At 43.1% G+C, this 72,089-nt stretch overlaps 1 long non-coding RNA gene across 1 annotated transcript; it reads right to left on the bottom strand.

The window, feature by feature from the left end:
- Positions 1-55,716: 55,716 nt before the first annotated feature.
- LOC104866346 lies at positions 55,717-63,898 on the bottom strand. Its single transcript, XR_781424.1, has 3 exons — positions 63,841-63,898; positions 56,772-56,952; positions 55,717-55,890 (listed from the first exon to the last, which is right to left on the bottom strand). It is a non-coding gene; the product is annotated as an uncharacterized LOC104866346 (long non-coding RNA).
- Positions 63,899-72,089: the final 8,191 nt, after the last annotated feature.

The raw sequence follows: 72,089 nt of genomic DNA, 5'->3' as shown, positions 1-72,089 counted from the left end.
TTAAGTTTAATTAGGATTAAAAAGATCCACTTTAGGATATTTGATAGCTGATATATACTGATTGACAAACCATCCCGAAACTCAGTGGCTTCAAACGGTAGGCCAGAGACTATGGGTAAAGGAGTGTCTGTGCATATCTGGGGCAGGCTTGTTTGATCTTGGTTGGTCCTGATTTTGCATCTGCAGCTGACTTCAGATCAGCCAGGGCCTGACTGGTGTAGCCTGCCTCTGTCACGTTCTGGCCATTGGCTGCTATTGGCTGAGGTGTTAGGGAAGGCCAGGCCAGGTGAATCTCATTATTTGGTCAGCTGCCTGTGTTTGCTCTGCCCTGTCCCTGCCTGCACAAGTTAGAACACTGAAGTTCCTTTGAGGCCTGGAACACAGTCACACTCTGATATGTTCTACTGGCCAAAGTAAGTTATAAAACTAGATTTAAAGGAATGAGCAAATAGACCCCATATCTTGAAGAGAGGAGAAGAAAAGGTATACTGCAAAGGCCAAAGACATGGGAGGAATGGAGATCGTGACCATTTTGTTATTTCTGTACCATATCCCTAACGGGCAAGTCATCAGCTCTATGGTACACATCAAATTTATGGTAAAAACTAGATGAAGAAAGTTGAAGGTGTGGAGTCAGCGACACCATAGTTTTGAGATAAATATCCATGGCTTAGAGATAGCTGTTGGTGAAAGGAAGATAATTATGAAAGGGGCATCATAACTATTGAATATTGCAAGGTAGAGTATAGTTTTGTGAGGATTCTTTTCAAAGAGCAGACTGTTGGGTAAAGAACACAATTCCCAATAGGACTACCTTGGATATCATGGAACTGATATCAACTTTATCATCACTCTATCAGCACCTATTTACTAAGTAATTAGTGTAGGCCGAGCACCATAGTTGTGCCTGGAAGAATACAAAGAATGATAGTTTGCCTTTAAGATGCTTTCAGTCTATTAAGATATGGTATTTCCAGAAAGAAGGCAAGAAATATAAGTAATAAAATACAATAGCATTAAAATGTGGCTCATAGAGATTGCAATAAAACATGTAGTTCTCTAAGAGATTTTCAGAAATATGAATATATCTTCAATAATACAATGAAAACCAATGGGAAGGAAATTTACTTTTTACAAGTGGGCCACCAAACTATTTAAATTCCAAAAGGAAAGAGACATTTATATTAAAATTTAGTCAAATGCGGCACCCTACCAAGTGAATTTCCTAGAGATTGGAAAGAATTATTGTGACTTTGACAATAGCGTCCCCAAATCTGGCTATATGAATTAAATCTAAGGGATGTGGACAGGATGCCAAACCTCTACTTGAGTCTCTCCACTTGCAAACTACTAATAACAAAACTAACTCAATTTACGTGTTGACATGAGAATTGGCTAATAGAAACTATTGCAAAGCACTGTGGAAATCTTAAGTGCTATGGAACTAGGTTAATAATGGACATTGGCTTTTTTCCAGTTGCTCCAGAAAGGGAGAAGGAGTTTGATGACAATTGAGTGACCATTTTAACCTGTTAATCAGGCAGCTGGCAAGATGCCTGGTGATAAATACAAGAAAGAAATTTGTAGACATCAATAGGGGAAGCAAAGAGATGAGTTGCTGTGTTTCTCTACCAGGGTATCAGTGGTATTTTGGGCAGGATGGGTCTTTGCTGTGTGGGATTGACTGGTGTGTTCCAAATATTTGGCATCACTGGCTCTTGTGGAGCTAATTGCTGGAGTCCCACTTCCCGCTACTTGTGAAACAGCAGCAGCCCCAGTAACAAAGGTCAACTCACTTCCAAGTCCTATCCCTCTTCTAGTTGAAGAATCACTGAGACAGAGAACTCAGAGCCTTTTGCAAACAATGCTGTCTAGGGTTAGACAGAGCAGAGTTTGAAAATGCAACAATGTGGGAAATGAAAGTTCTAATTAGAATGACAACAGTGTTTTCTTTTATTTGTAGAATGACAACAATATTTTAGTGCTTGAGCTGATTCAGCCAAGTTAATGCATTATGCACGGGGCTTTCAGGTTTTTCTCCTAAACATTTGCTTTCATCTCTGATGGCTCTGCTCAGAAACTTCAACGACTCCCTGTTGCTTCCACTGGAGAGCACATTCCTTGACATTTTCCTTCCTCCAAAACCTGTTTCCAATTCCTCATTTTCCATTTTCTTGTATGGATTTTTCTGGTTCTAGTAATGGAGCCCAACCAAAAAACCCCTTGAATGATCCAGAATGACCAACATGAGAAATTAACTAATGTTGAACTATTTGTAATTGAAAATTGTAATGAAGAATTTCACACAGGATCACCTCCCAGACACAGTCCTTTGTTGCTCTGGACAAACGGAGAGCTTCCCAGTGAGCCTGATTGTATGGTGCCTGGGGCCTTGTTACTTTATTCATTAATATACCAGCTAACATTTATTGAGCACTTACCATGTGCCAAGCAGTATTCTAGTGCATTGTGTGCATTAACTCAGTACATCTTCAGAATAACTACATGAAGTAATTTTATTGTCTTTGTTTCACAGGTGAGAACACCAAGCACAGAGAAGCAACATGGGCAAAATCACTAAACTCAATGGCTGGGGTAATTGCAGGCAGTCTGACTCCAGAGCCCAGGTGAGAGCTAACGTGTCTTGACTATCATTCTTTCCTGTCTGTTATGGACTGTTACTGTCCAGAGCCGGTTCTGCTCATTCTCTGGGTGTCTATAACTGCGGGTGGTCACTAGGAATGACAAGGAGCTGCTGCCCCTTTGAAAGAGGCAAAGGGGGCTGGGCGTGGTGGTGCACGCCTGTAATCCCAGTACTCGGGAGGCTGAGGCAGGAGGATCGCTGTGCTTTCAAGACCAGCCTGGGCTACATAGGGAGTTCCAGGTCAGTCTCAACTACATAGTGAGACCCTGCCTCAAAAAAAAAAAAAAAAAAAGAAAGAAGCAAAGGGGCGACACCTTGCCCTCCCTGCCTGGCCAATGGACACCAGATGCTGAGGCAGTTGAGATGTCCATGGGACATGTGCAGGTCTGTGATCTGCGGAGGAAGAGCTGTGATCACTGGGCTGACCTCAGCTTACCTCCCACGGCATCCTCCAGGCCCAGAAAGAATTGAGAACAGGACTGCGAAAGGCTGGCGGATGACACTGCTGATCATCAGGGAGTGGACCACTCTGAGGGGAATCCTGGGATTGGGCTGGAACCTGTTGGGGCGGCTGATTTGTAAAGAAATCAAGAGGTGAAATGCCAGGATCTGTCCGTGCTATGACTCCGTGTGCATTAACTTTAATTCTCACACCAACTCTTTAAGGTGGGCATTCACTCTGTGTAACTGATAGGAAAAGCAGTCTTAGAAGCGTTAAGTAAAACCCTCAAGTTACAGCATTAGTGAGTCTCTGAGCTGGGATTTGAGTCTAGCTGTACTGGATTCCAAAGCCTATCTTGCTAACCTATACCCACTGCTTCTCTTATGTAATGTTTGTCGTTTTCTGCTTTTTTTCACTTACAATAGGCCTTTCTTTTGAATCACTGGGGCAGAGCTGGGGGGGGCGCTTATCCAGGATATCGTACATTGGAGATATTTTTCTAGGATCTGGAGAGTAGATTATGACACTCCCTGTAAAAAGTAACCACGAGGTGTCCGCCATGAGTGTGCATCTCAAATTCTGTTTCATTTCCTTTTGTAACTTTTTTGCACGCCTGGGAAAAGTACCGAGTCTAGAGGACCCCTGTCTGTCTGGGAGGAGGATTTGGGTGTAGCAGTAGGATGCGCAGCCAGATGTGGGGCTGGAGGGTACTCCTATGGGCCAGAGGCATGCCTAGAGCGTGTTGGGCTGGGGAATGATGACATCCAGAGGTATTCCAGGTGTTTTTTCTGGAGTCTCATGCACAGTGGATGGGGTAGGAATAGAGACTGAAAGATCAGGTGTGCTGTATGAATAGAAACATTAGGCACAGGGCTGAAATTAGACCATAGAGTGGGAATGCGAAGGAGGGGCAGATGGGAAGACATGAAGATGCTACCAAGGCAGTAGCAGGACTTGCGGATTATGGGTGGTTATAGAGGGTACTTGGACAAATCAGAAGTGGGGACTCATCTGGGGAGTAAGAGTTTAATTTTCGAACAGTTTTAGCATCTTGGATTTTGGAGGTTATTCTGAAAAGGGCTGAGTTGGAAATGTTTCTCCTGTAGAGCCCATCCCATTCCTTGCCTTCCAGGGACACCATCGTGTGGGAAGTGTGAACCTTTTACCCATCTTTTCAGATTCCCAAAGACAGGGATGAGCCTCCTGTTTTCAGTGATCTCCGAGCCCCAGGATGAAGCCAGCCTCAGGAGAATAAGTCAGGTAATTATCTCCATCCTGCCTATGAGAATAATGGTGTTGAGGCAGGCCAAAATTCATCAGAGGCAGCTTCACAAACCACCTGGGAGATTCATGACAAAGGAAATGATTGTCAGAATCTGCCTCTGCAGCGTTACACCAGGGCTCTGAAATGACAGCCGAGGGCCACAGTGTGCCTCCAGAGGAAAGGCTTGTGGAGATGAAAAGGGGAAAGCTACCTAATCCTAGCCTGGTACCCCACCAAGTCGGTGTGATGGTCTGGGTCAGTAATTAGAAACCCAATGCAATAAATATTGAGAGAAGCTTCTGTAAACATTCTAGAGGACAATGAAATTAAAAATAATAAGCAGATGGGCTTTTATTCAAAGCAAATCATACCAGATGGACTCAGTATCTCTCTCTTTTTGTGATAAAAGTACAAAGTTTGCAGTACAAAGTTGGTAGATGAAGGGAAAATGGCATGCTTGATGTCACGTTTGAAGATTGTTATTAAAAGTACAAAGTTTGCAGTACAAAGTTGGTAGATGAAGGGAAAATGGCATGCTTGATGTCACATGTTTGAAGATTGTTGAAACATTTGAGTCTTCCAAGAAGTCTGATTTGCAGAATTGGCTCAGAATGCCTGGAATAGAAGGATATACCTGACAAAAATGTTGGATAAAGGCTGCTAATTGGGCAATCAAGAGAGCCGGAACACTGAGCTGTCCCATAACCTCAGGAAAGATCTTCCTGGAGATCATAAGAGCTTTGGAGCCAGAAGGGACCTCACAGATCATCAGTTGCAGCCCTCTCATTTAAGGGTAGGGACACTCAATGGAAAGATGACAATGCCAGGGCTAGAACAGGGTCACTTGACAATTAGTTCTGCAGCATGGATGCTTGGTCTCCTCTCCACTCGGCATCTCTACTGTCAAGGAAAGGAAAGAACTCGGTCAAGTCCAGCTGTGAACAGGTGCTAACCATAGAGACTCAAACAAAGCCCGAGAGTGGATCCTGTCTCTGAGAAGGGCGGGGCCTCAGACAGAGTGGAGATAGGGGCTGAGCACAATGGGGAAACCACAGACCAGATTTCTGAGGCCTCTCTGCTGTTTCTGAGTCACTTTCAAGGATAATGATCCATTCTCTCTGTGAGATGCGTATCTCCCCTTTGCAGGTAAGAAAATGGCACAACCTAGGGAGATTTGGTGACTTGTTTAGGGATCAAGGAGCAGGCATGTGACAGAGCTGGGGATGAAGCTGAGGCCCTCTGCCCCTGGTCAGTCTCTACCTCGCCTGCATTCTGGCTTTGGTAAAATTCTGATGTAGGCCTGATTTACCCTGCCCTTCCATTTCCTAGAGGGCTCCCTTGTCTGGATGCATACACAATTCCCCAGATACCCAGCATCCTAGCCTTGCCTCCCACTTCCTTCTCCATTGCCTCACATTTTCCCCTGAGAACATATGCTGTCCTTTCCTGTTTGTGCCAAGCTCTGTGCTCTGCCATTTCCCCCCTAAGAAGGATACATTTTGGACAGATGCATTTTCATGACCACCTTTACAAGTGATCATTTCACCTCCAGGAAGTCACTGTACCTCCTGAGGCCACTTTCTCATTTAGAAAACAAAACACAGCCCCTATGACTAGTTTGGGATGTACATGGAGGAACACATGTTGGGCATCTGTCTACCAGTCCCTGAGTCCAAGTAGATGTTCAATATGTATTTATTTATCCAGGGGAGTTTAGACTGGGTCCTTTCCTCAAGGTTCCTCTCAGCAGTTCTTGCTTCCTTACGCAGTGACTATTTCCTCAAACCCATGCCTGGATATCCCTCAGTCTACCCACAGGACTGTCAGAATCTAGCTTTCGAGTGGGGGGACGATTGGAGTTGAAGAAGGATTTTTTAAATAGGGTTTTGTTCCTCATATACGTATTTTTTTCCCTCCATCATTGTGTACATGAGTTTTTGCATGCGGCAGCTCTTTCGGAAAGAGAAGTCACTGAATATGAGGGGTGGGGTGGGGTGGGAAGAAGCCTGTCTAAATTCCCTTCCCTTGCTCTTGGCTGAGCCTGTCTGTTCTGGGTGATGATCCATGGGGCAACCTGTTAAAACTCATTTGAACTTACTTTTGCCTCTTTTGCTTTCAGTAATAACCTTCCTCAGAACAATCCCACCAGTGGGAAATACCCTATGTACCTGCCGATGACTGTAGTATTAGTTTTTCTCTCACTTTCCACAGAAGGGGTGCAGTGGGTGAAGAGCCGCCTATTTTCCTTCTCCAGAAAATGTGAGCCATGAGAAAAAGCAGCATCTAAAAAGAGCCAGATCTGTATTTTTATCCCAATTCTGCCACCTGCAGGCCTCGGGCAAGTGTCTTAACCTCTCTGTGCTACAGGCAGTCCTGGGTCTGTTCAACTTAATGTGCTGTTCTCTCTGAGGCCAAGAAATACAGCTTGACACAACAGGAACAAATTTAGTAAATATTTGAGAGTCATAACTCTAAATGTTGCTGAGACATCGTCACATACACACATCTATCACTAAAAAATATCACTTAGTGGAGTGCCAAATATATGCCTTACATTCCTTCACCTAATCAGCACGGCACCACCATGGCAACAGTTATCATCACTGTTTTGCAGATAAGAAAACTGAGGTGCAGAGACATGAGGCCATTTACCACTTTGCCAGTTGTTAGCAAAGCCAGGATTTGAATTCAGGGCTGTCTGTTTCTGTTCTTTTATTAGTCCATGCTGAGGATGTCTGCTCCTAATTTAATAACAATACTTTATCACTGGAAAGGGCTTTGACTTTTTTTTTTTGGTACCCGGGATTGAACTCGGGTCCTTGCGCTTGCAATGCAGGCCACTGAACCACTGAGCTAAATCCCCAGCCCAGGGCTTTGACTTCTTAAATGCAACAATTAAAACGTTTGTTTGCTCTAAGAATAAGAAGCCACTTATTCTGAAAAAAGGAAGCTCCGAAGGGACTAACTGGTGAGGGACCCAATCTTGTCCTTGAGATGTTTGTTCCCAGGACTGATCCTCCTGTGTCCCCCACATACTTGACCTGGTTTGCCTTGGCTGCTGTACCCCATTTTAGGGCTCACCCTTCTCTTGGGTGTGGAGGTTCCGTTTTGCTTACTTACCCAGAGACTCTATCGAGGTTGGCACAGTGCGGAGCCCCTATATTTACCATGTACTGTGGAGGCCTAGGATATCCCAGGAACAACGTACCCCCTTCCTTTCCTCCTGGGAACTTGCGTTCTGGCTGGGGAGATGAAGATGTAAACGGTTTCATGAGGAGGCGTATGGGAAGCTCTAAGCTCACGGAATGGTGCAAAACGGCCTTAGGACCTGGTGAACTCAGGCCATAGGACGCGGCCTCTGCAGAGTATATTGTTCTGGGGAAGGGAACGGCCGCTGCAGGGAGCGTTTTAGATTTAGAGACTGTAAAATCCAGAGGACTGTGACTCCCTCCCCACTGCCGGTTCATCCCCTTTCCTACCCTAGTTTCATTCAGTAAGACCCCTGCACTTTCTCTCTGGTCCTAATGTTAGATACTGTGCCTCCTGCATCTCCTGCCTCCCGAAGGCCCTGCTAGTGTTTTCTGGGGTCCAGACTTCCCAGGAGCTGACGCCTATAATGAGGTAATTGCAGAACTTCAGGAACTGAAGGATTGTATGCCACACTTGCCTCGTATAATATTCAGTCTCAAAGAAAGCAATGTCACATCTGCGAGTGGCCGGGGCATGTATGTATTTTTACTTAGTAACAGCTGGTGCTTTACAATCAGGTGGGATGTGATACTCAGTGTACATGCTTTTCCCCCCAAATAAAGAATATCTCAAGTGGCTTTTTGTTACTTATCACGTTTCCCTTCCCATAGCTAATAGTAAGCACCTTCCTATGTTGTTTTCCTTAAATCCTTATTGCAATTCCCAGTTAACCTTCACCCTTTCTCTTTCTCTTCCCTCCTTCCCCCTCTCTCTCCTCCTCCCTCCTTCTCTCTTCCTCCCTTGTTCTCTCTTGTGCATTGTGGATAGGTTTGATTAATGTTTCTAGGAAACAAGTAGATTAGTTTTTCTTACCCTGTCATTAGCATTACTGCAGAGGGAGGCAGAAGCTCGAGCCCGGACAAGAAGGCCTGGGACGGTGCTTCATTTCCTCCTGTGACCCTGACTTGTACTGGAGTGGAGTTATAGGGCCGTCTACTTGCATTCGGTTGGTCTTATTACTGTGTTTGCAGCTACAGATAGAAATTCTTCTATTTTTCCAAATGCTAGAAGCTAAATTCCCTGCCTGTTGTCCCCAAAGCAAAAATATTCCTTACCCTGTCAAATGCTGCATGCACAACTCTTTTTCTGGCTTTCCTGTTTTTTTTTTTTTTTTTTTTTTTTTTTTTTTGCTTCCTCCAGGTTTTTGCAAAGTAACTCTGAAACCAACTTCTGTGATGAAGTGTATCTGCCCAAGGGATATTTTTTACCCTAAATAACAACTCTCCTAAGAACCCGACACTTTCCTTTTCCAGAGCTAAGTTATTGTTTATTTGGGACTGACAGTCTGTCAGTCCCTTCTGCCAGAAACAGAAACGGGAATGAGGGCTTTGGCATGATGGGACAGGCTCGTATTTTGCTTAGGCTCATGAGGACAATGGTTTTGCTGAGTTTTGTTTTTGTAAGCCCGTCAGGAGATGGGGTCTGTAAGAAACTTTGGCAATTGGGAAAATGTTGCTAAGACAGCCTATTGGAGTACATTTTCCACCAAATTACATTAGCATATAGAGCATGGATTATTGATTTCTCTTTTACTTGTTGTGGTTTCTGGGAAAAAGTCCATTTTACAGTAGCAAAGAGAATATATATATACTTGAGAGTAGTTTATGTTTTTTTGACTTTAGAGCCTAGTGACACAACTCAGGGAGGTACTATGATTTTGCACTTTGATTATCTCCATTCATCACCGCCAGAAGGCTGCACTCAAGCCCTTCCCTTCCAGTCCAACTGGAGAGGCCAGAAAGGACAGAGAACCAACCATCTGAGGGATAACAGCGTACTTGTGCCTTATTAAGCACCTCAGGCTTAGGCAGTAGGTGCTTTAGTACATGTACAGCATCTCCTTTGGGACATAATATTCTAACTTTGATAATGAGGACATTGAGGCTAAGTGAAGTTATTCCAAGTCACTTAGAAGTGCATGTAAGATTCATGGCTATTTCCTTTGAAAAAAAGTTGGCAGTTTCTTAAAAGGTTAAACAGAGAGTTACCATATAACCCAGCAATTCTACGCTTAATGTATATATCCCAGAGAATTAAAAACATAAGCCATAAAGAATGAGAAATTACACTCATTCCTAGGAAAATGGATACATATTGAGGATATAATCCTAAGTGAAAGGGTAGGTGAAAGGTAATAAGGGAAAAAATATGAGAAAATGAAAAAATGGAAATAAAGTGTTTGTAAGTGGGGAAGGGAGGAGGGGGTGAAGGGAGGGCAGGGACAAGGGGAAAAATGAGAAACAAGACCTGGCATGTAAAGGTACAAGATCCCAATAATGAATGTAATTGTACTGTATACCTAAAATGTACCAATAAACTCAATAAAAGAAGAAGAAGAAAAAAAATAAAACAAGTTTGTGGTTGCCAAGGGCTAGGGGTAGAAAGGGCTTAGAGCAAGTGGGGATTAATGGCTAAGGATACAGGGTTTCCTTGTTGGGAGATGAAAAATTTCCCAGAATGGATGCCAAGTTTGGTTCTAAGCTGCTTTCTAAATTCCAAATTGGGTCTAAAATTGATTGTAGTGGTTGAATGTACTGAAAATGATTGAGCTGGGCACTTTAAATGGGTGCATGGATTGATGCATGGATTATATCTAAATAACTTTATTTAGAAGAACTAGTAGCTGCTGCCTCTGCCCTTACAAAGGGAGGCATGGCCACTCAGGCAGGAGAGTAACGTGACACTCCAATGATAGACTCTTAAGTGGCAGCAGGAGCAGCAGTCCTATCTAACTTTTATCAAGTATTTCCTAGCACTGGGCTCTGAGCTAAGCACTTTGCCTGCATTATCTAATTTAATCATCACGCTAACCCCTGGAGCTCAGTGTTGCTGTCAGCCTCATTTTCTAGAAGTGGTAACTGAGGTTTAGAGAGGCATGGTAATTTTCTTAAGGTCACATAGCTGGGAAGTGTTACAGCTGCCTGCTACTGACTCAGAACCTTGAGAACAGCTGTGTTTGTTTGTCCTAACATCGTGTAGTGGTTGTTAAGAGAGTAGGATCTGTAATTATATGGATTCTGCCTAATGGGTCTTGTGCAAAACATGGATATTATAGATGTTATAGATCTCCAAAGTCCCCTCAAAGGCCTCGTGTGCTCAGAGGTGGGGTTTTTGGAAGGTGACTGGATTATGGGGGCGCTGTAGCTGAACTTTGCTGTTAGGAGGTGGGCCTGGCTGGAAGTGGCAGTCACGGGGATGTGTTACCTGGAAGGGTGTGTTTCCTTCCCTGGCTCCTCCCTTCCCTCTCTGCTTCCTGGCTGCCAGAATAGGAGCAGTCTTCCTCTGCCTTGACCCTTCCACTATGCTGTTTCTGCCTTGGAACCAGCTGACCGTGGACTGAAAATGTGAGCCAGAAAACTCTTCTCCTTTAGGTTGTGAGTGTTGGGTATTTTGTTCTAGTGCCAAGGGATGTGACTAAGATGGTGAGTCAGTTGCTCAAACTCTACTCTAGCTCCCCCATCTGTATAGTGGGTGATAGAAGTATTCAGTTTAGTTTTTTGTTCTGTTTTGTTTTTTGAGACAGCGTCTCACCGTGTAGTCGAGACACACCTGGAACTCACTATGTAACTCAGGCTGGCCGGGAACTCACTGTGATCCTTCTGCCTCAGCCTCCTGAGTGCTGGGATTATAGATGTGTGCCACCACACCTGGCTGAAGATTGAGTGAAGACTGGAGACAGAGCCTAGAGCAGGGCCTGGCATGCAGGAAGTGTTCACCACATGTAAACTGTGACTAGGTACAATCCCTATTGGAGGAGGGGAACAGATTCATCACACACTATGGTTCAGTTACGGTCTCACAGGGGAGATAGACACAGACGTAACTGAAATGGTGAGAGCAGGTAGCGGCAGGGCAGAGACACAGAGGCAGAGAGATTACTGGTTCATTAGAGCTATTCCTGTCTTCCTAAATCTTGGCCTTTATGGCTCCAATATGGGGACATTTACAAGAGCTGAATTTTCTTCTTTGCCCAAGGATCCAGGCAAACACAAGAATTATGAAATCGGGTTGGGAAGTTTCATAATTGTGTTTTTCCTGACAGGTTGGTGGAAATTAAACACTTGAAAGGGCAGAGCAGAGAGAGTAGAGAAGGTCTTTTATTTGGGCTTCTTGAATATTTAACAGGTGTTAGATCCTTAGGCTAATATAATAGAAACTTGATCAGGAGATGGAAAGTCATGAAAGAGAGGTACACGAGAAATGTTCAGCCTCTGTGCAAGTTTTTTTTTTTCTCATATTCTCATCGCACTGGAATTTAGCACTATGTTGGAGATTAGGTACCGATGCATAAGAACTATGGATTTATAGATAAATATGTCTCTGTATATGTGTCATATATAAAGGTTGTATATTATACATAACATGTACGAAAGGAGAGAGAGAGAGAGAGAGAGAGAGAGAGTACAATGAGGCTTCCAAATCTGAAGGAGCAGAGGGAAATCAAAATAAATGCAGAAGCCGGTTGATGCCCACACTAGTGCTTTCATTTCCAGCACAGTATCTGATCCATAAGATCAATCTGAACAAATAGAACAAACAGATGGTGTTTATCCTCATTGGCACATAAGGTAACCTCTCATGACCTTCAGATTCTGGGTTTAAGTTTACCCTCTGAGGATATAAATAAGAACACAAGTAATAAGTAAGAGTTCCTGTGCCAGGTATCGACACCAAGCAGTCACTGCTCCTCGTCGAGAACGGTGAGAGGACTTGGAGCCCGACCAGGGACCTGAGCACCTTCCCTGGGACTCATGTTGGAACCATGGGGGGAGCTTTTGAAACACAGCTGCCAGGTTGGAACTCACCCCAGACCGATCAAGCCAGCATTTCTGGGCTGGGGCCCGGGTGCTGCTACTTTTCTTTCCAAACACTTCCTAAGTGATTCTGCTAGGAACCAGGAGTAAGAAACTCTAGACTTCAGCACTTGTAGGTAACCCGGTCTACAAACTGTCTGGCTGTGGCATCTGCCAGCAGTTTCAGTACATAGTTGGCTGGAGGCAAACAGCCGGTGTCACCTGAATGAGTGTAGAAACCTGCCCGCTCTCCTTTTCGATTTCCGGGCTCATTTTCCAAGACCTCTCTGAGCTTGCTCTGAAGGTGTCCCCTAGAGGAGCAGTGAAGTGGCTGGAAGGGTGGCTGCAGAGGAAGAAGTGAGCTTTAATGACTGAAACACTCACTACACTTTCGACTATTAAAGTTCTATAATTTTGAAATGTCCTGTAGTCTGAGCCTTCGCAGGGAAGGCCAAGGAGGGATCCCGGAGCCCTCAGCTGCACCGCACTGAAGATGAGCCCTGCCCGCTGATAGCGAAGGCCGCCAAGTCCTCCTGAGACCCATTCCTGCTGCAGTGCTGGCCACGCCACACCCAGGGCTCCCTGATGCTCTACAGCAAGACCATTAAGATGATCTAAGAGTCTCTGGAGAGTTTGTGGAGTGTGACTGTGACCACGAGGGTAGATTCTATTTTGCTGTGAACCAAGCCGCTGAGGGAGGATTCTCTTACATTTTCAGCAAGAAGAGGCTTTCAGTCAGCCAAATAGCTCTGAGTGCACTTCCAGTTAGCAAACAGCATCCCAGAAAAACCTGCCTGAAGCTTCTATCAGCAGCGAATCTCTTTGGAGAGCTAAGCTCTCCCTCACTGAGGGATGTCACTGGGCCCCATGCTGAGTTTGGAAGATGAGGGACAAATCTAGGCTCAGGATTGCCATTGTACTTGAATCCAGAGAATTAGATTACCCACATTAGTGCTCCTAGAAAAGGCACTTGAGTAAATGCTCTTATGTTCTCTGTAGCCTGCCTCCTTTCAGGAACTCTCTGTAACTCTCTCCCAAAGTAGCCTCCTCCCTTATTTCCCTCTCACCTCTCTCTTTCTGAAATTCCATCTCAACCATATGCACTTGACAGAATCTTGCACACAGGCTTATTTACCATTGACCAGCTTGCTCTTTCTTTCTTTCTTTCTTTCTTTCTTTCTTTCTTTCTTTCTTTCTTTCTTTCTTTCTTTCTTTCTTTCTTTCTCTCTCTCTCTCTCTCTCTCTCTCTCTCTCTCTCTCTCTCTCTCTCTCTCTCTCTTTCTTTCTTTCTTTATCTTGGAGAGCAAGAAGTCAAGACTATAGCTCTTGATGGTAGTTTCACAGATTTAAGATGAAGAAACAGCATCCATATAGTATAGTTCTGGAGTCAAAGAAGTGTGATAGTCAGCCAGCGAGAAAACACTGGGCTGTAGGAGAATGGAATTTTACTCACTGGAGCTGGCTTGGACTTTAGATATGAAACATTTGATTTATGGTTTCTATTTCACTCTGATAGAAAACTCTGCTTACCCTTATTGGAAGGTCGAATGTGTTGAGTTCTTTAGCTAAGGTAGTTGTTAAAATTTATTTTACATTCAAGGAAAGGGGCTCTTGTTATTCACCATGTTCCCATTTTAATTATGATTTTCCTGGCATCATTTTTAACAAGAATAACCTAAGGCCTACAAGGAATGATTTCTCCTCATCAGTTCTAAAGCCTACCCTTCCCCCTCCAAATACTGCTTTAGCTATGGCTACACAGCTGAAATGAAATGGAGAATTGAGCAATTACCTGGTGAGTCTGAACAGTGTAGAGTCAGCAGTCAATTACGATAGTTCAATTATGAAAATCCTCTTTTCCTTTTCTTTTCTTTTTTTTTGCTTTACAATTATGACCTTAACTCTTCCTAGTCCTCCTGTCCTACCTGAAGATTTCTTTCTCATCCTGTGCCTCTGCTGATTCCCAGACCTCTCTGCTGGATGCTTTGGCTACTCTGTTGGTTTAGTCCTCCTCTCAGCTTCTTTCGGGGAGAGGCCTCACACCCCACTTCTCCCAGTTGTGAGCTCAGGATTTAGTACCTGCTCCCTGTGAGCCTGGACCTTGAAGTCCCATACTTTTGTCTAGATGTTGGTCTGTCCCAAAGAACTTGCTGCATCTGAACTCAAGTCCAGGTTCCCCTTGGCCTCCCAGGTGTGGGCCTGGGCTCCTCTGCCTGTTCCGCGGCTCTCTGTTTTCCATGTTGGTTCCCCACATCCATTTGTCTGTGGGGATGCTGCTTATTCTTGCCAGCAACCTCATCAGGGACTGATGCCCGATTCCTCGCAGTGTGGTGAGGGGGCTGTTCTCGGCATAGACCTCACAGGTATGGGCACCCAGCCCAACAGGTCTCTGAAATGGGTCCTGCTCCCTGCCAGCTGGGGCTCCAAGGGCTTCCTCTCACCATAGTACCAAGCACTCTTCTGGGTCTTCACTGGAGATAGTCTCCTCCATATTGGTTGATTCTCCCACTTTCTGGTTTATATTCATCCCTTAGCTGAGGCCTCAAACTCCTCTAGTCTGGCATGTCTTGTTGGGAGTATGAGCCACAACACCACATATTTATTCATTCACTCAATATATATTTGTTAAACACCACATGCCAGGCACCTGCTAGATATTGGGTAAATTCTTAGAGTTCAACAACATGCACTCTGTACACTTTAGGAAAAATATGCTCATTTGCCAGTGCTCATGAAACAAACTGTGCCTATGTCCAAGTATTCCCCCTGTTTATAAGGACATAAGTGATAGTGGATTTGGGGCTTGCCCTCCTCAAGTATGATCTCACCTTAGTTACATCTGCGATGTCCCTGTTTCCCAGTAAGGTCACATTCTGAGGTACTTGGTACATGGATAGTGGATAATTTTTAGGGTTCCATTGTATAATTTTTGGGGGACTCGGTTCAGCCCTTCACTGTATAGGGGGCATCATTTTATCAGGGTGGGATGATAATGGGAATTTGATATACACCATAGCGTCAGTGCGGGGCACAGCTCATGTTTCAAGGCAAACATAGCCTGAAGAGTTAATATTATCAAGCTATAACTGTATTCCAGAAACTTTTCTATTTATTGAACACTAATTGTGAGCTGAACATTCCAGTAATTTACATGCATCAATACAATCCTACGGAGAAGCTGAGGCATAGAGAGGTTAAGTAAGCAGCCCAATTTCATAAGGTAAGGGGTAGAGAAGCAGAGCAGATGTATTTTGTGGGAAGTAAATAACACCTTCTGTTTGTACCTCCCTGCAACTCTGGTTTTTGCCTATTGAGGATCTGTCCACAGACTAAGACTCTGGACCTCACAGGCTCCAGCTCACAAGGATCACCATGTGGGGAAGTTCTCTTAGCTGGGCGATGCAAAAGTGTCATTGCTCTAAGCTTCCTAATTTCCATGGTCAAAACACCTGCCCAATCACCCTAAAATAAAAACCCCTCTGGGAAATTAGGTCCAATTGATTGCCCTGGTTGTATCTTTCAAGTACAATTACTCACTCATCTGCCCACTTAATATCTGTCTCTTCCAGGGGAGTATAAGCCCCCTGAAGGCAGGAAACTATCTGGTCTTTTTCAGGGCCTCATTGTCAGTGCCTAGCACCTTGCCTGGCCCATAGAGTCATATTGAGATTTTGTGTTTTTAAGAAGCTCCAGGCCCAAAATGGCTCTAGGAATCGAACATTAAATAACTGAGTAAAAAGGAAGCATTTAATGCATCATGGCTGGTCCCCAGCACAGCTCTATAGGACACTGAAGATGTGGTTGTCTTTATCAAAGTCAAATTATAGCATTTTTTGATAATTATCGCCCTAAGTGGAACAAAGAACACTCACACAGTTCTAGCAGGATAGCTACAGTGCTTAGTTTCACTTAAAGTATTGACTTCCCATCCGGGGCTCATCAGAATTTTCTTCTTCAACAGCAGCCCACTTTGGCACCTGTGTGAACACAGGCTGCAGGCGAGAGGCACACTTGACTGTTCCCAGCTCCTGTGGAGGGTGGCTGTTTCTCTGAATGCTAAGGTTGAACAGAAGGGTGGAAGGGTGGAGTTGGTAGTTGGATCATAATTTATACCAACATTGGGTGCCCTGTTTGTAAAAAGCATGGAGTATTCCAGCCCTGTCTGCTTTGGAGGCTATTTCAGGGTTCAATTAGTGCACAAAGAAGTGCTCCAGAGCCAGCATAAACCCATGGGAAGAAGAAGCACCTGGGGGCAGTGTGGCAAGAAAGGGGAGCTGGCACCTTGCATCCTGGGCTCAAGGTCCATTTCTACTACTTATTAGCTGTGACTTTGGTACAAAGTTGTTTAAATATCTCTGTGCTTCATTTTCTTTATCTGTGCTATGGAGAGAGTGATATCAACTTTGCATAATTACAAGAGTTAAAAAGAATATTTGAAAAGCTCTTGGCCCATGAAGGTGCAGTAGTAATATTTTGCTATTTATATCGTGTCATTTAATCAGATAATGTCATTGTATTGGTTTTATATTATTACCATAGCAACTTGCTACAAATTTAATTTTTTAAAACAATGCAAATATATTATCTCATACATATCCATAGATCAGAAGTCCAGTGGGCTTGGCTGGTTTCTCTAAGTCTCAGATGGCTGAAATGAAGCTTGCAGTTTGCTGAACTCTAGGGGAACATTTCCTTCCAGGCTCACACAGGTTTTTTTTTTTTTTTTTTTTTTTTTGGTACCAGGGATCGAACTCGGGTCTTCATACTTACGAGGCAGGCGGCAGAACCACTGAGCTAAATCCCTGGCCCTCACACAGGTTGTTGGCAGAGTTGACTTCCATGTAGTTATAGGACTGAAGCCTCATTTTCTTGCTAGCTGGAGGCTGTGGGTTGTTCTGAACTTCTAGAAGCCATCCAGTCATCTGGCTTGTGGTTCCCTTTCTCCATTTTCAAAGTCAGCAATGCCAGCTGTGTCCTTTGAGTGTGATACACTTGGGATAGCTTTTTTGCCTCTGTCTTTACTCCCTTTCCCCTTTCTGGGGTCTTTGTGATTACCCTTGGTACATGTGGATAATCCAGGATAATCCAGAGTCCTATCTTAAATCTGTCACCTTAGTTTCGTCTACAAATCCCCCTTGGCCATATAACCTTATTGTGCCAATATAATGTATTCTCAAGTTTCAGGGATGAGAACATTGGTGTTTTGGGGTGGCATCCTTATTTTGACTGAAGCCATACGTTAGCATCATTTTGTTTTGTGTGTACCAACCCCAAGTCCTCAACAAGATCTAATATTCAAACTATTTAGCTCAGTGCTTGGCATAGAATTAACTCTTGACCAATATTGGTTTCTGTTTTTGTTATTGATAAGCAGATGACATTAAGTCCCTTGTTTGCTAGGTCCTAGCAAATCCTTCTGGCGGAGGGGTTCTTCCTTTACTGCCCATCTTAAATTCCTGCCAGAAAGTCTTTCTGATCCTGGACCAGGCTGGGATCAGTGCCAATCTGCTGTGTCTGTATCTCTTACCATGTTTAATTGTCCATGTCAATTTCCTGCTAACACTGCCACTGGATCCTGAGACTTTTAAATATAGAAACTGACATTTTTCTGGTATTATCTAGTAGAATGTCTAGTACATAAGAGATGCTCGATAAATGTTTACTAAATAAATGAATAACAAGAAAAGCCATTATACACTTAAAAACAATTGATCAAATAATTACTGATTGGAATGCATCTCTTAAACAACATGAATATTGAAACTCTTATTTAGGAAGAGGAAAATGTGTATTTTCCGATACCATGCTTCTAAGAGAATTATCTTTATATTGATGGTTCTTGAAAAATAAATATAGGTTGTACTTGTGAATTGTCCAGGCCTAGCTCTTGTGGAAGAAGGCAGTTCTGAAATAGCTGCACAGTCCTTGTAACTATTGTACTTGGAACTCATGGAACGATTTTGTCACTTTCTTTCACTGAATGCATCAGGGAACAAATAAACACAGTGTTGAAATAAAGCCACATCAGCTTGGCTTACTTCTCATTTACTTACTTACTGGGACTTATTATATCTAGCAGTGAAATTGGGCCCTAGTGTTATTCCTTTTGGAAAATCAAAACTTGCTTTCCTTCTGCTTTTTCCTTGTTTTTTCCTTCACATGTTAAATGCTCATTTCTACCCATTTTCTAAAGTATCCTAATGTTATTACAAATAATTAGTGGCCAATAATGATCAAATAAGTACAGTGCTCAGAGGGGAGCAGATAAACTATTGCTCTGTGTGTTTTCTATATTTTTAATGTTTTCTTTTCTTTAGTTTGTCAACCTGCCCGTGTGACTCCATCAGCCAAAAGAGGCCAGGCTCCTTTTGCCTGCTCCAGGATCCCTTAACAGCTGTTTTGAGCTTGGTTGGTCCTTTTGCAATAATTGTTCCCACGCTGGGACTTTGGTCTTTTGATATTTATTTTTTAGCTTCAATATAGTCTCCATTATTTTAAAGGAACAGTTTTATTATCTGAAACAAACAACCACAAATGAAAAATTGGAGTCAAATCACAGGCCTCAGGACCCAGATGAGGAATAAAGAAAAGTTGTTTATAGCCTTAAAGGCTTTCTTTGCAGTTTTCCTTCTGTCTATTGGACTGGACACGTTTCCTGCCATTCCAGACCAGTGATTAGACATCAGATTATGTCTTGATGTTGTAACTGTGTTGCCCTCTAATGGAAGTCTGGGAATCCCAGTTTTCCCAGGACTCAGCACTCCATTTTGGAATCAGTCCAGCTCAGGTATGAGGCTCACACACAACTGAAGGATTTTGGTGAAGCCAGTTTTCATTGGTTACCTGGTTGACTTCTCTTGGACAGTTACGTTCACTTCAGCCAATGCGTATCAAATACCCAGAGTGTGTCAGGTGTTGTGCAAAGTGCCTGAGAGATACAGAGATGCCTAAAATATTCTTCCTGGTTTCAAGAATCTTATGACTGGGTAAAGCAGACAGACTTATACACAGATACGTGTATAGGAAAGGGACTCCATGGGGAACAGCTTCATATGTGCAGTATGCGTATTTTGGGGGAGGTGATGTAATTAGACCTGGAGGTTCTGGAAGGGCTGCTGTGAAAGGGTTGAAGCCAGAGCTTCATTGTCACCTTCCTTTCCTGCTTGCATAACTTGCATCAGTGTGAGTAACTTCAGCTGTGGAGTCATCAAGAGCAACACTGTCCGACTGCTGTCAAGGGACACGCCAGACTGACCCCTTCTCCCCAGTACTGTAGGAGCCCGAATGCGCATGGATGGCAGCCCAACTTATGTGGAAGGTGGGCATGAGGAACCCTCATGTGTGATTGAAAAATACGGTGACTATTTTAATTGGAAAAAAAAAAGGATTACATTAGGAGACACACTGCAGTTACTCTTCCTTGCTTTGAACACACCCCATCATTCTTGCTACTTTCTGAAGCAGTTCTGGAAGTCTTCTTTTGTGAGTGTCTTCGCTTGTGCTGTTCTGGCTCTCTCAGTGTCTGAATCTATTCAAAACATTTGCCTTTCATGCTCATTTTAACTTTGTGAATGACCAGCTGTTTCATGGTGCCAGATCTGGTAAATAAGGTGGATGAGGACACATAGCAGTGTTTTTACAAGCCTGCCTTCCTGTTGGATGGCACTCAGCAGCGGCACTCACTGTGTTTTTGATTACACCCCGGAAAGACACTCTTGAAGTAAGACTTCCTGAACTGCTTCTGAAATGAGCAAAAATGATCAGATAAGTGTGTTTGAAGTGAGAGGGAATATTTTGAGGGAGATTAATGGCAAAGAGACTTTTACTGTAACCATTTTATAAATATTTAAACAGTCATATATTTTGATCACACCTTATAAATCAGCCAGCCGATCTCATGTCTGCCTGGAGTTCTTGCTCCACTGGGATCCCTCTTGAGGACCTCCCTCATCCAGTGAGTGTCTGAACAAAGATGAGCATAAGCCAATGTGGCAAGCTTGGTAGCAGGCTTTATGAGGTCTTACTGCATGTGGTCTGCCTAATACCGGATCTCTCTATGGAGACTTTCCCCGCCTTCCTCCAACTGATCCAAGTTGCTACTAGTGTCTTCTCATAGTGCCCTGCCTTTGCCCTCAGTTTGGAAAGATCCTTATAAACCTGGTTTTCACCTAAAGTTTGTACTTAACTTTAAGGCTTACCCCAAAGGCCAACACTTTGCAAAGCATTTTTGACCTCTTTAGACTGTGAAATACTCTGCTTATCTACATAATATTCAACCATATCTCTGTCCTACTACTTAAAATTCTCTAACTGTTTGATTCTACATCTGTCTTCCCAGAGGTCAAAGCCTATGTCCTATTAGTCATTTTGCCCTATCAGTCTAACATATCTCCTGGGACATAGCTAACGTTTAGTGAGTGTTTTTTTCAATAAATGAAGTGGATTTAGTGAAAAACTCCAAGGAGGATAATAATGAAATATTTTTCATCCTTTATATGTAAATGTCTACCAGGGTAAATTAGAGCCAGGCTCCACAGTCTGCACTAGTGGTCCTCAAGAACTGGTATAGGAGAGAGAAGGGGTCATACAAGCAGAGCCAGAGCCTCTTTAGCAGGCAAGGTGAGCAACAAAGATGAGGGCACTCGGTCATAGCTGGTCTTGTCAAGTGCCCCATGCAGAAGGAATTTGTGCTAGAACAATTTTGGGAAGTGTGATTTACCCTTTTTAAAATTCATTCATTCATCATTTATCCCTTTGTTTAGCAAGTATATTTTAAATGTCCCTTATGTGCCGGGCATTGTTCTAGGCACTGGTCATATAGTGGTGAGCAATATAGATCATGATTCCTGCCCTCAGGGAGCTTACACATCACTGCAAAACACAGACAACAAATAAAACAAGAACTTAAAATGTATATTATTTTAGATGTGAACACTAAGTGTTATGGAAAAAATAAAATGGAAAAAAGCCTGTTGGAAATATTAAGGAAGGCAATGGGGGGATTTTTGGATGGGAGGTCAAAGAAGCGTTCATCAAAAACCTTTGAGAAAAACCCTGAAAGAACCAGAGTGAAATAGGTGGATCCTTGGCTAAAGAGCAATCCACAAGGGAGTTGGGAGAGCCTCCTGTGCAAACAGGGTGGAGACCAGTGGTTCACAGCCCAGGGAGGGAGGCAGAGGAGTTAGGAAGGCAGTGGAGGAGCGATTGTGTGTGGTTACTCAGGTAGGAATATAGCCAAGGAAAAGACAAGAAGGGGACCAAATCCTAAGATTTATTTAATCCCATCTCTTGAATTCTCAACTCTGACAATCCCTGGGGAAAAGAAACAAGATTTAAGGTGACTTTGCCCAATTTACTGGACCATGGAAAATACTACCTCGCCACATAATTTTCTGCTGAACACATTTTGGAGAAGGGGCCTAGGGCCCCATGGGGTAGAACTTTCTATTCTCGATCTAAACTTTTCTTTCACATAATAAAGGGTTTCTGTGGGATTTTAAGAGAAGTAACAGGATTGCACGTTTTGATGTCAGGTGGAAAATGGTTTGAAGAGAGGATGATGTGATAAGTCTGAAGGACAAGGGAATAGGTGATTGCAACAGCTTAGTGGAAGATGATGAAGCCCTGAATGTAGTGACTGAGATTAGAGGGAAAAGATCAAACCAAGTGGACAATTAAGAAATTCAGAATCTACAAGACCTGGTAGCAAGTCAGACACAGCAGGTGATAGAAAAAGATTCAACCCAAGAGTTCTGGTTAGAGGGTCAGATTTTCTATAATTAACTGCATCTCTTGGAGAGGTCTATCAAAGCAAGCTACAAACTAACATTTTATGTAATTAGCTTTTATTTTAAATGTGTTGGCAAAGAAAAATGTGATTTGATTCAATGCACAGACAACACTGGCCTCTATTTTTGCTATTCATAGTTATAGTAAAATGGTACTTATAAGAGTAAACTCAATGAAATGTTTGACCGTACAGGGGATTTTGATGGTGAAATGTTCATGTAAGTGCCAGGCATCCAGTCTGGATGGGAATCATTGAGAGCCAGTGTATAATTTCCTGCATTTCCTTTCCCTTGCCTTTTTGGCTGGTGATGCTACAGATAACAGAGGCTCCCTTCCTTAGCTTTGGCTCCTGACTGAGGTGATGCGAGGCTGAGTCAGTTCCTTGCTGACATGCAGTGGATGTGCAAGATGGATAAGAAAGACACCTTTAATCTTCAAGCCACCAAGATTTGTTATAAAGTCAATCCTAATACAATTTTAATCTTTTATTGACACAGTTACATCACAGTTTATATTTTCTAATTATTGTATGTTCATTGTGGAGAAGTGTGGAAAGTATGAAAAACAAATCCACTGAAATCACCAACATAGAAGCAATCTCAATATTTTGATGTATCTCTCTGGATTAAAAAATTGGGATCATGTTATAACTAAAAATGTTTTTAAAATATATAAATTCACTGAATAACATTAATTGGTGAGGAAATGTTCAAATCTATTTTTCACATTTATTTATATATTGTACAATTGGGTCATGTAATTTATCACAAAATTATATTGTATTCTTGTACTTGTCCTGAATATACATGACGACCTGATGAGACCTTCATCCCCAAGTCTTGCTTGAACTGCCACTTACGTCCTTTGGGTAGATCCCTAGTAGAGGAATTAGTGGGTCAAGAAACGTGCATGGTTTTAAGACTTTTGCTCCCCACTGCCAAGAGAAAGATTGTACCAATTGCTTCTATAGGGAGAGATGGGCCATGTCACCACCCCTGCTGCTATTAGAATTCCTTGTAATATGATAGGTGAAAAACACTGTCTTGTTCCATTGTTTCTGCATTTCTTTGATTACAAATGCTGTTGAACATTTATTTCATATGTTTATGAGTTATTTGCATTTTTTCTTATGGGAATGATCTAAATGGATTCTCAAATCCCACCAACACCAACCATAAAGCAGAAAGTAACACAGGAGGCCGGCACCACCCACTGGGCTGTTGCTCAGAAGTCTCAGCTCTCAGGTTTGAAGTGTGAGAGTTGAACAGTCCCCTCTTACTCATCTCCTCTCCCTGGTTCTGATTTCTCTCCACTCATTCCCACTCTAGCCTTCACCTCTCTCAAGCCTTGGTCTCTACCCAGATAGTTTATCGCACCAGGCTCTGGCTGTGGCTAAGCCTAAAACTTAGGGAGACAGGGACAAATATGATCAAAGTTAATTTTGAGTGCAACAGCGTAGTTGTGGAGAAAGCCACAAAGTGCCTGGCAGCTGCAGCTACCTCTTTACCAACTGAGATTCTCCTGTGGCAGAGTCCATGGGTGGTCACATATCCTCTCCTCGGGGGTCACGGTGGCCAGCGCAGCCCGCCACTCTGGCGTTCAGCTTGAATATAATGTTCTAGTGATAAAGCTTAAATTACTCTTTCCGGAAGCGTTCTTATTTATTTTATAGACATTATATTACCTTCAGTTGTCTGCTCGGTGTTTCTAAAAGGGGTGAAGAGGAATCTAAATTTCCCTGAAGTCAGTGCTACTTTTAACCTAGTGTGAGATAAAAGACAGATTGAAACCGAGCCCGAGGGACCTGCCCTTCACCCTCCATCTTCGTCAGAGTTGGAAGCTCACATTGGTACGTCAGGCAGCAGCTGGCAGGCTCTTTTATCATCATTAATTGTCCGTGGAGTTGTCACAAGGAGAGAGTAGAATTCAGATTTAATTACATCTATATCATCTCGGATAAAGTTCAGATTCTGGTGGTGTAAAACAGGAGTGGGCCGGTAGGTGCCGAAGATACTCCACGAAGCAGAAAACGTGTGCATCCTGGGGAATGAGGGGAATTAACTGAATGCAGAGGGAAGGGAGACTTATTAAGGCTGGGCCTCTCTCCTGAGATAAGGTGATATAGGCAAGACGGGCAAGGGAGCCTGCTGGAGGCCTGATGGCCCATTAAAGGTAATTTGGTTTATATGGGGCAGGTGTAGTGGCCTTCATGGGAAACAAGCAGAGATTCATTTCAGGAAACTTGCTTGTTTATATATATATATATGGAATAACCTGCTAGACAGAAAGCAGAGGGACATTTGGTCTTATATAAACAATAGCACTCCCCCTTCCATTCCATTTATGAAAGAAGTCTCTTGGCATGGCTTTCTGACTTAAATCTGGAAATACTGGTATAGAAAGAGGCTTAAGTGATAATCAAATGGGCTTTGGCTAAAATGAGTACTAAATGTAGCTTAATGGAAATGGCAAGGGGCAGGTGGCCTGGGAGCTGGTGTTTGAGTCGCTCATTGTTTCATGAATATAAGTCAATACGTGTTACGAGCGTTCCACACATTTATGACAGCGATCCTTCTGCTCAGCTTAGCTGCACAAGGCCTCCTTCTGATCTTTTATGAATCCCTGGGAGCCTCCTTGTCTGTGCCTAGTCCTTATATTATTGACCAGCATGTGAATCTGCACTTCACAATAAAATGTTGGCCCAGTGCTCCATTTCTTTCCATGGGGCATGGATCTTGTGCTTAAGAATTTTGACTACTCAGCTGGCTTCCTCTTAACGCACTTCCTGAAAGAAAATCTGAAACCATTGCATGATCTATTTTTTGCAGAATTAAGTATTTTCCAAGAACCATATAGATTGACCATGTGGCTCTCTGCTTTTTCCAATGGATAATTTCAAAGCCACTCCTATATCTCAGGGAGAGAAATTTATTTTAGTCCTTAGGTTCTCTTTCAACTTTAAAAAAATTTTAAAAACCAAGATCATATGAATAGAACTTGAAAAACCTAAAAATAAATGTGTGTGTGTATGTGTCTCTGTGTATTATGAACAATAAACTAGACTTGCACACATTCCAAATCTTCAGTAAAAATTCCTTTCAATCTAAAGTTTGTGGTCTTTGTATTAAGCATCTCATTTGAACCACAAAATGAATCCTTGCTCTAATTTTTGTAGCCAGGAACAAAATCCATAGAGGTAAGTTTAGAAAAAAGAGGAAATCAAATTTGGAGCTCCCAGACTTTATAATATGGGCCAACTCAGAATAGATACATAAGAGGATTAAAATTCAGTATGAGAAAATTGGTATCCCAAAGCTTACATATGATTATATGTTTCTTGAAGCCAGAGACTCTATATTTGTACTTCTATCCAACAGTACTAGGAACAGAGTAGATGCTCAATAAATATGTACTCAACGTGTGAAGTGTTTATTGAATGTGTTAAAGAGCTTTCACAGTTGCCATATGCCCTGGTGGGTTAAACATATGAACCGAGGTGTGAGCAGAGGAGGAAGCAGTCAAAATGATGAGCTGTGTTGGAGCTCATCTCAGTGCATGGAGCCCAGCAGAGTGGCCCCTGAGTTATGGGGAACCGGAACCCTGCCCCAGGCCCCAAGGGCTGGGCCTCTGTGAGTCAGGCACTGTTTGCTGCTGTACCTCAGTCAGGCCTCTGAGGAAGGAGTCAGTTAAAAACTTCATTTTGTCTCCCATTGCCTTTCAAAGTCCACTTCGTTGGGCTTTTATAGTCCTGTCTCAGATGAGACCTGCTGATTTTTCTGTTTGCCAATGTTACCTGAACACTGGTTACTTTAAGTCGCACAGCACTGCCTTAGGACAGTAATGAAGATGTCCGGTCTCATCATTAAAACTCAAACTTTGTTTTAAAACAAATTCTCCTTTCTCCCATTCAGGCTTATTCTAGGCCAGAGATCATGATCAGAGGAATGGGGAGTGGTCAGCCTCTTTTCTCTCTCTTCAAAGAACTCTTCTAATGCTCCCTCCACGTTTCACAGCTTTTGGCTTCTGATTATGGAGCTCACACATCCTGGTTTACATATTTGCCTGTTGCCTGGAACTAGTTAAACTAGTCTTTAATAGTTTTGCTTTGCACTTTGCACTAGTCATATGTACACATACCTACACCGATTCATGCAATTGTAAGGGCTAGCAAATTTGAAATTTGTAGGTCAGGCTGGCAGGATGGAAACTCAGGCGGTATTTTGTTCTTCTCTGGGAAACCTTGGCTTTTTCTCTTAAGATCTTAACTGGTTGAATGAGACCCACCCACATCATTGAGGTTGTTTTTTTAAAAAAAAAAAGCTCAACTGATTATAAGTGTTAACCACATCCACCGAATATTTTCATGGCAATATCCAGGCTAATGTTTGACCAAACAACTGGGCACCAGAGTTTAGCCAAGTTGACACCTAAGATGAACCATCATACCTTTTCCCTCTGTGTGTAAAAATATTGTGGCTGTGCTGGTTCTGGCCTCTTCCCACTGGGTGCAGGGAGGAAGAGGAGATAAGGAGAGCCTGAAGTGTTTCCGTTAAAGCCTATTTCAAGGTAGCCAACAGGCATGTTTTGGTTCATTGGAGATGTAACTTCGTTTCCTTAACACTGGAGATCTCTTTCTCTCTCTTTTTTTTGTTCTTTTAAGTTCTGAAGATTGAATATACACTGGGCTACACCTCTAGCCCTTTTTATTTTTTATTTTGATACAGGCTGTCACTAAGTCTTAATTTGCTCAGGCAGGGCTTGAACTTGCAAAGTCTGGGGTTAAGAGATGTGTGTGCACACCCAGCTGGGATCTCTACTCTTCTGTTTCCTGCAGAGCAATGTGCTTCTGCTCTGGTAGTACAGAGATTCACTCTGAGTGCAACAAATTCTCTTTCATTCTACCATCAAACCAGCTGGTAAGACCTTATCTCCAGCCTTTAGACTTTCCAGGTAGGAGCCAGGTAGGTGCACACGAATCCTATATCAGGACTCCTTCTATGAGGAGTCCTTCTGATGTTTCCCTCAGGGGTGAGATGAGGGAAGAACACCATTTATCAATGACTTGGTGGGAGAGGGCACAGAATGTAGACAGTGCTTGCGAAAGGCCCTTTCAAACCAAACCAAACCAAACCAAACAAAACCAAACCAAGCACCAAATTCAAATTGCCTAATTCTCTGTTCATTTTGCAATTATATATCCAGTATGTGAGGGGTTGAAACGATGAACAGGTTTTGTTTCAACCACATTTGAAATTTTCCACCATTGCCAAGTGATACCTAGGTTTCGGTATTTAGCCTAAAATCCATTTGAAGGTTCTGTACAGATGCCCAGGTATGCATACTGGTATATATTTGTCTGTTATCATCAGTCTGTTTATCTATAAATGTCATAGTCCCAGTAACAGAGAAGAAGAAAACTGAGGGACTGTGTTTCATATTACACAATCCACTGTGCCTTTTTTAATTCAGTAGTGTTCTGGATGTTCATTATGAGCTCACATTAGAGCAGAGTTGTGTGTGTGTGTGTGTGTGTGTGTGTGTGTGTATGTGTGTGTGCATTTGCTTGGAGGTGGTGGGTTGGGTTGAGGAGCACATTGTGGTTTGTCTACCGGGAACTTTATTCTGGGTCCCAGTACCAGGATCCTTTGGGCTCAGCCTGGATCCCATATCAAATGGGGTGCCTGTGCGCTCTTTAAGACAAGCAAGAGGATGAATGCTACTGCAGGCATCACCCTTTGCTACAAAGGGATTTAAAATAAGGCCTGAGCAAATTAGGATGTCAAATAATCCTATTGCTCTTATAATACCTAGATATTGAATATGTTTTAAAAAGTAAGCAGGCTTGAAATTTGAAATAGAAGATGTCCCTTTAAGTCATTAAGGAGTGTTAGGAGTGCTAAGCCTTTGGAAAGAGAAGTTTGAAGAATTCATAACTGAAAGGAACTTGGGTTGCATTTATAAATATGTTGAGCTTAGAGTAATAAAATAAGGGCCAATTCTGAGGTCCATTTAGGGAGGTGAATAGAGATAATTAAAGTAACTGCATTCACACCTGATTTGGAATTCTGTCTCTGCTATGAGGTCCTCGCAGACAATCTAGAGAAAATGAGCATACAAAACCACATTGAAAAGGGAAGGAAGTCACAAAACAGATGTGAAGTGAATAAGAAGGCAGATTCTAGAGGGAGAGTGAATGTGTCCTTATCCTGGCTAAATAAATGATGACCCAGGTGGCTTTTGGATGCACGTAGAACTTTTTTCTGTCTTAATTTCCTCATCTGTAAATTGGTACTATCTCATAGAGCAGTTGTTTAAAGGCTAGGAAAGTCCATGATCGTATGTACCATTTAATTATTAAATGTAGATTTCCCCCCAGAATCACCATAAGTCTGATAAAAAGATGAACATTTCAAATAAAGAGAGGTTGTGACGGGGCTGGGGATTTAGCTCAGTGGTGATGCCACCTGCCTCACAAGTGCAAGGTCTGGAGTTGGATCCCATGCCAACAACAACAACAACAACAACAACAACAAAAACAAAAACAGAGGCTGTGAGAGAAACCACTGGATTCAAACTATTAAGAGCAAAGAGGGTCATTCAGATTTTACAATGATGTGGATTTGATTAAATGGTCACAAAGATAAAATAATTGACTCTATTTCAGATATAAAAGACAAAAATGTACCAAAAATGTCTAATTCCATAGAGGGGGTAACTCAGTTTTTTGTTAGTGTTAAATTTACTGAACTTCTTTATTGTTTTCACATTAAGGAAAACAATTCCACAAAGCCTGTTTTACCCCTACTCATCTTGTTTCCTGTTGGTTTTGAAAAAGGCTTTTTATAGACTCAGTGCTTCAGTCATGAAGTTGTGGACCATGTTAGCCACAGCTCACTACATGCCATAACCGACACCCTCCAGCCTCACTGGTTTACTTAAGCAAGGTTGACTTCCCACCCATGCCCATAGCTTGCTGGGGACCAGGCAGCGATCCTGCAGGCCTCTCCTGCAGCGTTACTACAGCGACATGGTTCTGTTTCATCCTGTGGTTCTTCTCCTTCTGAGGGTCATTTTGGTGTCCTCAGATCTTCAGCTTTCCCAGTGGATGAGCTACAATATAGGATGAGGATGATTATCTGGGGTGCTTCAAACCAAGCCTGGAAGGGACAGTCATCATTTCTTTTCACAGTCCTTTGACCAGTACCTGGCCACATGGCCCCAGACAGGTAGATAGGAAATGTCATTTTCCTGTATCCTCACAATGGGTAAAAGGGACTGGAGGGCATCCAGTCAGTTTGTCTAAGGATCTTTGATGATGTGGAATGAAAGCTTTTGCATCAGGGAAGGCTTTATAGAATGGTGGCAACAATGTATTTTGCAAAACTAGGCAAAAACTTGCTTCACAATGTGAATCTTAAATATCACATGGTTTCTCTTATATGAGAAACACAAATAAAGAGCAAAATAAAAGATAAATAACAGGAAGTAGGGAGATAGATCTTTGTCAAAGGGGAAATAAATCAAGAGATGGAGAGAGGGGGAGGGAGAGGCAGGAAGGAAGATAAAAAAAGAAATTAAGATATGTTATGTACACACACCAATTCCACACAAGGAATGTAAACGTTATGCACTGCAAACATGTACAAAAAGGAAGGGGGTCGCAAGATGGATGGAAGGGGGAGGAAAGGGAAAGGGAACACACAAAAATGGAATTAAAATGTATTACATACATGTACCAATTCCTCACAAGGAACGCAATCATTATGTACCACAAACGCATGCTAATAAAAAGAGAAACAATGTGAATCTGCAATAATCTTCCCAGAAGTTGAGAATCTCTTTGAGTAGAATGATGCCTGATCTACTGGGCAGACAGAACGGATTTTTTTTTTTTTCTCTGTGGGTCAAGACTTTGAGGAAGTGGCAATAATATTATGCTTGCTTGATATTCCTACAGCACCAGGACCCTTCCTGATAAATCATTGCTGCCATGGTAGGGTTGGGGTGGGGAGTGTTCTTAACATCCCTTTTCTCTGGCTGATCTAACTTAAACTGGTATAATTTCCCTTACAATGTTTTAATTTTCACATTTAAATCTGCATCATTAAAATAGCTCTTGCCCTAACCTTACTGATAGACTAAGGCTGTTGAGGGTGTATGATGAAAACAGAATAAGAACAGTGCTTTGACTATATCTTTGAATGGTAACGTGGCTTTACAGAAAGCTAGAAACCGTCAGGCCATGAAAAATTCATTCAGTAATAACAATTCATAGAAGCACAGTACAACGTCCTAAAGTGATAATCATCCTAGATGCCTGCCAGCTTCTCATTTGAGTCAGCCCCATGAAATGATGGGGACACAGGGTAGAGTATGGATCAACTTTGCAAGGAAGAGCGGCAGTCGGCCCTCTCAAAGTTTTTGGATGCCAGTTGAGCTGTGCTATGTGGTTCGGTATTATTTTAGTCAAGGCTGGATTGGCTGTGACTCTTAACCTTTTGTTCCATTGCTCCCCATTTTGGGCGACAGTAAGCTGGGCAGCTGATCACTTCAGATCTTAAAGTCTGTCATTTCCTCTCTGCCTTGTGGCACACTTTGGGAACGACTTTGCCTATTTTTTTCTTTTCTTTAAACTTTTTTCTGATGTGGGCCCGAGAAGAAAGAAAAACAATTTAACTTTTATGTTATCTGAAGTCAGAATTATAAAAACAAATCTTTTGGAAAAGACATTGCATTCTGCACCCAAATACTATGGCTCTGACAGATTAAGCACCCTCTCGACACATTCACGGTGCTCTGTGAGGCTTCGCTGAAGGTAACAGTTGTATTTCAAGAGGGCGTGATGTGACCCGTGGTATTGCCAAATTCTTACAAACCATGGAAAAACAGGACTCATTTGCTATCATGAGTTTTAAAAATTATCTTTTGATTCTGGGTGGCCAGAAGAGTGTTGGATGGGGCTAGTGTTATCAAAGGGCCATCTAGATGGCTGTTAAAAATGCAGATTTTGGGACGTCATGCCAGACTTAAGTTCAAATTCCTGGACAGATCTAATATTCTAAATTTCTGACTAATTCCCCAGTTTGGAAGCTCATTAAGATTGTGGCCACAATTAAATAAACGAATCGAATCCCAGAAGTTTCATCACTTGCTGTTTGTCACACAGAGCTGTTGTAAAAATCAAAAGGAGATCATGTGCCCAGAGCCCTTTGCTGCATGAAAATTCCCCTGCGAACATAAGCTTGTGTTGTTAAAGCATAGACAGACAGCCATCTTTTGATTCTGCACTTTTTTGAAAATGTCTCCTGTCCTCTTCTCAGGAGCATGGTTATGGGGTTTGGAGTGTGATGTGTTCTTTCTGGATGCCCTTCTTTAGCTGAGCTCGTGTCAACGGCAGCTCCAAAGGGCATGTGGAGTTAACTACAAGCAAGGTTTCATTGGAGCACTTAAAGATTTTTAAAGGGGACAAACCCAGTGTTCTCTTCTGTTGATCAGGGACACAAACAAAGCTATTAGTTCTAGGTGCAGGGAAAGGAAAAAAAAATCACTTTTCACATTGTGCAACCAACCCAAAATCAGGTCAAGCTCTCCTTCATTGCTGGCCAATATCCAAGTCACAGTGAAAAGCTGATGTTTTTGTTTAGAATGGATTTCTGCAGTGTTTATAAACCAAGTCTCCTTGAAATTTTCATTAGGGGGATCATACAGTTCACCTCCTGTCCTGCCCTTTATCTTTTCTGCTGGAATAGTTCAGTGATTTTGAAATTTCTCACTGGTTTAATTGATTAGCAAGGAGAGTTATTTTTGAAAGTCACCTTCTTCAAGGCAAAACTGAGATTGACATCCAGTCGACTCTGTGACCTTGGTTTATGCAGCACAGGGAATGATGGGACTATGACCTTCATTCCAGCTGTGCATGTGTGAGGAAGGGGAAGGAATAGTCATTTATGGACTTAGTGCCAGCACTTTACTGGGCACTCTACGCCCACTAGGTCACCAAATCCAAATAAGTTATAATCCTGTGACATAACATTATTGCCACTATCCACTCCTAAGTTGGTGCTCAGCTTCTCTGAAGCTCATCAAATTTGGCATTTCAATGTGAAAATTTTGTCCTGGTGCTCCTCATCTGTTTGGTACTTGACATGTAAGCTAGAATTTGTTGATGTCAGTTGGCTCATGACTTTATATCCTTTCCAACTCAAACAATTTGTTTGGTACTGGTAGTGTTTAGTACTCGGGATGCCTTCTGGAACTAATTTACAAGTAATAAGGTACCACTGTATTTGTAGGCAAGGAAACTGAGGCTCGAGTGATTTTCTTTTTTTTTGATACTGGGGATTGAACTTGGGTCCTTGAGCTTGCAAGGCAGGCCACCGAACCACTGAGCTAGATCCCCGGCCCTCTCAAGTGATTTTCTTATCAGTCATGGTGGAGCTAGTATTTGTTCAGCAAACCACACTAAAGCCTAATAACTTATAATGATAACTGTCTACCACTGCTCACAAGTCTCCAGCCAGCAGCAGTTGGCAGGGTAGCTGGGCTGCTCTGCTGCTTTGGGTTAGGCCTGACTAATTTTGGTTGTACTCACTCATGTATTTGCAGCTTGTTGGCTACTTAGCGCTAGTGCTCATGTGTGTGTGTGTGTGTGTGTGTGTGTGTGTGTGTGTGTATGTGTGTGTGTATCTGTCTCTCTGTCTCACTGGCCTTGGATAGTCTTCCCCATGTGTCTGGAAGTTAGTTAACTGTTGGCTAGAGTGTTAGAGGTGTGGAAGGTTGTATTTTCCAAAAGATGTAACATTGACAGTGTTCTTACCTAAATGTCTCTTTCTCTTGAATCTAGGCAGATTTTTGTGTTTGTCTTGACCAACAGACGTGGTGGAAATAATGCTGGGCCAAATCCAAGGTTTAGCCCTGAGATCCTGAAATTTTCCATTTTCTTCCTTTCATGACATTGTTTTTATAATTTACCTATGATTCCATGTGGCCGTGTATAGCTGTCCATCCAGCAGTCACAGCTGAGGTATAGTGGCATCAACCACAAGGTGTGTGAGTGAACAAGTGTGTGAACCTTCAGATGACTCCAGCTCTAAGATGTCAAGCTACTCCCGCCTGTTGAGTGCACGCCCAGCCTCTGAGCTTTCCCAGCAGATGCTGTGTGGAGCAGAGCTGAGCTGTCCTTGCCAGGCCCTGCCTAAATTGCTGATCGTAGGCAGAAAATGATAATTGTTGTTTTGAGTGACTGAGTTTGAGGTGGTTTGTTATGTGATAATACATAACCGAAACAGAGGGCCATGTGTCTCATTTGGCAGGCTAGATTGGGCTTATTTGCACTGTAGCCAGCAGGGTCTGAGAGTGCTGAGAGGGATGGGGTTGGGGATAGGAACTCAAGCACAAAGGCCTCTTGAGGGCTAGTCTCAAGAGAGTAGTAGTGCTAGTACTCTGTCACTTCCGCTGAATTGTGTTGTGCAAAGCAAAACACAGGCCAGTGCAGAGTCAAGGGGAGGGAAAGAGCTTTCCCTTTTGAGAGGAGCAGCTAAAAGTAAGGGGAAGAATGAAGTCTCATCTTTTTTGTACACTACTCAGTTGTTCTACCTTGTAAAACTTATGGTCAATCCAAGTGAGTAAGAAAGGTGAATGACACTCACTTTAAAACCAAAGTAACCTTAAAGATTGTGTTTCATATAACGATGTATACAGAACATTGCCTAATTTCTGAAAAGGTTAACCACACAGAATGTGATTTGCTTGTAAGGGTTTTTGAATGTCCTGAACATGGTCATCACAAAGCCCATGCACTTTCTCTATAACAGAGGCATAAAAAACAACCCCTCTCCCTGAGGAACCAGTGGAGTAGTGGGAATAAAACTTGGAAGGAGTGTGGATAATTTTATTTCTTACATTTCAAGCACACAGGGCTGTGTCAAAGCTTGATTCACATTCACTCTTTAATTTATTTGAGAATCATGTACTCAGTGTGCCTGGCAGAGGTCAAGGTGATGATGGTCTTAGGACTACTGCTAAGGCTCTTGCTGGATCTGAAATCATAACTATCCACCTCTCGGGCTGTGTTACACTGGGTAACACAGGAAGCCTATTTCACTCTGGGGCAAATTCTCTCTGGGCCAGCTTCAGAGTAAATTTGGGAATTCTTGGTAATGGCCTACCTCAATCAGTCACCGATTTGCTGGGCTGGCAAATGTAAGGAATGTCTTCTGGGCTGGAGCGATTTGATTCCTCTGTAAATCTTCTCAGACTTCTCAGGCTAAGTGAACCTGATGTGCTTTAATTCAGTGTTACTCAAATCAACAAATAGTTACCGATACCTGTAGGCTCCCCTGACTGCCAAGGGAGCTGAACACACAGAGCTGAAATGAAGCCTAGGCCCTCCTTCAGAAATGTCGGTAAACCCATGCCTACAACTCTTGCCCTATCAAGCAGGTTATGCACTGAAGAGGAACATGAAATGTAGCCTATGGGTTTGGGAAGATTGAGAAGACTTCAAGATGAGAAGGAATTACCTAGAAGAAGTGGGAACACATTGTAGGTAGGGGGAATAGCACATGCAAAGACCTGGAAGAATATGGGATGCTAGAGCAAAGAGTTGGTCTGTGAACATGAGAAAAGGCAAAGCGCGAACCGTAGAAGAAGGATGAGGTTGTAGAAATCAGGAACATGGAGAATGGATTCGAAGGGGAATAGGCAGGGGAACTGTAAGTGGTAGTTGTGATGATCGGGGGGCCCCAGCCCCAACAACAGCCATAGGACTAGGTCATAGGCTGTTTTAAGAATGTGTTATGTACTGAATTTCAATTAATTGGATGCAGGGATGGGGAATCTAGGGTGTTTCCCAGAGTGTGAACAATTGGCTGCTTGTGCTGCTACTGTTTTATGGAGAAAACAAAAGAAAACAAGCAGGCTGAGGTTGGGACAGTGGTAATTTTGGTTTAGGGCATGCTGTGTTGGAGGGTTCCTTGGAACTCTAACCTGATAACATGTATCTTAAACATTTTAAGACTTTTCTGGGTTGTTGCACTTCCAGAACACTTTTCCCCTGTGTTGCCTATTTCCATTCTTTCTTCCCCTGTCTTCCATAGAAACCAAACTCCCAAACCAAAGTAGTGAAAGATATATTTGAAATAATCTCTGTGTGTATATGGAGTATTCTCCTAGTTCTCCTAGAACTTGCCAAATTTCCCTTCAAAGATCTGAACTGTGAGTATGGTATAATATTGCATACACTCCATTAATGGTTGTCTTTGCAAACATCATACACATTAAAGTGAGCCCATGTCTTGCTCCCTGTCTCTCTCTCTTTCTCTCTCTCTCTCTCTCTCACACACACACACACACACACACACACACATACACACACACACACCGCAAGTGGGGTGTGAGTTGTTTGAGCCATTATAGACTGCTTTGTATCTGTCCCCAAACCTAAAAGCTATCACACACTTCTCAAGCTTCAGTGAAGGAAAGTTACTTCCTACGACTTCACAAAATTTCATAATTTATCAATTAAAACTTTAATAAGAATTTCACAACTATCCTCTGAGGTCTATGGGAAAGATATTAGAATTCCATTGTATTGATAATGAAAATTAGGCTTAGGAAGTGTGACTCACTCATTGCAGTAGACACGGAACATGAAGCCCAGTCTTCTTCTCCAAATCCAGTGTTCTCTCTATTCCAGTACAGTGGTCCTGCTTGGGGAAGAACAGACAAGAAATGGGTGAGCTTTATAGGGCCTGGGATGAGATCCTCTAAGGAAGTGTCATCTGGGTGTGCAGAAGTACGCCAAACGTGATACACTCACACATAGATGATGTCAGCTTCCTTCACAGAGGTGAGCCTTCAGCACTTGGACCCTGGTTGTTTCCCTACTCATAGGCTTTGTGTGGCTGCTGCATTTGTCTGCTGCACCTTCCACAAAGACTATCCTGTTAAAATGGAATTGGTATGTTTCTGTTGGGTGAACTAATTTTTAAAAACATACATATATGGTAGCTTTTTGCTTTTATGCATAGGTACTTTTCTCATCACATTATTTCCAGGTCAGTAGCTAGTGAAACTCAAGCCCCACACTAACTGAAAGGGTGCACTTCAGGTCTGAAACTGATCAAGAAGGTATGAAGTTTAGCCGCCCATCACTCATTGCCTAAGTTGAAGTGACTGGTGATGGGCAGGGGGAAGGTTAGGATAAGGATATCTCACTTTGTTGGTGCTTGTATGATGGCCTTTTGGGGATCACTTGCCTAACAGGAAGTGGGCACTCACACAAAGCATGCTTGCGAGAGTGTGGGTTTTTCAAAAAGAGATTGTTTAAAAATGTTCTGACAGCCTCAATAATGAGATGGGAATAACATTACACAATGACTAGTTCTTTAGGGAAGTAAGATTATATTGTGTTTTTCCTTTATTAGCTCCCACTGGAGCTGATGAAAAATAATTATAAGTGATTTTGGTGGCTATATAAAAGGATGTTCAATATAGAAAAGAAAAAAAATACGGGTACGACGTCTAGAAAAATGGTTCCCAAGAAGTGTTTGAATAACTGATGAGTCATATTAATGTTATTTGAAAGATACAGCACCACATTCCACCATGAGTGAATGGGCACATTCTTGTGCGAATCGGCAACATTCTTGTCATTCATGCTGAGGAAAGGTTCTTACTTTTTGGGAATTGCCAAGGAACAGGCTTCCTGGGCTCTCTTTTCCTGCCTGGCAGTTCCCCTAGAGCCCTCAATGTGGCTGGTGGAGTTGCTAAGCTAGGAGTCAGAAAACCAAGACTTTAGGTTTCCTTCTTTTTTTCCCCCACATTGAGTTTATTGGCACATTTTAGGTACACAGTAAAGTCACGTTCATCATTGGGATCTTGTTCCTTTACATGACAGGTCTTGGTTCTCATTTTTTCCCCATACCCCTGCCCTCCCTTCACCCCCTCCTCCCTTCTCTATTTACAAATACCCTATTTCCATTTTTTCATTTTCTCATATTTTTTTCTTTCCCTCGTCTCTCCTCCCCTTAGATTTCCTTCTTCCATGGATTTATTTTGTGATCTCCTTCCATTTCTTGCCAGTCCATTCTTTGGAGCAGGGATGTCGTCAGGGTAGTGGAGAACAGTTGATGAATACCCCTTAAATACCTGGAGGAAGGAAGGCCAGGTATCAAGGCATGGCAGCTCTGAAGCCTTAGCAACTGCTGTCCATGAAGAGACTCAGTATGGAGGCACCTTGAAGAAGCCTGCTGGTTCTCCTTCTTCTGAGGCCCCCTTGGGTTGACACGGAGCTGGGAGGCAGCAGAAGACAGGCCGAGGTTCCTCACCATTCCTAGCCCACGACCCGGTGCCCCTCATTTGAGGCCAGGTACTTTCTGAGACAGTGGCTGATATTTCTTCACTGCCTGCTACACTTTACCCTGGTCTGAATCAGTTGAGAAATCCTTTGTTTGCCACAGGCAGTGTAGCCTTGATTAAATGGCTCTCAGGCTCTGGCAGGAGAAGTCCTTAAGTTCAGACCCTATTGCTGGTTGAGTGACTCTAAGCAAACCAGTTCAGCCCTTAGGAGGTAGTTTGTACATCTGTGAGACAGAGATTAAGTGGTGATACATGTTAAGTTCCCACCTTAGTGTTTAATTGTACTCAGAACTGAGATACAGCAATTATTCATACTCATTATTGTGGTTGCCAGTCATTGGCAGTGGACTAAGTTGAAGATGAGGCAAAATTCCTGTCCTGCTGTCCTCAGGATCCATAACAGAAATGACTTGCTGACTTTCCCCAGTGCTGCCCTCTGCCCTCACTTGGTCCTTGCCACACACTCTCACTGTGCCACAGGACAGTTCCCTGAGGGTGCTGCCGATTCTTGTCAGCTGTCACCTTGATAAATATAATCACTCAGCTCTCTGAATGCCCTGCAACATACCCTGTGGCCTGTCCTAGATGCTTGTAAATGTAGAAGCTGCCGTTCATCCCATCCAACTCCTTCAGACACAATGTGAAAGCAGTGAGTGGGAAGGTTTGTGCATAGCCTATATGATGGATTGCAGATGGTTTTAATAATAATAAAAATGACAAAAGCATAATAAAGATCCATTAGAATATCTGCTTTTGGTTTGGGTGCTCTCCCTTATCATTTCATTTAATTCTTATTAGAATCCTCTTAACCCCAAAACCACATTTGTTTACCAAATCTTCACCAACACGAGAACCAATCATCCTGCTCTTCTTATGGATATTTATTCTGTAGGACTCCCGAGGCCCAGTAATGCAGAGTCATTTATTCATTTAGAGTCAGCTAAGGAGTCACAAAAAACAATACATCTCATTACCAGATAATTACAGCTGGTTACCTTTTTACATCAATCAACAGCCCGTAGCGTATTGGACAATTTATGAATATTTTATAAGTAATAACATTATTTTATTATAGGAAAGCCCCTGAAGCTGCCTGGCCTTTCTAAGTTTGCTGGGTTTTTCTGTGACTTTCCTCAGATCTGCTTGGGCCTTGTCTCCTGGAGCTTGGGCTCTGTGCTCGAAAACAAGCAGGAAGAGAGCCTCTGACCTGATCATACTCATGTAGCACCAATCACCAGGGTGGTTAAAACATTCAAGTGTATCTATGTGGATGTGGTAGAGGGGACAGGCATGTGGTACTGGAGGTGGATGGCCCATTATCCCAGTGTTCTTGGGGATAAGAAGTTTTCAGGGACACAGGCTTATTGGTACTAAGACCGGGACAGTCCCAAGAAATCCAGGATGGTTGGTCATCTTAGAAGTCTTACTGATTTGGAATTAATTTTGGGGGTGCAATGTACTGTTTTGATTAATGGTTTAGGGATTGGAGTCATAGCTGGTTCAAGGCCTGGGTCTATCATATACTATGGGATCCTGGGCAGGATAGACTCAATGCCTTAGTTTCTTCATGTATAAAGTGTGATATTAACTGTATCTGCTTCATAAAGTTGTTAGGTAGATTAAATGACACAGCAAGTGTAGAGCTCTGGATTCATAGAGGAGATTCAACCGCTGACAGCCATTGTATTATCTTACCTGGGAACACTGTCTCATCTCAGGGCCGTTCTGTTTTGAGTCCAGTCTGCCCAAGATGCCCAGGTGTCGATGTTAGTTGCAGTGTCATCTGCATGGCTGCGTGGCCACTTCCCATGAAATGCTTGTTAGCTGGTTGGAGGGCTTTGTGCTGGACCAAGGGCGTGAGGGTGAGAAGTGATGGGGATAGGACTGTTCAAAGACTGTCACCTTTCTCACAGGCAGAATCTGTGTTCTGAGCACTAAGTATGATAAATTTCAGAGTGAGGCCTGAGGTGTGAGCAGGCAGAAGACCCAAGAAGGTGTGTGGGGAGAGAAGATGGTGAAGAAGTGTTAATATGGTGGCTGGCAAACATGAAACCCGGCCCCCCAAAGGCACATAAGCCTCATTTTTGTTATCAGATAAGCACACTGCTTATGTATGTTAGGTCTGTCCCCTCCCCACCCCCAGTCAGCTGGGTTGCTCATCCTCCAGAAGGTAAAGTGTAGGACTTGGTTCTCTAGTTGCCTGATCTCTCTTCTTGTCTCCATTAGGTGGTACAGAGTTGCAGACCTCTTCCTCCAAATTTCTCCTAGTGCCTATTTCCGTTTCAGTTCCCTTCTCTGCCTGGCTTTTCTTCCCTTTGCTTTGAGGAGTTGGGACCCTGCTTTGTAGGATAACAAATAGAACTGTCAAACCCATCAGGGCTGCTGCCTGCAAAGATAAATGGGGAGACATGTGGAGCAACCTCTGTGGATCCCGGGGCCCCAGCAGGAACTGACATTGTGACAGATGCGGGGGACAAGTGGTGCTGACACAATCGGGTCATGTGGATGTCGAGGGGGTGAGGGTGGTGTCTGCTCCCCTGTTGGCTGCCCCTCCCTCTCTGCCTTGGACACATTGTGTTGCTGAGAGAGAAGCAGGCAGGTCTCTGCTCCTCCCCGGGCCTGTGAATCCTTCTTGTCAGCAGCATAGGCCAAGAAGCAGGCTGTCTGCAGAGCATCCTGCCATCTCAGGGGTGACAGCTGAGTTCTCTTGCAAAGAAGGCTCATCCTGGGCAAAGAACCAGGGTAAAGTTTGTCTTTAACCCTCACCCTCATCTTTCTCCAGGTCTGATCTGCTGGCTCACGTTCATATCAGTCCTTCCAAATAGCCAGCAGTCTCATCTGATCTCTGGATCTCACCCAGAACTTCTCCCAAGTAGTGTCAATTAGCCTATACACTAGGTCTTTCCACTCCTTCCTTGTATATCGAAGTACACCCTCAGTGTCCCATTTCATCGCGGATCTGTGGGGTGTCCTACTGAAGTCTCCCACATTTTCCTTGCTGAGGAATGCAGACTTCAACATATTCCCAGGAAGGACTTTCTGGAGCTCCTGGTGGAAGATGGTCCATAAGATTAGAAACATCACTCCAACGGGTTCTCAATGGTTGTCAGTATCAAAGGCAAATATTTGGCATGGTAATTATTCACTTTAATTTCTTTTCCATTCTGGCCAAAGTGTAGCTTTCCTTTGAACAAAGCCACAGTTCTGAGCCGGGACTTTGCTGCTTCCCTGACTTCTGTAGTCCCAAATTACTACTGAGCTGCCTGGGACCCAGAGAGTCAATTCAATCCATACAGCACGCGGTCAGGATCCGCTTGCTTCAAAGCAGTGTGCAGACTGCTATGAAATGAAGAAGATGAGGTGGGGTTGTGAAGGTAAATACGACACTGCCTGCCTCATTTGGGAACTCACAACTTAGCTGAGAAGAGGGACGTGTATGAGTAAGTTTGACATGAGATCAGCCATGAAAAACAGTTGAAGTGGCAGAGTAAGAACAGGAGGATGAATACTAATTTTGATTAGAGAGGAATGAGGACATCCTTGAGAAGCAGATGGAACTAAGATGGGCCTTGAAGGCTGAACAGGCTTTGGGAGGTTACCATGGTGGGACAAGGTCTTTATGTAGGAGGATGTCTTTGCTACTTTTTTGATGAGGACACACAATACCCGACACCAGCAGCTTAAAGGAGGAAAGGTTTATTTTGGCTCATGTTTATGTTTAGGGTCCGTGGTCCACGGGCTCCAAGGCAGGACGGCATAGCACAGGGACACAGAAGAGAAGCTGCTCATGGCATGGGGTAGGGAACGGAGAGTGAAGGCGGGAGTGGAAAACCCTGGGTGGTGATAAAACCCTTCTAGGCCACGCCCCCAGGACACCCTCTTTTCCAACCAGATCCCACCTTCCAAGATCAAGTCAGTGATGAGCCTATATAGTCCAGTCACCTTCCCGAAGCCCCGCCTACAATTGCATGAGGCTCTTGAGGGGGCATCTGGGTATAAAGCACAACAGAGGAAGAGAACATTCAGGCAGATGGGAGGTGCAGAGTGTGCTTGACTTATATACGACTGAGGCACATGAGGAATGTGTGTAAGTATGTATATGGTGCATGTGTGTGAGTGAGCACTTGGTTGGGAGAAAAGATTGGATGCAGGCTTAGGGTGAGGGGACAAAATGGCTCTTCCCTGTCATTTCACCTCTCATTGCAAAATTCTCTGCACAGTGGGGCATTGCACTTGGTAACGAGTGGAGAAGTACATAGTCACAAAGCTCTTTGATTTCTTAAAAACAGGGTGTGAGTAACATGGGGAAAATGACAGAAGGAGAAGGCAATACAGAGTGTCTTTGAGTAGAAAGAATGAGTGTGTGTCAATTAACCTCTTTTAGCCTCAAGTTCCCTGTCTTAAATAGGGATCTCATATCATGCTCGGCCTAATGATACAGCCCTGTAGGGCTCCTGTGAGGCTCATGAGAGAAAATATATGTAAAGTGTTTAGCACAGTACATCTCATACTCGTTGGCTATTATTATGATTATCCCCCTAACTCCTGATCCATTTGAGCAGGCAAGTACTCTCAGGCCATGTTAATGGGCGGCTGTATGAAAGCAGCACGTGGTTTGTCCACAGAAATGATTCTGCTGGGAGATGCTCAAAGTCGAATGATGAGGAGACTTAAGATCAATACCACTTTTGGAAAAGATTATATGCTGTGCTAGACAGCAAATAGACCATTGAAACTGGATTTGGAAAGTATTTATAGAGTCTATTAGAGATGGTTAAACATACCAATACAGAGAAAAATAAACAGTGAATTATACACGTGAAGTTCACCAGCACTCTTTTCTTTGTGTCTCTTTTTTTCTCCCTTCCATCCCATCTCTGCCCATTTTCAGGATTAGGGAGGCAGAACCCATTTAGTAACACTCTTAGGAAAAGTTGAGGGCAAAGTCTACGTAGAATTACGGCTATTCAGATCTAACCTTTTAGAGAGTGTGAAATTTTGGGAACTGAATGGAGAGAGATGTCTCAATTTACAGCACGCAGCAGATGAGTTGGCCCTGATTAATAAACTGATAGGTTTCCGCAAATAACCTAAACTTTTTGTTTAGCTTTTTAAGTTACTAGTGAGCAATTTAGTGCATTGGAGCAGTAATTCTGTGATCCCTGGTGGCTTGAAATAATTAGATTATTTTGTGTAATGAACAAATAAGAAGTTAACTCACTGGCATGGATCAATGTGGTAACATGATTTATTTCTTGTAAAGGGGAATGCTGTAGAGTTTAGGCCCTACAAATAATTGTTTTGACTCCCTCCCCTTTCACATTTATAATATGTTTTTGGTCGTTTTGTGAGAGAGGCTGCCCAGTGGGGTGGGAAGAGCATATGGACATTGAGATCAGCCAAATCTTGATTCAATTTTTACTAAGTGTGTGACCTTGGGCAAATCATTTAAGGTGCCAGGTTCTACTTCCTTGCCAATAAGGGGTGGTGAGAATGCCTTTTGTGGGAGGCATATGAATTAAATCAATTACTGATAGGAGAGGACCTCATACAGTTCCTTCCCACCTTGGAAACCTGGAGAAACAGTAGGTTCCTTACTGTCTCCCTCACCACTCTGTAATTTTTAAATGATGAATGTTGATAGAAAGGATAAACAGCACATTCATTAGTTCTAGTTTTACTTGTTAGGCTAAAAGCAACCTCTGCCTTGATAAAGGGCTTAAATGAAGATGCTTATTGGGTACGTTTTTTGGATATCGTAAAAGATGCTTGAAACCAAAATATTCTTGTAGAAATCTATATGAACATTGTGCTTTATTATCATTAATGACCCAATTTGGGGCAAAGTTTCTGTCTTCAAACCAAGCAATGATTACCTAAATATATAAAATTTACACAGACTCTTGAATGGGGAATTGGATTTGCATTCTCTCCTGGTATTTATATACAGTGGACATTCTATAGTCTTAGATAAAATACCCAGATGAGAAAAAAAATAAATAACCAAAAAACATTTGGAGGTTAAAGGACCGTTATGTTTCAGACAGTTGGTGATAGAAGTGGACCTTATTTATCCCAACTTTGCTAGTTTGGGTCCTGGAAGATTCCCCAGCCCCCGATGGGCCCAAATTAATTAAGTACAATGGGATGGGGATGTGAGCTCTCAGTTTCTGCTGGAACTTGACAGAATTGGAATTCTTGTTACGATTTGTTCCAAGGCTCAAATCTGTATATCACTTTTCCGCCAAATTGAACAAAGTGAAAGTGATCACATTTAGGGACTATTGGTGGGAGGTCGCTGCTTTCCTCCTCTTTCATAACATCTTGGGAGCTCACAGGGTCCTCTGATGTTCCTCAGATTCTTCCTACCTCCCTCTGCACAAATGAACTCAGTTGGAGGTCTGCTTTATTGACGTTTAAATGAGTATATTTGGCTCAGTGTAGCATCAGTCTAAATGAACACTGCTTCGGTGCTTTGAAACTTAATGATTTACTTTGCATCCAGGTGAGAGAGGGGAAGTTTGCTGCATTTGAGCGAGGAGGAGGACAAACCGAATACATGTCTCACAGCCAAAAAATCGTCCCAAATTGAATTAATGTCTTGAGTATTATTTCATAGTAGGATATTTTACTGTTGGGAAGCAGAATTTTAGAAATGTTCTACTAAAGCTGGAAAAGTAATACAACAGCTACAAGAGGGGGAAAAAATCAGGAAGGGTGTTCAGCTGAGACATTGCCCTGGCTTTTCATACAAATTCGTGCTTCCTCTCAGTGGACAAAGACCCATCAGGATTAAGCTTAAAATCCCTCCGTAAAATCATGGAACCCAAAGTTCAGGGATCAGTCAGGGCAGAATTCCTTTCTAGGACTTACATTCCCTCCAGCCACTGTTCAATTTCTCTGATATTCTTCTCATCCAGACTTTTCAAGGAACTGTCTAGACACATTATTTTTATGTCTCTACTTCCCAATCTCTTTTCAAGCTTTTCAAATCAAGCCTTTGACTTCATCAATCGATCCAACTTGATTTTGCCAAAACTCCATGTTACCAGATCCAATGGTCAATTCTCTGTTCTCATTTTGTTTGAACTCTCAGCAGCTTGAGGGCAATGGTGGCTATTCCTCCTCCTTGAAATACTCTTTTCTTGTTTTCCATAACAATTTATTTTCCCATTTTCTCTTTGAGCTCAGTCTCCTCCCACTCTCCTTGCTCTGTCTCTTCTTCTGCCACCAAATCTTCAAAGTTTAATCTTAGTTCTTTGTCTTGCAAAGTCTCTTCTGTGCTAATGTATTCAAGTTCCATGTATTGGAATATACCATCTACACTGATTCTGCAGTATTTATATCTTCAATCATGATCCCCTTCTGAGTTCTAGATTTATAAATATAATTGTCTACGGTACAGTGCCACAGGTAGACATTTCAACCTGAGTGAGGGAGGTACACTTGATGCTTGTTTCTAAATCCCTCAATATATCCAGCAAAAATTTCTGTCAATTCAAGTCCTACAATAAACCTTACTACATCCATTGCCATGGCCCAGGGCAATTCCAAGTGCTATCCATGAGTTAACAGATTAAATCCTCATATCACCTGTACAAGGGGTGTTCCATTTAACCGAGGAAGGTATTGTCGCACAATTTACTCATTTTTGCTTCAATATTATCCATTCAGTGTCATTGCTCAAAGATGATTTCCTTAACCGCTCACTTTCTAAAGCGCTAATTTCATCCTCAGCTCCTCTTTATGACTTTTTGCCTTCATTATTAGAATTTCTTTGTTTGCTCGTGTGTTTTGTCTGTGTGAACTAAGGTGAAGTCTTTCTCATGCATTGTTATACCTTCAAAATTCTTTGAAACACTTTACCCTCAGACCATTGTTGAATGCATGAAGGAGGGAAGGAATGACTACTTTCCATGGAACCTAAGGACAGGGAAAAAAGGTGTGATATAGAGATGCTAAGTGAACCTGAAAGGTGGTGTCAGGTCCACATGGTTTGTTCCATCCCTTCAAAAACAACAACAATAATAAAAAAATTATAAAAAGAAGAGTGAGAAAGATCTTAAGGAAAAGACTAGCTACTCACACATGTATTTCTGTGATCATAGCCTATCTGGGTCCTAAAGTAATAAATACCTATAGGGCACATAGTCAGTAGGAGAAGTGGTGTAGACAGAAGTAGTAGAGAGTCAGGAACCAGAGTGGAAGGTGTGCTGGTACCAGTCTGCCTGGGAGAGAAAAGTGTGGGAGTGAGTGCAGTGCAGGATGACTTTAGGGAGCCAGTAAGGGCTGTGAGCGTCAACCTGGGGAGTGCAGATGTAAATCACTGTCTGTAAGAAGCCATCCAAGTTCTTGCCACAAGTGGTTTGGGGATTCCTGAGAAAAACTCAACATATTACAGATGCTAAATCTGTAGTTTAAGGACCTTGCTGTTATGCCTTCAGCTTGGGTTGAGGAAGTTATAAGAAATACCTTTTTTCTATGCTACTACCTGTTCCTCTTTGAAGACCCATGGTGTCAGTGCCAATAAAAGTATGTTAGATAAAGTATGTGTATAATTAACTGGTAGTTAACTGTGTTTCTGTTTATACTAGAGCTGAAAGGAATCTGGACATCATCAATAATGCTTAAATAATTCTTCATGTCTTTTCACCTTGCATTTCTGTGTATTATTACTCCTTGCTTTCATATTACTATTAGACATTGAGTTTTTATTTGTTTAGTATTCTCTACTTGAGGAATTTTTCTAATCTCTTCAAATATTTTTGGTACTGGAAGGGTGCCCCTTGATTAATGCATGCACTCAGGAAGGGTTTCATAGGCTTAGAAAGGCCTTTTGCCTGATCTTTTCTTCACAAGTGTGAAGGTGGTAGTTTTTTTTTAAAGTTTATTGGTACATTTTAGGTATACAGTACAGTTACATCCATTATTGGGATCTTGTACCTTTACATGACAGGTCTTGGTTCTCATTTTTCCCCTTGTCCCTGCCCTCCCTTCACCCCCTCCTCCCCTCCCCATTTACAAACACTTTATTTCCATCTTTTCATTATCTCACATTTTTTTCTTTTCCCTTATTACCTTTCCCCTACCCTTCCCACTTTCCCTACACCTTTAGCCCTTTCTTCCCATTTCACAATGTCAGTTATCTCATTAGGATCTTATGTACTATTACAGTTTATTCACACCAGAGAAACTACCTTGTATTTACACATGTGTGACTTATGTATTTCACCTAGGAGTATATCCTCAATATGTATCCATTTTCCTATGAACGAATCTAATTTCTCATTCTTTATGGCTGAGTAATACTCCACTTTATAGAAAAACCACATCTTCTTTATCCAGTTTCCAACTGATGGGCAAATGGGCTGTTTCCATGTTTTAGCTATTACAAACTGCGCCGCTATAAACATTGGTGCACATATATCACTGTGGTATGATTCTTTTAATTCTTTTGGAAAGATACCCAGCAGAGGGATGGCTGGGTCGAATGGAACCTCTAGTCCCAGCTCTTTGAGGTATTTCCATATTGACTTCCATAGTGGTTGCACCATTCTGCACTCCCACCAACAATGGAGAAGGGTTCCTTTCTCCCCACAACCCCGCCAACGTTTGTTATTGTTTGATTTCTTGATAGCAGCCATTCTTTGTGGGGTGAGGTGGAATCTCAGTGTTGTTTTCATCTTCATCTCTCGAATGACCAGTGATGTGGAACATTTTTTCATATATTTACTTGCTGCTTTTACTTCTTTGTCTGAGCAATGTCTGTTCATTTCAGATGCCCATTTTTGAATCGGGTCTTTATATTTGGGGGGGCTGACTTTTGAGTTCTTTGTATATTCTAGATAATAGTCCTTTGTCTGAGGAGCAGCTGGTAAAAAGTTTTTCTCACATTGTAGGCTGCCTCTTAGTTCTGTTGATGGTTTCTTTTGCAGTGCAGAAGACTTTTAATAAGACGAGATCCCAGTTATTGATTCTTTCTGATAGTTCCCGTGCTACTGAGGATTTGTTCATAAAATCTTTTCCTATGCCAATATCTTCCAGAGTTCTGCCTAACTTATCTTCCAGCAAGCTTAGTGTTTCTGTTTTAATGTTTAGATCCTTAATCCAACTTGGATTTTAATTTAGTGCATGGTGAAAGATAAGGGTCCAGTTTTAATCTTTGGCAGGTTGAGATCCAGTTTTTCCGACATGAAGGTGGTAGTTTTTACTTGTCATGGAATTGGTGGCATGGATAGTTGGTTGTACCTTTTTCTTTAAGCCAACTTCCTCTGTCCTTGTGAGTCATTTGTTTCTGAAGAAGACTAGAATTAACAGAGGGGTAAGACTGGTATAGGAATGGTTCTGACTCAAATCTCAAGCGGCTTCATGTGAAGAGTATTAAAAGTTCCTGGAGAGTTGCCGTCCAACCTTAAAAAAGTCATTAAGTGGTTACAAAGGGAAGCTGCTTCCCAGCTTGACTCTACTTGCTGAATGGGAACTGCTCAGAGATTTCACACACCTACGTATTACCATTTCCTATTCACTCGTAACTTTCCAATTTCCCCCAATTATTTTTTTCCCCTTTCAAGGGAAGATTAAGCAGAGTGGTGGTTTCCACATGTAATCTAATGATTGTGGGGGTTCTCAGGACTTCTCAAGGGGTCCATGAGATCAAAACTATTTTCAAATAACATTAAGATATTAACTCCCGCATTCTCATGATATGATGGATTTTCTAAAGGCTACAGATGTATACTATCTCAAGAGAGTGACTTCAGAGGAGAAATGTTAAAAATGTCAAATTTTTACAATGTCTTTTTACTAAAATTATTTTATCTTGAAAAATATACTTAAAAAGTAAAAATATGTTCTTTGTGGTAACGTGGTGGATTTCTTAGAGTTTGAATAAATACGTGTTTTAAACATTTCTTAGTTAAATTTTTATTATGATTAATATTATTACTATTGACAATTTTCATGGAAAATGCAAAAGAGACTGAATTAATCAGAACCATGTTGTTGCCCTCAATGATTTTAAGAGTAATAAGAAGTCCCAAGACCAAACAATTTGACTATAACCCTCACAAAACTGCTAGCATATCAGTAGTCCCTTTTCCTTTGCAGTGGGGAGAGTCATTGAATTCAAAGAATTCAAGCTAGTATTAGTGAGGCAGGTAGACTGACAAGGGGCTTACTGTATGCTGAATACTCTTAGAGCTCAGAGGCTATCACCTGTCTACTTCAACTTGGTCTCCCCAGTGTCCAGCATTGTACCCAGCACTCAGTAACTGGATGACAAAACTGGGTATTGAAAGCACTGAGGCATGAATGATCAACCCACAGCCCGACCTAGTGAAAAGTACAGTTGACATGGTATACAAAGGAAAGTCCTGCAATCTGCAGTCTGGGTGAGCTTTTGTTCATTTAGGTTTCAATTTATTTATTTCTTCAAAAGCTGTTTATTTAGTGCCTATTATATGCCAAGTGCTATGTCAGGCCTGACTCTGCATAAGTCACATTCTGTCTTTAATATCCTCATCTCTTAAAAGGAAGCGCCAATAAAACATGAAACCCCTTCTAGTGATGTCTTCCGGATAATACAAAAACTCTTCTCTATGTCTCTCTTGGATAAACTAACATAGGAAGAAAGATAAGTTTCCTCAGGCAAGAAGCATGGTGTGCTTTAAAGTGCTCCTGCAGAAACTTAAGTGGCAGAGGGTTGACTGCCTTGGAGTTTTACAGATAGAAATGCTAAAGTTTGTAAATGGAAAAAAAAAAAAACCAACAAAAAACCTAAAGCATGAAATCCACCAGTTCAATCTTTTTTTTTCCTAGATTTATTCCATATTAGATTTCAACTGAATAATTTCAATAAAGGTAACTTAGGGACCCTGCCAGTGTCTCTCCCCACTAGAAGCATGATGCTCAAAGCTCTTTTGTGAGACACCTGAGGGATTTTGTGCAGCTCATGCAAGATGAGAGACTGTTTCATTGCTCTGAATGGGCCATGATCTTGGAATAATGAATGCCTCTTCCCTCTAGTCATTTTTTTCACCACTTCCACTCAGGGTAGCCAATTCTTAAACACAAATACTCCTTATGCTTGTTTCTTGGAGCCTCATGTGGCTGGGTTCCCACCTGCGTTAGTTGTTTTCTGGAGGTTATATTGCAGAAACAAGCAGCCTCCAAACCTCAGTGGCTTGTCACAGAAGTTTATTTTCCTGGTCATGTTTCAGACTAGCTGTGGACCAGAATGGCATTATTCCTGTTCCAAATATCTTCTTCCTTTAAGAATCAAGGCAGGAGCAGGAGCTGGTATCTAGAATAACTGTCTGTATGGAAAATGAACAAGGGACACTGTCATGCAGCATGTGGCATATGTCACTTTGGTTCACATTCAGTTGGCCAAAGTAAGTCATGTGCATGGGACACCAATGGGGCAGGAATACAGTCCTCTCACCAGGAGCCTCTGTGGCCGGGCAATGACCAGAGATGCGATGCATATTTATCTTACAGACAGGGAGAGTAAACAATGGAGGACAATATTGTAACCTAGCACACACACTATTCTTTCTTTGTGGAGTGTTGTACAGACAGCTTGCTTTCTTTACCAAGTTCATTTTACTTTGAGACATCTAAGAAGGAAAGGGGCTCTTTACTGAATTTATGAAGATATGCTTATGTCCTGCTAGAGCAGCATTAGCGATGGGTTTTAGTCTTTCTGCTGTGGAAGTAAGAAAATACAGGAAAATGAAAGGACAGGACCTTTCCCAAACAGAAGCCAAATAAGCACACCTTCATTGAAAATAGTGTTCTCTTGTCTTAAAGGAGAGAGGCAGTGAACAAGAGTTCTGGCTGGTATGCATTTTCTTTTTTGTCTCCATGCCTTCTCTATAGAGTTGTCACCTGTGTCTCTGAGCTTAGAAAGCAAGCATAGATGATACCCTGCCCTTGAACTCTAGAAATAAAGACGGAAGGAAATAGCCTAGGAATGCAAAATGTGCTCATTATCCCCTCCCCCAAACTCGCTCATCTTCCTGCTTCTGTCTTAATTCAGGCTGTTAACGCTTTGCACCTGGACTATTACAATAGTCTTCTAATTGGCTTCACTGCCTTTGTATTTGTATCCTGATAATCTGTTCTCCATCTGAGGAATCTCTCTAAAGTTAAATGAAATCATGTTATGTTTTCCCCATTCTCTGCCTCTTTGTGCCATGATTTAATTACCTGAAAAATGGGACACTATCTGCTTTGTAGGAATCGGTTCGAGGAAATGATATATATGAACTACCCAAAGCCATAGCTCAACAAATTGCAGCTAATGATTATCACAAAACCTATGAAGATCCTTTATCACAGTCTGCTAGGCCCTCCAGCTCTGGTTGGCAACAAGCTCATCAGCTGTGTTTGGCCACCAACCCTAGCCCCACCATCACCATCTTCACCCTATGTGGCTGCTTTGCCAAGCTGCACTCAATTTTCTAATAAGCCTCCTGTTCTTTAGCTGCGCACCTCTGCCTGTGAATTCATTCTGGACCGCTCTGCCTTAATTCCATCCACTGGGTCTCCTGATTAGAAGGAAGACGTGTTTCACAAGTCACATTCTGATGCCCGCCTGACCCTCCTTTGACATCCCTGAATCAGTCTTAATTCTGTATGTCCTGGTTTGCTATGGGGTTTGTTATAAATCCTTGGAGGGTGTAGAGTTTTTTTATTAGTATATATTTGCAGTCCCTGATGATTACCTTCCTCATGGGGTGCTGGTTCATGTACACAACACATCGTAGTGCTTTTTTTCTCCCCTTTCCTTTCTCTCATTCTCCCTTCCCTTCATCTCTTGGTCCCCTTCCCCTCCTTTTTTTTTTGGTACTGGAGATTGAACGTGGGTCCTTGTGCTTGTGAGGCAGGCAGCTGAACTACTGAGCTAAATCCCTGGCCCTTTTTTTGGTTTTTTTTTTGAGACAGGGTCTCACTATGTCGTTGAGACTGACCTGGAACTCACTACGTAGCCCAGGCTGGTCTCGAACTCACAGCGATCCTCCTGCCTGAGCCTCCGGAGTGCTGGGCTTACAGGCGTGTGCCACCACACCCGGCGGTCCCCTTCCCTTTTGCAAAGGCTCCATCAACCTTTTCTGAATATCTGTCTTTTATTTTGCGAATTATGTATATTTTGAGTTTCTCATATAAGAGAAACCATGCAGTATTTAGGTTTGTGTGTCTGATTTAGTTCACTTAGCATTATGGTCTCAAGGTGAATCCACTTAAAAAAAAAATGGACTCAAGTTTATCCTTTATGGCAGAGTAGTACTCCATTGTTTGTAAATACTGTACTTTATCGTTGATGGACATACAGGTTATTTCCATGATTTAGCTATTATCAATTGTGCTGCTGTAAACACGGGTACACACGTATCCCTGCAATATTATTTCTTTAACTCTTTCAGGAAGATACCTAGCTGGGCCAATGGAATTTGTTGTTTTAATGTTTTGGGGAGTCTCCATACCAATTTCCATCATGGTTTTGCTAGTTTACATTCTGCCAACAATATAGACACATTCCTTTTTCCCTGCACACTCACCGGCATTTGTGATTGTTTAACTTCTTGATGATAACCCTTCTTTCTGAAGTCAGATGAACTCTCAGCATTGTTTTAATTTATTTCTCTAATGGCCAAAATGTTGAGCATTTTTTCATGTATTTATTGGCCATTTGTACTTCTTATGAGAAGTGTCTTCATTTCAGCTGCCCATTTTTTGAGTAGGTCTTTTATTTTGAGGGGATCTAATTTAAAAAAAGAACTCTATATTTTCTAGATAGTCTTAATTATCTCTCTATGTGCCTGACATGTAGTAAGGTGCTCAACAAAGCTTTTTTGTAGGCATGGATATGATGGAGGAAAAAAAAAAGATAAGCTGCAGGAAGGGAAAGAACAAAAGATAGATTTTGATTAAGCAAAACTGTACTAAGATTTGAAGATTTGAGGTTCAGATTGAGAAAACAGAAAGCAAATCTATATCCTATATTGTGAAGGGGTCAACACAGCCTTGGATAAAAGTGGCTGCAGCATATATTTCCTTAGGAAGATAAATTCATCTTGAAAAAATGTTCTGAGTGAAAACCACCGACAGACAGATGGGCTTTTTCTTGACATAGTAGGTCCTTTACTGATGTGCTCCTTTAATATCTCGCATCTTGAAATGTCACACTATTCCTGGGGTTAGCCAGTTGCCTTAAGCTGAGTAGGCCTGCAAGGGTAAGATCAAAGGAATGATTCTATGCCTGCTGCACACGTCACTGTTTAGCTAGAAATATTAAAGTTCTATTCAAACCTCTCAGCATGCTTAATAAATGCTTCAGGTGCATAGAGCCATGTGTGAGGGAGAAAGGAGCAAAGCCATTCCCCGGGAGTGACATATTTATTAACCTTACAGAGCAATACAAGCTTTGCACCTGGAATGCTGGTCAGGAGCCAGAGGAACAGCGGTGAGAGAACCCAGCAAACGAGCACTGCTCTCCTTTCTTCTATGATGGGGGCCACAGGGCTCTGCTTTTAGCATTAGGCTGATCTGTGTTCAAATGTTGGTTCTGCTACTTCAAACTTTTGTTGCCATGGTTGTATTACCTGTTACTAATGATGTGTACCCAGTTTTATCAGCTGCTGCCACTTATGGAGAAACTTCTATGTACCATGCGAGTGATGGTGAACCTCTTAGAGCTTTCAATGGTGACAAACAATCTGGCTGTGGTATGCGTGCCATAGGTTCACCACCACTGTACTACCTCATGTGGCTTATCTGCCTTAATGTTGTTGCTTCTTATTGGTTTTATTTTTATTTAATTAAAATGTACACACCATGACATTTACTATCTTAACCATGTTAAGTGAGTAATTCAGTGGCATTACATGCATTCACCATGTATCTTACTTAATATTACATTAACCCTGTGAGTAAATTGTTATTATCTTCCTTTCATATATAAGGAAATTGAGGCTCTGGGAAGGTCAGTGATGATTATTTTAAGATGCCTAGTACACATCAGGTGCTAAATAGGATGCAGCTATTGTTATTATTATTATTTTTCTTTCAGGCCAAGGGCCAGAGGTCTTATTAGATCTTCATAAAGAGACAGACGAGAATTGAAGTTGTAGATGACTAGATGTGCCAGCAGAGACATCTACATCAGCCAGTGGAGGCGGTGGAGATGGGCAGTGCCCCAGAAGGGTGTCTCCAAGCCAGGCAGATGGGATTCAGGCCCCAGCCTCAGCACTCATCTCCTATGGACAACCCAGTCCACCTGCATCCCCAGGGAGAAGGAAATGAGTTCAGCCAGTCCTCAGACACGTTTGTATCGATTCTGTCAGTTTCTTGCTGCTTTCTGACAGGAGATAGATGGCTCATAACGCAGCTGGGCACAGCACATTACGTCCCTGTCTTGGGCCTCCTAAATCATTTCAAAATTTTAAATTTCCTAATCAATATTTTATCTGGAGCACAAGACAGTGAATGGGTTGGCTCTTCTCTGGAGTGGATGCTCACAATCTGGGTCCCAGCCCTAACTGGAGAGGACGGCAGGGTGTGTTCTCCCTGAGGCCAGTCATCCATGGCTGGCCAGGACCAGAGTGGCCCTTGGGGATCACGTGGTCCCAGCATGCTCCTTTCAGATCTCAGCTTAAAATCGCCCCTCTTTCCAGAAGCCTTCTCTGCTCACCTTCTAGACAGTCTGCACTGGCCATTAGAACAGAAAGGCCTTCATAGCTGGGCCCTTACGTTGAGAAGCTAGGACAGTACAGGCACAATGTATGTGATAAACAAACCTGGACTGAATGAGGAAGGGTGTTTTGAACACTATGACCAGAAGAGCTGAGCAGGAAGGGTAATGATAAAATAGATCTTCCAGAGTATAGTAGTTCATGAGCCACCAGGGCAGGAGTCTTACCCCAAGAAGGGAAGTTTCACTATATTTGGGCTGTCAGACACCTGCAGAGTTCTTCCTTGTTTGGATGTGAAGCCCAGCTCCTTGTGGCTTCTACCTATTGGTCTTTTTTCAGATCCTGGGGACACCTAGCCACCATGCACCATCAGCAGAAGGCACTAGGGCTACAGGAAGCTCTCCTTGTCCCCTTTTCTGGGCTGGCTGTGTGCTGCAGAAACCAGAAGGAAGGTTGGGCCTGAGCTGTGGGGATCTCATGATACACCGTGAGGTGGGTTTAGCTGTCAGAGTTAGCTGCTTTTCTAAAGGAACGTGCAGGGAATTCTGGGTTAGCATTTGCACAGTCTTCCTGGAGTGGTAGGAGGTTTTGCCAGGAGCAAAGCAGAGAAATCAGAGATGTGGATGCTTTCCCTTTAAAGGGCTCTGTTACAAAGTGATGGGTAATGATAATGCTCTTTTATGCTTCACCATTGCTTTATACACTGTAAAGCCCTTTCAGGCATATTATTGGACGCTCTCATCAGTCTTATATCTGTGGTAGGTGTCACTGCCTCTAGAGAATAAGAGACTTGCCTATAACCACTCTGCTGGCAAGGATTCAACACTCCTGTTCCTCCTCAAATGCTGTACTCAGACATGACAGATGACTTCCAGCTTATCTGTGGTTATGTAGGGCCATGCTTCTTAGGCCCAAGTGTGAATAAAAACCAACCAGAAGTTTGCTAAAACAGCCTCTCTTATTCTCATCCCTTTGGTTTGGGCTAAGGTACCAGAAATTGAAAGTCTAGCCAGATCCAAGGCTATGTTGATGGAAGTAGCAGGCAAAACATGTGAAACTGTTCAAGGTGATGTCTTATTTGATCTCACCCAAGTCGTACCTGTTTGGTCTACACCAGATCCACTTGATCACCTATTTGATCTACACCCCATGTAGTAAATAGTTGTGTTATTCTCATCTTGGGTTCAGAGAAGTCAAGTGACTTGCCCAAAGTTCTGCTTTTGGTGTCTCAATCTGGACTTTAGAACAATAGATTCAACCATAATACCATGCCCCTTTCTGGAAGTAAGGGATTTCTGGCTAAGTGGGTCTTCTGTCCTCATTAGAAGAAGGGTCTTGTTTCCTCCTGGGCACAAAGAGGAAAGCTTTGAGTTTAAGAAAACTTCAACTTCTTGACAGGAGTCACAGGTGTCCTGACAGCTGGGGGCTCCCAATACTACCCTAGGTCATGAGACATTAGAACATACTTACAGTTTTGCTTTGACTCTCTGCCACATTCCGAGTGCCATGGAACTGGTAGAACAACCTGGCAAGCTTGCTGAATAGTCAGGTTTGTTGAGGGACACCCACTGTTTAATGGATAACTTTCCAATGCACTCTGAGCTTCATGGAGGGTGGTGGTGATGGAGGTAGATGCTTCATCTGTTCTGCTCCTGCTGTTCAAACCACAGTATATGATGAGCTTGCAACTTAGTCACAACTCATATGTAATTTGTTCGTTTGTTTTGGTACTGGGGATCGAACTCAGGACCTTGCGTTTGCGGGGCAGGTGGTGGAAGCACTGAGCTAAATCTCCAGCCCACAGCTCATATGTATAGGCACATGATATCTTTTCTATGACCATCACAAGTCCCCTTTTTGGTATTGTGAAAAGACTTAATTTTGACAGCTTAGTAAAATTTTGGCTTAATTTGTAAGTTCTTTTCATTAATTACTTAAACAGTTAAAAACCCAGTCTTTTTTAAAATAAAAACTTCCTATCAGGACTGTTGTTCATTCTCAGATATTATCCTTTCCTCTCCTACTTGGGGTGGTGCCTGTGGAAGACGGGAGCTAAAGGGGATCATGGTGACAAGGGGTGGGAAGAGGGCTCTTGTGTGATGTGGTCTGTGTGTCGACATTGGTCTTGGCTCACTGCTGCGGTGCTGTAGTCAGTCTCACCTGTTTGGAGGATGAGCCTCTGTCCTCACTGCATTGGTTGACAGGTGTCTGCAGCTGGTATAGGACATGGTGTGTCCTCTCAGATCACTCTTTGTGACCTTGCCTAGTGTCCACTCAACTTGTGCCCTGACTCATTCTTGCTAACCACAAAGATCCTCTGAAATTTCTAGGGAGGTTTGTGTGTGTGTGTGTGTGTGTGTGTGTGTGTGTGTGTGTGTGTGTGTGTGTATTTGGTGGGTGATGCATCCCTTCCCATGGAGTTGAGGACCCTCTCAGGAGAGAAAGGTTGTTTCTTTTCATTTGGCGTTCTGGAATGCAACTACCCGAACAGAAACCCTGAAGAGACAGGCTGGGTCTCCTCAGAACACTTACCTACCTATAACTTCCTTCTCTTCTGTGATTTCCCTCGAACCTCTCCTCTAGGGGAGGTAAGCTGCTGCCGCTCTGCTGCAGTCTTCCACGGTGCCTACTCCATGGAGTCCGGAAAGACTCTCATTTCCTCATGTGCTTCGCACTTGCACTGGAAAGCCAGCACTTTCAAAATTAGTATTTTTTTCCTGTGAATTTAAAAAGTCAAACTTGAATGTCAAACCTCTTGCTTCTTAGAAAACTTAATTTCTTATTCTCCTACCCTCAACCTAAGCCAAAGATAACTCAGACTGAGGGTAGAAGGCTGCTGGGCAAACAGACTGCTGAATTACCAGGAAGGAAATGACAGTAGTGCTTCCTTTTAAGTATTTTCCTTATAGAATATTTTATTTTTCGATTTATCCTTCATTTAATGAAATGATTAAATTGTTTGAGCATAGTGTTAGAACGTTGTTCTATGCAACGGGACAAAAATCTATGCAATTAATAATATTTATCAATTTTACTTTTCCCATCAAAAATAATCTTGCCTTCCACCCTAATTTTTCCTCACCTTCCTTCCAAATGGATAGGATTTTTGTTTGTTGAGACAGAGGTTAAGCTAATCTACACTGAAAGTGTTGAGAAAGAGCAAGAGGATTTGGAGGAAAAGCATCCTCACCTCCTCCTTCTTCCTCCCTTCTCTATCTCTCTTAGGGACTCTCATCAGAATTTTGGGTTTCTTTCCTTTAAGAATTAGCCAGAGGTGATAAGCACCCCAAGGTCTGGTTTCAAACTTGAGAGAACCAAGAAGTTCTACTTGCCTGTCCTACTTAGCTCTGCCTGAGGTAGATGATTTGATACTGGCCCAGCTAATAATGCAGTGGTTCCTCAGTCCCATTAGACCATCATTCTTTTCATGCGTAAGCTCCTTCAAGAACATCCTGCCTAATGACCAACTGTCAGGCTGGAGTTTAGGCTGCCATATGCCGAGCACAGGGTGAACGGGACAATGGACCCAAACCTCAGAGAATTACCTTTCAGTAGTGGAGGGGTACAAGCACATAGGTGACGTGTGGCAGGTGCTGGAGCGTCTTGTGGACACCCCAGCCTGTCTACTTGCCCTGGAAGTTGTTTGAAGAAGTGAAGTCTAAGGTAATAAGGCAGCAGCACTGACGGCAAGGGTCATGTCTCACACCCACTAGAGAGCAGAAGCTGTGCTGCGAGTTACACTCGCCGATCGCTACACTCTCGCTGGGTGCCTGGTGTTCACCCTTGGATGCTGTGCTTCTCCTTTCCTCCGTCCCTTCTCTGGTGGGCCCCGGGCATTGACTGAGTTTTCATGTCGACCTGCTCTGCTCTGATGACAGAAGGCTCGCGCTTAGAAGTCTTGATTAGTTTTGCAGTGCATGGCAGTGTGACACTTGAGGTTTCTCAAAGGAGTAGTTTCAAAAGGGAGCTTTACTGTGAAGACGTGAGGCAGCCTTTCTGTGAAGACACTGTCCGCAGAGAGCTGGTGCCGGGCTCTGTTTCTGTTGCTCCCCAACTGTGCCTGTCGGATTCAGAGCACCCCATCCCCCTGTCCCCGAGCTCATGTGGAGAGCAGTGAGGCCCAGCCCTCCCGATCCTCGCCTGTGTGGATGTTCCCACTGTCTCCCCGCGGGAGGGGCAGGTGCTCAGTGGCTCTTGAATGTCATAACCAGTTGCTGATTGATGCAAAGCATCAGTGTAACAGTTACTCTTGTTTTAACATCTTCTACATTCTAGACACCCTGCCGGGTATTATTGTCTCCTTTTACAGAAAATGAAACTGATTCTTGGAAATGTTAAGCTGACCTGGGACCTAATTCATGCTTTGTCTCATCTAATGTTGATTTTTTGGGGCCAGGGATTTAGCTCAGTGGCAACCGCACCTGCCTCACAAGCTCCAGGTCCTGCGTTGTACCCCCGGTACGAAAAAAAAAAAGTGATATTTTTCTCACATCACCACCTACTCAGAAATACTTCTTTTTAAAGGCCTACTGTTCCTAATTTCTCTTAGTTCCAGGGACAGATTTGACCAATACTGTGTTGATTCTTTGTGAAATTTTAGAGAGCTGGTTTTGAGTTTTGTTATACATAAGGATCAAAAGGAGGGCTTGCTAAAGCATGGATCCATTAATATTGAACATATTACTATGTAAATTAATTAATTTTAATAAAACCAACATCCCCCCATCATTAAATCTACCATCCTGGAGTGGGGCCGGAGCATTTGTCCTTCTCACAGGTTTCCAACCGGTGCTGTGGCTGCTGGCAGGGGCACATGTTGAGAACCACTGCCCTAGTGAGGCAGGAAGCTCATCAGTGTGGGCAGCCCCGCTTCCAGGATTCCCATCCCGTCTGCAGCGTGGCTCTGCAGGGCAGTGCTGCTGCTTGACACCTATGGCTTGTTTATTACTTCCTGTGCATTGTTTCTCAGGAGAATTGCGTCTTGGCTATGTGTCCCTGTTTCAGTTGGTGTCTCTCTTATTTGGATAGTATTTAGTCAGGTCCACTGTCCTAAGATCATAAGGGTCACCTGCTGCTCAACAGTGTCAATAATGTTTGGAATAAGAAAGCATGTTTGTTTACGGCCATTTCCCAGTAATCAGTAATCCAGTTCAGAGGATGAAAAGAGCCCTGAATCTTTCATCCAAGTAGATGGTTTCTCTGAAATTTATGAGATTTGCTAAAATGGGATTAACCATTTGTCTTTCCCTGGAAATTTTTCCTTATTGGATAGCCATGCTTCCAAAAGGGGTTGACTGTGCATTTCTGTCACAGGCAAGCCAGTGCATGTGAGTAGCCACTAGGCATCCTATCTGCATAGAAAGCCATTGGACCCAGTGGCAGAGAGAGTCATGATGTATGGAGCACTGGACCTAAGAGCACTGGGCAGCGGAGTTGGACAGACTTGGTTATGAACCTGGCTCTGCCGTCTGATGGTGGAAGCTCTACCAGAATATTATTTAAGCTGTCTGAGCTCCATTTTCTTCAGAATCAGGGAAGGTATAAAAAATATTGAACCAACAGATATGGCACAGGCATCTGCTAGTCATAAAGGAAGGAGGCCAAATCAGGAGCAATGCCAGCTGTAAACAGGCCAGAATCAATCAATCGGTGTGGACTGCTGGTTGCATTTCTAAGTCTGATGTGGGTTGTTTTTGTGGTTTGTGTCTGTGCAGGGAGTGGGTTTTACTAATCAAAGAAGTAAGTGTGTGTGTGTGTGTGTGTGTGTGCACTCAGAGAACAGCAGGGAGCTTCCTGGGCCACAAATATCCTCCAGCTGTTCAGGATCAGGAGGGTCCTCTGCAGGATGCTTCTATTATGACCACCTTGGCCCAATATTCCTTTCTGTTTGGTAGCTAGTTGATGTGAAGCCAAGCCTGAAAAGAGGGGTCTGTTTTTATTTTTATTTTCACTCTGCTATCTTTGGGGATATACAAGGCCAGAAACATTATCAAAATGTACAAAAGACTGTGTAAAGGCCTCTTAACCCAGACAATAAGGAGGATTTGAGCACTTTCTGTATCACTATACAACCTTTGGCTGCTCTGGTTACCTTCCCTGGGAAATAGAACGATACTCATTTTGAGCATTAATACTGATATGTCATCTTCACTGGATTAAGACATGCCCAGAAAGTTAGTAAAGCACAGCTCTGGGTGTGCATGGGTGGGTCGTGGAGGTGTGACTTTGGGTACTAAATCTGATCTCTGGTCTAGCACTGTTCCCCTGCTCTGCTTCTCAGAAGCTTTGTTTGCCACCCTTTTGTCAGGAAATCTCTGCTTGGAGCTTTCTTACCATATCCCGAATCTCCTGAAGCTATGAACTAAATCAAACCTTCCCTCATTACATTGTATTTCAGCTATTGTGTCTCTGCGATGGGAAAGCTAACTAATACACCAGTTAGTAATTACCTCGTGGATTGCATTGAGAAGGAAAGGAGATATTAGTGTAAAAACACTTGGCTCACAGTAGGAACTCAGTAAAAGGGAGCTCCAAGTTGGACCCTTCATTTCCTAGACCATGTGCTTAAAGGCCAAGGGAGCAAGGGGTCTTTACTTGTGATGCAGTGTGGGCCTGGATCATGGACTCCTGAGTCAGTCCTTATAGGAAATTGTACCAAAGCCTAAGATAAATGAGCTACTACTTATCATTCTGGATATGTAATGAAAAGAAAGGCATTGCCACACTGGGCAAGTGCTGTCAAGCAGAGGGGAGGAGGTCTTCCTGCCTGGGGCCTCAGGAGAGAGTTTCAAGGTGGGTGGGAGGAGTATAACCTTAGTGCAAATAGCTTGGGTGGTCACGGAGGCCCTTCTGTGGCTGGTAAGGGGGAGACCGACTGTGAGGATGAGGGACTGTGACCATACCCTGAGTCAGATGTTGTTCTAACAGTTTCTGTTGGGAAATGTGGCAGCCATGAGGAAGTAAGTGGAAGGGGGTGGGTCTGAGTCCATCCATTCAGGCTGCTGTAACAAAATATTATGGACTAGATGGTTTATGAATGGCAGAAAATTATTTCTCATAGTTGTGGAGGCTATGAAGACCAAGGCAAGGCAAGACCAAGACCAAGACCAAGGCACAGGCTGATGAAAGTCTGGTGTCTGGTGAAAGTCTTTTTGCTGGGTGTGTAGATGGCATCTTCTTCTCTGTCTTCACATCATAGAAGGGGAAAGCTGACTCTCTGGGGCCTCTCCTATAAGTGTACCAATTTAATTCATGGGAGAGAAACCTTCCAGGAGGGAAGCCCCTCTCCTGAATCGCCTCCCAAACCCCATCTCCTGACAGCATGTGTTGTTGGTGAGGATTTTGAATTTGGGAGGACATAAACATTCATACTATAGCAGGGAGCTTCTTCACGTTAGCACTAGGAAAACCAGTGATGTAGGCTGCTGTGGCCCCTTGGGGACCTGCTGTGGCACAGCTGGAGACAGTGTCCTCTGTTGTCTCCACGTTTCTCTTGCTGCCATTGCCCTAAACCCATTACTGACCATGTTTATGTCTTTGAACATTACCTTCTCTTGTTCCGTCAGTTATGATATATAGTCCTCATCCTGAGCTCAGGATTTACAAGTCCTCTGCCCTTCAACACCCCTCCTTCAAAGTCTCTTTCTTTCCCCACCCATCTATATTTTTAGTTCTCACTCTCATTCTCCATCAAGGTGCCTATGTCCACTCCCCAGACTTCAATTGCTCCTGTGCGGGGATGAGTCCTGAGTCTCTACTGCCAGCTAAGCACTCTTCCCTAAATATTTGGATGCCCCCTGTGACTCCCTGGACTATTTACAGTGACCTCCTAAGTTGAGTCTAGTTCCAGGCTCAGTCTCCTCTGATCCACTCTCCCCTTGCTGCACAGGTTTCTCTTCTAAATTACCCATTAGATCACATCCCTGGGCAGCTTCAGTAACTCACCAATATTTGTACCATAACTGTCTAGGAAGGTCTAAAAGAACCTGATGCTGGGGCATGCCTCCCTGCCAGCTCATTTCTTGCTACTCTCCCACTCATATCTCATTCCCTGGCCTCACTGAACTTGCTTCCATTTCTCAAATATGCTGTTTACTTCCACCTCACAGTGTCTTTAGACCAATCATTTCCTGGGAAACTCTTCCTCTCCTTCTGTGGATGATCTCGTGTCTTTTCGGATGTGGGTATAGCAGCCCTTCTGCTGTGAGCTGGCGTCTGACATCCAGAGTGGCAGTCTTCAAGGACGTGTGACCTGTACAGTTGCCCTGTGCTCAGAAGGGCTCTGCATTTGATTTCATGTTCTGCCCTTGTTTAAAAATATCTCAGCCATTTTTGAACAACACATCTGCATTTTTATGTTGTACCAAGGCCCACAAGTCATGTATCTGGTCCTGCCATCATCCCCATGGCAACACACATATTAATGAGGTTATGTCATTGGGGTTGCACTTGGTACTTTTCTATGTGTGGACTCCTTGACGTCGGGAACTGTGCCTTGTTACTTTCTACTCTCCAACACCCAGGACAGTGAAGGACACACAGTAGGGCTTCCTGAAATGTTTACTTTGGACTGAATCATATCTGTACATCCTTTATCCTCAGTGACACACTCCTTTATTTTAAGGAAACCATAATTAAGAGTTTTAGTTCATGCACCAGAAACTGTGAGCTCTTGTTTTATTATTGTTCTTGTTAAACTTGGTTTTTGGATCTAACCTAACTCTGTTCACTGCTTGGGGCTTTAGTTTCCTTCTCTGTAAAATGGAAGAGGCTGGCATGTGACTGTCATGGGGCTGTTATCTTCCTAGGCCTTGTACTTCCATCTCCTTCCCTAAGCTCAGGGTCTCTCCTTCAGATCAGCCTTAAGCATCCTCAGCCTTTATCCTAACTTTTCTTATCACCTTTCTCGCACCACTTCTTTTTTATTTCATCAGGAAAGGCGAGGCCATACTCTTCAGTCAACAAAAGCAATGTTTGTTGACATTCGGAGGAAAGAAATTGAAGAGGAGAGTCAAAGATCCTTCAACATCTTGGTGTTTGAATATTTAAAGACTGTAGATGTTGGAAATGTTGACAGGTTCCTTGTCAGCCTTCATTCTGATCCCTAGGCCCATTATTTACTCTAAAAAAGAAAGTAGCTCACTTCAAGGGGCCTTGTAGAGAACAAATTTGCTGTTCAACTTTCCTGCCTCTCTTTTACCCTGCTGCAGGCATTTGCAGATGCTCTGCACCAGGGGCCCCAGGGGCTGGATGTTAGTTCGTGGGAGAAAGGGAGTTGGCAAGGAACGAGGGGGAGACCAAGGCAATGGGCCAGTGGCACAATACTGATACTGCCATCACTTTCACCGGCTTTCTGCATTGCGATTCTGCATAAAACTTAACCGAGGGGGGAAGAAAAGAGTTGTGACGCTAACAAATGCACAAGAGCGTCTGTCTGCTGGTCTAGAGTCCAAGGTCATCCTGGATGTGGGACTCCAGCTAGTTGTACTAACTTTATGACATACGTCTGTCTTTTTAATAAAAATAAATATAAATTATTAATGTTTCCTGTCCTTATTCTCAGCCAAATTATTATCAAGTAGAGCTCTGGGACTGGTATTCCTTACCTTCTTCCTGGCCACAGGCTGGGGCTGGCTGGAGGTCAGATGCCGTGGCAAAGAGCTGTTGATAACATTGCTGTTAAACGGCTGTGGAACCCACATCTTTGCCTGAGAGCCTAGGAACTCTCCACGAGGCCATGTACACTGGGCAGGGTGTGCAGCCTCTGCTGGCTTTCAATACCTCTACTCTCCCAACCTTAGACCCAGTAGTGTCTTAATTGTTCCCACCCCACCCCTGGATCTTCTGGTGAGCATACTGGGAATGTGACACTGGGGCAGGGGGACTGCAGGACAAGGGAATGTTGGAGTCTGGAGTGTGGCAGGCCTGATTCCTGGCTATGTGGCTTAGCTAAATCCTAAACTGGTATGTGTGTCTGGACCTGTGCTAAGTCTTGCAGAGCATACAAATAGAATATGCACTCTTCATGGGGAGAAAAGAATGAACTTGTTTGGGTAGCAAGATCATTCCCTTACTCTTCATCTTACCTCTAAAACAAGCCAAGGAGATACTCACCTTTTAGGTTAGGAAGGTATAACTGTGGTAAAATAATTATAGTAACAGGAGTTTCTTTGGTAGCCTGGTGGTGGGTTTTGAATATGGGGAATGATAAGGTTGCACACTGGAAATTTGGAACCTTAAGACCTTTCCTCCCCAACATGGACCCTGAGACCCCAGACACAAATCAGCAGCAGAAACTGGGGCAGGGAGGATCCATCTTTAAAGATAGTAACTTGCCTGAGCAAATTACAAGATCTCAGGGGGATACTGGGAAGTGAGTGGGGCAGGCGGTGAGAAAGTGAGGAGCAGTAAGAACTTCAGTAAGAACATTGAAAGAGACAGAGACTGAAGGACAAGGAAGAAAAAGCAGCTTCAGGAAAGAGGGCTTAAGCCCATGGGAGACCCACAGGGAATGCCACTGTGCACGTGCTGGTGTTATGAGGATTTGGGGGAGTCTTGAGGAAGCTAGCAATGCCTCAGGGAATAAACTGAATTTGAGCCAAGAAAGGACCAGATTTTCAGTCAGGGAGGGGACTGGCAAGGACATTTCCTATGACACTGCTTCAGCTGATGTGGCCCGTTTTAATGTCCTGTATCCTCTTGTCTCCTTCCATTCCCCTTTGCCAGAGCCACTGAGCCACAGATCTTATATGGACCAGCAGGGACCACTGACCTGCTTCTCACCTACATGACCTAGGCATTTCCTGGAAACTGGGACTGGCCCTTTCAGAGGTTTGGAAGAAACAAACAGACCTCCCCCAGACTTGAGAGTGGAAGCAGCGGAAGGCATATTTTACATTTCCAATTATGACACAATCTGGTCGGTGTGGAAGTGGGAGCCTGTTGACTTTAACAGCCCAGCTGTTCCTGTCTTCCGGACAGCAGTCAAAATATCTTTTAGAGCAGAGGGCGAACAGTCTGACGTTCTAGTGGGAGTCCTCCAGGACACCGTAGAAGAGCGGTGTGTTATGGTAATGTGGCTCTGGGGACCTCTGTGTTCCTTCCCCACACAATGCAGATGGGATCCACTAAGCCAGGGAGTGATGGCCTAAGCGTCACTATTCTGGGACAGGAGTGAGTCTCTCATTTCCTGAGCTGTCTTAAGGCCTACATGATAGGAGTGTCACTTGTCTGTGCTTCCGCCTTACTCCCCTTCCTCTTCTCCTCCTTGTCCTCCTTATGAGGACGCTGAAGGAAACAACTACATTTCTCTCTGATCATTTAAAACTCTGTTCAGCCTGCTTTCCCCCGCTGCTCAGTCCCTCTTCCTCGGTCCCTCTGATTCCCTGTGCAGGGTTTTTTCCTCTCTGCCAGGAGGGGGCGAAACCTCTCTAACCAGGAGGGTTTTTAAAATGTCATTCCAGCACCTACTTTTGGCTCTTGGGTTTGACTTTCAGGAGCATTTTAACCCCTCATCTACGTTTCCTACCCACCTTTTGAATTCCTTTTACTAGTTTCTAGCCTTGTGAAAGTGGTCTCACAGATGAATTGCAAAGCAATGGAGATTATAAATATAGTAGAAAATATAATCAATCCCTCTTATAAAACCAAAGTGTGGTTAAGAACGGCTTACTCATTTGCCGTGTCGTCCTTTCTGTAACAGTGGAGTTGTCAGGGCGGTGCTGGCTTCAGATAGAGGCACCATCACCATTCACGTTTGAAGTTTCACCACGACACAGTCAGGATAATTCTTTTTACAAATAGACCAGAATTTTGTGAAACAAAAGCTGTCCTCTTTGGAAACACAGTTGTATGTTTAGAATTGTTGATGCAAAGATTTTTCATCAAAGTTTCATTTTTTTGTTTGTTCACAAACAATTGAAATATGCCAGAAAGCTCCATGTTTTTGCAGCTCAATTGTATTTTCAAGATGGCCTCTTATCTTTGGAAGTGGCTTAAACAATCTGTCAGCTCAGATGTCCCCATTTTTTGCTTCAGAAAGCAGCCATACCTTCAGTCCCAGGATGCCACCATTAGGTTAAAACCATTGATCAAACTTCAGCATCAGTTTATACCTCACACAAGAAAACCACATTCATTTTTCCACTGTCACTTTCGTATTGACTGAAAAGGTTTCTCCCTGCTTTGCTCTGAGGATTCTGGACTATTTCATGCTTGGAGATGAAACTTTGCTGTAACCAAAGGGATTCAAAGAATGAGCGGCCGGCTCTGAATAGGATTCCTAGAGAGGAACTCAAAAGTGTTCTGAAGGATGGCAGCACTGCGAAAAGAGACTATGTCCCAAGGGGTCCACTCGAAGGAAATGGTTATTAGGTTGGAGCGGAAGAAGCATTTTCCTCTGGCTGTCTGCACCTGCGTGGAGGGCTATCCTTTACATTAACGTTGCAGGCCATTCTCTCTCTGCTATTTTGTATCAGGCACCAGAATAACTGAATCCTGAAAATGAATGGGCCTGGGTGGCTTAGCTTCTTCTGGTCTCTGCTTTTAGATTTGTCAGTCTGCCGATTGCTTGTCCTGCCTACTGGGGAAGTCTATATGGGTGGGTCTGATTCATTTAGAGATCAAATATTAGGAAGGCTCTTGGCCACAGATTCAAAACCTCACGGTCAATAGTATTGGTGATTCTTTCAGTTCTATCTATATGACTCCTTGTGAATCTCTTTCACAAGGTTTTAATCTCTAGGTAAGGAAGAAAGACGTGTTATTTATGAGCTGTCTAATCATGTTCATTTGGAAGTATAAATTTCTGTTGCCTTTATATGAGACCAGATTCCTTTCTTTATAGTTATGCCTGACACCATAAAAGTAAGGAGTAATCATAGAGGAAATCTTCCTTGGTTTTATCCCTTTACTTAATCAAATTTAAAATTTTTCCCAGAAAACATAGAACAAAAAAGACAAAAGGACCATTTCTTATAGAACTGGCTGTGAAAAACTACCTGCTCCTTGCAAAAGAGGGTCATTTTTTCAGGATGGGTTATTTTTAGAATTGACAGAACCAAACAACTTTTGATGTAGCTCTTTTCCACCCCCACCCTCCAATTTTAAGCTCCTAAAGGTCAGGACTGTGTTGTTCAACATGAACACGTGTCCATGTGCTACCGGATGGATTTAGATTTTTATTTGTTTCCCTACTGGGGCTCAGGTGTGGTTGTGGGAGAACCTGAAGTGAGGTATTATGCAGAAAGGCTGAAGGCTCTGTACTCCTGTAGGACAGTATCACAGCTGAACTCTGGGTGGGATCTCCTGTCTTCCTTCCAAGCTTAGGAGGAGAGAGGACTCAGATGACTTGTCCTTTGGTGCCGAGCAGTGCAGGGTCCTCACTCAGGATGGACATGGACCTCCTCACGCTGAGACCTGTAGTGTAGGAGCAGGGTGTCCATGCTCACCAAGTTCTAAAACCTGTGGGTCCTGACCTGGCCACTCTGCAGCTGGATCCCTGGCTCCCCTCAGGTCCACGGTCCCGAAAGTTCCTTCTGCCTATTTCAGAGCGAGTCCCAGATGCTTCTGTGAGATCCATCCTGGTGCCTGCAGGTGCCAATAGCTCCTTTGTTCTGGAAATAAAGATCTGAAGGTACTAGGGAAACATTGGGTGGTCAAATCACCATCTTTCTAGAATCCTCATGGCTATGGTCTATCCCATTCAGATATCAGGGCCTTGCTTGTCCTCAGGAAACAAACCCCATCATGGCTTATGGAAATTACCTTGGAATTCCCAAAACACTAGAGAGCATCTTTGTCCTCAGTGTTTGTGGGGGTGGGGGTGGGGGTGGGGTGGATTCTGGCTCTCCAGCAAGGACTGATTTGAAATTAGATGCAGTGTGATCAGAATCCATCTTAAGCTAAACCTGGTATTTTATCCAGGTTTCTCCCTTGACTTGGTGGGCTTGGCAACCTTTTATTACCTAATCCAATCTAATTTCCTTTTGGGCTCTTTCTATCTCTGTACTTCTGATTTCCTTGCCTCTTTGATTAGCCTGGTCTTTGGACTTGGGTTTAAATTTCACTGTTTCCTGGACTCTATGCTTTTTGTCCCTCTAGAGCTTAACTCCAGTAAGAAGTGTCTTCTACTCAAACTTGTTCTAGCCTCAGCCTGGTGTGGGTCCATTTATGCCCTCTGTGGATGGTAGCATTCAGACTCCTTGATGTTCAATGTGACAGAGCTTGGGCGCTAACTTGGTGGAGTTTTGCCTGAATAATTAGCCATCCTTTAGTCATCCTTAGTAGTAGGGCTGGAACTAAGGGACCACATCCTATAGCCGCATTTTGAGTGAATTTAGTGCTAATGGTTTTAGATACCCCGAGGTGTCCTTAGCATTTTTTCAGTTTTTATGAAGTCCACATAAACTTATCAGAACAAAATTAGTTTTAATTTTATTTTGAGAGCAGAACGATGAGTTGCAAAACAGGATGAACAGGAAAATAAGTGGGTTTGTCAAACAAATTGGAGATCAATTCTCTAAGATTCCTTTCTGTCCTACTGTCCTTGTGTATATGCATGAAAAAAATCAGGCCCGAAGAGGCTTCAACGGGGAAAAGGATTTTAATAGTAGAGAAAACTTGCCTCTTGATGTTTAATATTCTCCCTCCTCAAATACTAAAACCAGACCCATTGGTCTGGAGCTTTAATTCCTGTTTCTAGGACATAGAAAGAAATCCAGAGTTTTATAGCTATAAGAAAATTAGAAGGAATTTGACTCAAAATACTCATTTTATACATGAGGTGGCTAAAGACCAAATTGGTGAGGAGAGCTGGCCAAGGCTGTGTGGTCAGTTGGTGGCAAGTGTGGAACCAGCCAGTCATTTGACTGGCCAGCCTCTCTGTCCATGTAGTCTTCACTGCTGGGGAAGGCAAGGGAGGCCAGAAGAGTGGGAGAGGTGAAGTCTTAATGTCCCCGTTGTCAGGCTCCTGGATGCCAAGGAGGTTGCTGGGTAGAGGCCGAGAGATAAGAATGCTGGGAATTTGTACAGTATGGCATGGTGCTTTTAAATGTCAAGTTTAGTTCAGCTTGTTGAGACAAATGCAGATTTCTTATCTTATATGTTCATTAGATTCCTCTAAATTTTGCAATATAAGGTGTGTAAGTTATGTATTTAAAATAGTATCCAAAAAACCTCCAAGAAGCTGTTATGAAATATTTTGTTTTACTGGCAATGAGACAAAAAATAATTGGGCATTAAATCAAAGAAATGGGGAAAAAGGAGCTGCAAATCAAGGGAAATGGTAGAAAATTAGGTCTTAGTGAAGAGAAATGTGTACATATGAACTGCCTGATGTTTCAGGGAAAGAAATATGGTCCTGTAAATCTCCCCTTTAACTCTTTAAACTCAAATCATGTTTGTCTGACTTCCAGTGTCTGGAGAGATGGCCACCCTTGGGGGTAGGGGGATAACTGGCTTCTTCCTGTCAGAAATGGGTGATGATTTAGCCATGGTTCTTGTTTTAAACAATGGTTTGAGATCCATACTGGGACCACATTACTAGGACTTGTAAAGTCTCACTTCCTCCTCTTTCTGACTAGGCAAAGGGCAACTTCAGAGTTTGATGGCAGCTTAGACCAAGGTAGAAGAGGACATGGAACCTTCTCTGGAGGGCACTAGGGCCCTGCTGCCATGCCACCTGGCTTCATTAAATCATGTTGAAAGCATGCCTTATTATCTGTCTACTAGATACATAATTCCTATAAATTATAAATTAAAAAATAAATAATAAACACCTTTTTAATTGCCTATCCTCTTTTTCTCTTGTCAATTAAAGTGAACTTGCAAAGCTGCTTAACACAAAAAAGCTACACAGACATCAACTCTTGTTAGATGTGGTAGAAGCCGTTACACTGATTTTCCCATAGCTGCGAGGATTAATCACAGATAATCATCACAAAAGGATCACACTCATATAAATAATATAAAAATAGCAAACTGAGAATGAGGAAAACCGCTTTAAAATGAATAGCTCTGAGTTACCACTGAGGAAGTGAGGGGGAGGGAAAGCAGAACAGACTCTTGGCTTTTGAAAGAGCCCAGATCGGCTCTCTCTGTTCAGCAGTTTGGATCAGAGAATTGTACAAGTGACTGGAGCTGGATGTAGATGGCCTTTTAATCCCTTATCCTGTGTGGTGTTATGGGAAACAGCCTTTAACTCATGCTGCCTAGGTGTGAATTAGGTCATTAAGCCTTAGTAGAGATAGGAGATGTACACAGCTTTCAAGATTGGTGCCTAGAGAAACAACTCCAAGTTTCAAGTGAGAGTTCAGATTAGACTCAGGGAAGAACTTTTCTTGGTGAAGGCAAAGCCTCTTTGACTGAAGGACACGTGGTTCCATTTGTTCGGAAATCTTACAAATGAATATCATTTCTCTCAAATGACTTAGGCTGGCTCTGAGGTGATGGGAGGGATAAGATAACATCTCAGGCTTCCTCTTGTCCTGGGCTCTGCTAAGTCTTGTGTTGTCCTGGGGGCGTATGGTACCACTTAGCCCAAATCTGCAAAGATCACTGTTGAAACGGCTGTGCAATACTGCCGGTGAGTGGTATTCTGTGGGTAGGGAATGGTAACTAAAAACCCCCGTGGTCCTCTGAGATGTGACAGTTAGGATCAAAGGAAAGTAAGCGTGTGGACCAGCTGGGAGAGAGAAAGCAGGTAGGGGGACAGCCTGGCTCCTTGCTCACAGTGGGGCTCCAGCACTGGTGACAAAAGTTTGGATAATGCCTAGTGCTAAGAAGCAGCATGGAGCCTGATAGTAGGGGCTGCATCTTCCCCTGCCAGATATTCCCGTGAAATGCCACGGACAAGCTTCATTTACCTTATCATGTAGCCGAAAGCTCCTCTTGCTGCAAGGCTTGGACAGGAAGCACATCACCTGCTCCTTCCTTGACCTGACTTGGTTTGGGAAGATGGAGACTCCTAATTTGCACCACATACTGGATTATTCTTCTGGTTTCTTTATAAATGGTATGCACAAGGAACAGGTGTGTGTGGTACAGGTTGAGGCAAGAAAAGATATTTATCTTTCCACTGTGACTTCATGAAAGATTCACCAAGGGTGGGGCCTAGGGCCAAGAGCGCGCCATATGTGGAGAATAAAGTATAGGTCCCATTATGCTGCCTGAGAGCCAGCGGGGTGGTAACAAGGTGGACAGGCTAAGGCTCACAGGAGCCGATTTGAATATTGCTTTATCAGTGTTTGAGGCTATCATTTCTAGTTCCCCTGCGTGGAGTAAAATAAAATGGAGTTTAGGTGAGATCTCAGCAGGCTAAATATATTGAGGTCTGAAATACTTCTTTTCTCTAGATCATTGATGGGAATTGTGTTTCTACCGAGACTGAATTGACTCAGCATTTGAGTTGAAAGGGCTGTCGAATCAGCATCTTTCACTGCCACTTAAAAGTTGAAATTTAAAAAGGCAGCCGCTTTGCCCCTGCATGCAGCATCCTGCTCCTCTACTCTTGTAAGCTGGTCCTCCCCGCTGTGGGTGAGCAGTTCTGGGTGCAGCCTCTATTGGGATTTCCCTTCTGTGCACTGGGGCTGAGCCCTAGGTTCACCTCACCCAGTGCCCTGTGATCATCCCCTGCTCCAGGAAGCTGAGACAGGCCAGCTCCAGCTATTCCGTGTCTTGCTTTCTGTTTTAACCTTCAGGTAGTTCTTCCCTTCCTCCTTCAAATGTTCTGGTTTGTTGTGCTTTGCAGTTGTGTGACTGTCACTCCTGAAGACACTGAGATGAGACTTCTGTGGGCTAATGAACAGCTGCAGAAAGATAATTAATACTTCCACCTTCCTTGCAGTCTTTACCACCT

The sequence above is a fragment of the Fukomys damarensis genome, unplaced genomic scaffold (genome assembly GCF_012274545.1).
Source record: "Fukomys damarensis isolate Sample0158 unplaced genomic scaffold, DMR_v1.0_HiC HiC_scaffold_11, whole genome shotgun sequence".
In the NCBI taxonomy this organism is placed as follows: Eukaryota; Metazoa; Chordata; class Mammalia; order Rodentia; family Bathyergidae; genus Fukomys; species Fukomys damarensis.
This window is presented reverse-complemented; position numbering and strand designations above follow the sequence as displayed.